Source organism: Zingiber officinale, chromosome 8B (assembly GCF_018446385.1).
Source record: "Zingiber officinale cultivar Zhangliang chromosome 8B, Zo_v1.1, whole genome shotgun sequence".
NCBI classification, from domain to species: Eukaryota; Viridiplantae; Streptophyta; class Magnoliopsida; order Zingiberales; family Zingiberaceae; genus Zingiber; species Zingiber officinale.
The window spans coordinates 20181357-20253445 of NC_056001.1; the positions used below are offsets into that span (position 1 = coordinate 20181357).

The 72089-nt window shown below is 39.8% G+C and overlaps 1 protein-coding gene across 1 annotated transcript; it reads right to left on the reverse strand.

The window, feature by feature from the left end:
* Positions 1–19517: 19517 nt before the first annotated feature.
* LOC122014769 (zinc finger CCCH domain-containing protein 19-like) lies at positions 19518–42712 on the reverse strand. Its single transcript, XM_042571188.1, has 10 exons — positions 42067–42712; positions 41887–41966; positions 40732–40919; positions 31387–32296; positions 31186–31313; positions 26852–26911; positions 26713–26763; positions 26546–26616; positions 22833–22978; positions 19518–22727 (listed from the first exon to the last, which is right to left on the reverse strand). The coding sequence occupies exons 1-10, from the start codon at positions 42570–42572 to the stop codon at positions 19771–19773; spliced, it is 5097 nt and encodes a 1698-aa protein (XP_042427122.1). The 5' UTR covers positions 42573–42712; the 3' UTR covers positions 19518–19770.
* Positions 42713–72089: the final 29377 nt, after the last annotated feature.

Sequence of the window (72089 nt, forward strand, 5' to 3'; positions counted from 1 at the left end):
CCTCGGAATAGCATAGGATAGATTTCTCTAGGTTTACCTTTGAGTCAATTAAACCTAGATATATTGGTCGAGAATTTTTGTCCCAATACTGTCAACCCACTATCGAGATGATAAACCACTATCATCTAGATAAACTGGTTGACTGTACCACTACAGTCAACCAAGATCTGTGTGCCCAGTTCTATCACAACCTTGAAAAGGTTGATGATAGAACCTATTCCACCAGAGTTTGTGGTACTGATCTTCAGCTTACACCCTCCCTACTTCGCACCAGCTTAGAGCTTAGGGAGTCCGAGTGTACATTCTTATGTTACCCGAGTAGGACCCTACCCTTTGGTGATCCCTATTCACACATTACATTAGATGTAACGCCCGAAAATTCTCAAAACTATTTTAGAAATATTGTATGATTTTTCTGGAATTTTTAGATATTTTTCCAGAATTTTCTGAGTAGCGGAAGTAGCAAAAATAATTAGAAGAATAAAAAGGCTTAAGCGGGAATCGAACCCGGGACCTCTCGGGTCCGCTAAACATTTAGTTAGCCTTAGTAACCGATGAACCCAGCAGGGCCGTGCTGAGAAAAAGGAGAATCAAATATATTTATAATTGAGTTGGGCCAAAATACCCACTTAATATAAATTAAAAACTTAAGTTGGTTTGGGTTATTTTTAAGTTGGTTCGAAAACCTCTTCCCCTCCAAACCCTCACGCCGAACACCTCTCCCTCTCCTTCCTTCTCTCGGCGCCAACACCCAAGCAAGCCTAGGGTTTCATCCCTAGGGCCAAAGGAGTGCCTTCCGGTGACATCTCGGACACAAGGACGTTCCCCTCCGCGAGTAGAGCACGTGGACGTGAGCGAATCGTCGAGAAGTCGTCTCCACCGGAATTTCTAGCGATTAGATTTGTAATAAATCTAGCACACAAGGTAAGAAACCCCTCACCTGCAGTATAAGTAGCTCCGTTTGGTTTTATACGCACTAGTTTAGCTATATGCAGTTTTTATCGACGCATATGGTGAATTTGACCCTCCTCGCAGATTTAGGGATTTAGTGAGTACTTCTAGATGGGCCGGACACGTATTCCCTCTTCAGTGGGGGGGTTCCTAGACGTTGTCGGGTGCCTAGAAGTGGTCTCCCTAATAGAGGGGAGAGTTGGGGCACACTAGGTGTTCGATAAAATAGCTAGTTAAGTTAAAATACAAATTAGGTATTTTAATAGCTCAGTTAAATGTATTAGAAGCATTTAAATCAGTAAATCAGTTTATTTTAGCTTATATGGGACTACGGTCCGATGGGTGGGCTCCCACAGTCGCCTCTAGGTTCAGACAACCTAGCTCTAGGTTCAGATAACCTAGAAACAGCAAGTTAAACCAGTTAGCGATATTCAGTATTTTATTTTCAGTGACACTGTACTGGATCAGATATCCATTGGGTTGGACTCCCACAGTCGTCCCTAGGTTTAGATAACCTAGTTAACCCTACTAAATTCGGGACTTGCAAACCCGGGTCTAGTTAGGGATGCGCGCACAGCAAGTACAGTTGCCGGGCCCAAACAACATGATTATGTATTTTCACTTATTATGAATTAGTTTTCAAAGCTCAAATTAGTTATGTTAGTTGAGTTGGAATTCAGTATCAGTTTAGCTACAGTTTAGCTTATTATATGTTCAGTTCAGTTATCTTTATTGATTCATATGATTAGTTGTCATGCCATGATTGCATGCTTATATGCCATGTCATGTTTAGTTTATTCAGTATACTTAGCATATCTTTTCAAACAGCATGATTTAAAATCATAATTACATCGTGTGCATGTTTTAGTGAGGTAGATGGTTTCTTACTAAGCTTTTTAGCTTACAGATACTATTTTCCTTATATTGCAGATACAGGTAAAAGGAAAATGGACTAGCAGTGGAGGCTGGAGGTCAATGCAGATCGAGATGGTGTGTGTGGCAGGAACATGGAATAAAAGATCCTTAGGGGATCTAGCAAGCTTAAACAATTGAACTTTTAGTATTTCTATTTTCACGCACTTTTAATTGTTAAATGCTACGAACTAGTAAACCATGCTTTATATCCAGTTTAGAATGCTAGCTTTATGTCATTAGAATATATTCTATGGATTGTATAAGTGAAATGTGAGATTTTGGTACGAACAAGTGCTGAAATCAGAGCTTAACTGCAAAATCAGAAACCCCAATCGATCGGTGGATCGATTGGGGGTCCCAATCGATCAGCTGATCGATCGGGCAAATTGCTCCGCGAACAGTAGGTTTCTGGATCGTTCAGCCGATCGATCCAGCAACTTCTGTCGCGAACAGAAGGTTCGGGGATCGATCACTGGATCGATTGGTCAGTCTGGGTCGATCAGCCGATCGATCCAGAATATCGTCCCGAGCATAGTAGCGTGCTGGATCGATCACTGGATCGATCCAACCTATGTCCCGCGTACAGTAGCCGGCTGAATCGATCCCTGGATCGATCCGACGTTCCAATCGATCAATGGATCGATTGGGAGGTCTGATAACAGCTGGAAAACATTTATTTCAGTTCCTTGACCATAGGGGATGTAGTATATGCTAGGTATACTTTAGATTACACCCTTTAGCATGTATAGAATCAAGAAGTGTTAGCAGCTTAGAAAATTTTCAAATTAGTACAGCTTCCGCATCTAGATTTTATGATGGTCTGGAGTAGTTAGCACAGCTTAATGTGATGATCGGCCTTACAGCCTAGTTAGTAGAAGGCGGGTCGTTACATTAGACGACATCTACATGCATTTCTTTGGGGAGGAGAGACCCTTGGGCCTGACCGAGTTCAGATCCACTCTTCTTCGAGTTCAGGATTATGCTATATACAGAGTCCTAACAGCTTGTATACTACCCTTATCATCTCGAGACGTCTCGAAGATGCGACTGTCCCACTCGTTCTTTTTGTACGCCCTCACCTAGCGCCTTGACATAGACATAGCCCTCCATATGTTTCATAACATTATCCTTGCATCTAGCACAGTTACATCTGGAGTGGTTCATATGTCTTATTGTCATATACTGACCCAGATATTCTCCAGCTCTAGGATAGACATCACTAGAGGGGTACTCATCCCGCTTACCATTTATAATGAGGTCGGTCAGCGTAGCCTTAGATTAGCAGGGGCAGAGGTCACTGCCGAGGGGATTCTGGCCTGGAAGGGCCGACCACCACCAGTTGCTGCCCCTGGTGCTCCAGAGGCCGAGGACACACCAGATGCAGATGAGGAGTGGCCCGATTTCCTGGCAGAGGACTTTTTCACAGATCCTTCCACCTCTGCCGGACCCTCCACTTCAGCCGGGTCTTCATCTTCAGCATCACTCTCTGTCGAGGATAGACTCACTCGCCTCGAGGTCCAGACCACTCAGACGCGACGGGCTGTGCTAGATAGCCATCGCTTTCTTCGATCTATGCGATCCGAGATGGTTGCTGGTTTCGCATCTCTCCGAGGCGAGCTTCGGCGTCAGGGACAGCCTCAACCACCACCCGAGCAGCCTCCAGCCAATCCTCCAGCTGATAATCCACCGGCTTGATTCTGTTTCTTAGATATTCGGGCTATGTCATTCACTTCTTGGATCTGCCTATCTTACTCATCTTTTTGACTTGTATCCTAGATCTTTTTAGACTGTTTGGACATGTTATTGAGTACTTATGTGTTTTATTTGAGGGTAGGTGTCTTATCTTGTTTTTATTATTGTCTTTCAAATTCTAGGAAAAACAGTTTTCAAAATTCTAATTTTTTTTAGATTGTTCAAAAAATGGAATTAACCTAGGCTTTCCCCCTAGAAATCATGTTCCCCTAGAATTAAGCCAGAGCATCTCACAAACACCTAGGTATACCTTGATTGTGATTGAAAAACATAGAACGGCGTGAGATGCATAGGGTATAGCCTGGACTCAAGAATACTTATATCTGTGCATCAATATGAGTCTGGGCGTTAAATATGCAATATACATTAATCAAGTCAAGTCTTCCAGCTCTAGTCAAAACTAACTGGACCAAATTGACTTAACTTGACTAACCATGTGAAAGCTATTGCTCTATAAGCAATCAGCAAGTAGCTAGAGATTAGACAGTTGGTAAATGATACTCAATTTTCTAGTTAAGCATGTTTGATCTTTAGGGCGCTGATACCTAGTAAGTTAATCTATTGAACATGACTCATGCTTGAACTTAAGGACCAACTGAATTTGAATGAATAACCTAAACCAAATTTAAATATTGTTCAAACTTAAGTTTACTGTTAACCTAAGTTTTCAAATTCAATACTTATAAAGAGCTAAGCTAAGTTCCAATCTTAATTTTCAAAACCTGTTGAACTTAGCTAACTTTGAACTTTGTAAATTCCTGTAAATAATTTTTCTCCTAAGTAAGAATGATATTATTACTAACTTTTAAAAAAAACTATCAAGATACACTTCCTAACAATGTTATAATGTTAACTAAGTTTCTAAAGAGCTAACATCATCATTTCAATTAGCTAAAAATAAGAAATGACTGATAAGTGGTCTCAAAATTTAGTTATCCAAATGCCTATTGTTGCTTATTTTTTGATATATGGCAAAGGGGGAGAGTATAAAATTCAAATTTAAATTAATATAAAAGGGGGAGCATCAGTTAAGGGGGAGCAACAGTTAAGGGGGAGGATATAGTTTACTTTAGTAAATTTGCTTTGGTAAATGTGTTGATCTATTCTTAGCAAATTTGCCTGTGTTAAAAATGTTTATCTATTCGTCTGTTTACTTAACTTTGAATTTGAGTTGCCATAATAAAAAAGGGGGAGATTGTTGGTGCGGGAAGTATCCGATGATCGAACTCGTGTTTTGATAATGACAAAGGATTCAAAGTTAAGGTGTTTTGTATTCTAACAAGTCTACTTGAGGATTTCAGGAAAGTCCTAGCTGCGGTTAGGCAAAGAGAAAAACCCTAGGGGGTGGTAACCCTAGGTCATAGGGGGTGGTAACCCTATGCGGAAAGTCTTGGCAGGTCGATGACTTCAGGCAAAAGTCCTAGGGGGTGGTAACCCTAGGTGGAAAGTCCTGGTGTCGCGAACCAGGTGAAAGACTGGACTAGCCGGGAAGCGGATGGCCAGCAGAAAGTCCGGAAGCGTCGAGTGCTGAGCAAAAGTTCAGTCGATCTGGAGGATCGACTGGCAACAGGTAAATCTCCTGAGTGGAGTAGGTGAGGACACGTTCCCCGTAGAGGGAACAGTAGGCGTCGGGTCGACCTAGGGTTTCCGGTTGGAAATCCGAAGTCAGACCCGGACAGTCTGGAGACTGTCATAAACATTCTTTATTATTCATACTGTTATTTTGTGCTAACTTTGTGTTGCAGGATGGTGTTTGGGACTAACATGTCTTACAGGTACAAAATAACGAAGATTTGTCTCGGATGAACAGTATCCGAGGCGCCTCCATGGAGCTTGGAGGCGCCTCGGGTGCAAAAGCTGACCTGACTGCGAAGCTTCAATGGAGGCGCCTTGGTGAGGGTATAAGGCGCCTTGGAAGGCGCCTTGAGCAGGGCATAAGGCGCCTTAAAGGGATGAAGTTCGACCAGATCAGATTTGATCCACGCGGAAGACTCGGCAGCATGGAGGCACCTTGGACAGCCTTTAAGGCGCCTTGAACACCCTTTATAAAGGGGTTTCGACCAGCACTTCAACACATCAAGTTCTAGGCTTTCCTTCTTCAACGTGCTGCTAACAAAGTCATTCCAAAGTGCTGCTGCGACATTCTGACGACCTGGAGCTCCAATCTTCTTCTTTCTTAAGTTGTTGGTACAAAGTTATTTCAATACTTTCATTGTAATTTGTAATTTCTATTGAGTTTATAGTTGTTGCCCACCGGAAGCGATCAAGGATCGCGGGTCTTTGAGTAGGAGTCGCCTAAGGCTCCGAACGAAGTAAATTCTCTGTGTCCTTCTGTTTGTGTTTCTTTGTTTTAATTCCGCTGCTTTAACTCCGATAGTTTCACGATTCCGATAAACGTACAAAATAGCCATGAGCGCTATTCACCCCCTCCCCCTCTAGCGCGGTCTCGATCCAACAGAACCCCCCAACAAAACGGTCTAGTGGAACGTAAAAATAGAACCCTACAAGAAGCCGCTAGAACCATGCTAAATGAATATAACTTAAGTCATCAATTTTGGGCCGAAGCCATAAATACAGCAAATTATATTCAAAACAGAATTCTAATTAACAAATATCACAATAAAACCCCTTATGAAATGTATTATAATAAAATTCCCAACCTAAACTACCTAAAAGTTTTTGGATGTAAAGTTCATGTTTTAAATACTAAAGATTACTTAGGAAAATTTACACCCAAATCAAACCAAGGAATCTGCGTTCCTAAATGGGTTCATTAAAGAAGAAGTCTATGTAAACCAATCCCCAGGATTTGAAGACTTAGACTACCCTAATCATATATTTAAATTGAAAAAGACCTTATATGGACTTAAACAAGCTCCTAGAGCATGGTATGAATGGTTATCCAATTACTTAACATCCAAAGGTTTTAATCAAGGTCACATAGATCCGACCCTATTTGTAAAAACTATAGAAAAAGACATCTTCATAGCCCAAATCTATGTTGATGATATAATTTGCGGCTCAACTAACTCTAAATTTCTAAAAGAATTCGTTAAATTAATGGAAAATGAGTTTGAAATGAGTATGGTTGGAGAACTAAATTTCTTCTTAGGTTTACCAATTAAACAAACAAAAGATGGAATCTACATTTACCAAACTAAATATGCTAAAGAACTAATTAATAAATTTGGCATGGAACATTCTAAAATCATAAATACCCCAATGGCCACTAACATCAACATTGACTCGGACCCAGAAGGAAAATCAGTAGACCCAAAGTACTATAGAAGTATAATAGGAAGCCTACTCTACCTAACTGTAAGTCGACCAGATATAATATTTGTAGTTGGTATGTGCGCAAGATACCAATCTTGTGCAAAAGAATCACATTTAACATATGTTAAAAGAATACTTAGATATATAAAAGGCACCCTCAATATAGGACTTTGGTACCCTAGAACTAGCACATTTGACCTATTTGGCTATTCTGACTCAGACAATGCCGGGTGCAAATTAGACAGAAAAAGTACAAGTGGTAGCTGTCAAATCCTAGGTCAGTGCCTAGTAAGTTGGCCAAGCAGAAAGCAACATTGTGTTGCTCTATCCACCACTGAAGCTAAATACATAGCCCTAGGAGAGTGTGCCTCTCAACTTTTGTGGTTGATACATACCTTAAAAGACTATCAATTAGAATACAAAAATATTAATTGATAATATAAGCTCAATTAATCTAACAAAAAATCCAATTCACCACTCTAGGACTAAACACATAGAGTTAAAGCACCACTTTGTAAGGGATCACGTAGCTAAAGGTGATATTGTACTCAACTATGTTGAGTCAAGATCAAACTTAGCTGACATCTTCACAAAACCTTTACCTGAACTTGAGTTCAGCTCACTTAGAAGACAAATAGGAATGTGTTGGGTAGAGTAGGTATTGAGTTTCAAATCAATTTCCTACCTTCATGCTTTACTTGTTTTCAAAATAAAGTTTAAAATTCTAGGAAAATATTGGTTTTAAAATTCCAATTTTACTAGAGTTTCAAAAGTTGGACTTAGTTTAGGCTCTACCCTAGAAATCTTGTTCCCCTAGATTTAAGCCAGAGCATCTCACAAACACCTAGGTATACCTTGCTTGTGTTTGAAAAACATAGAATGACGTGAGATGCATAGGGTACAGCCTGGACTCAAGTATGCTTATATCTGTGCATCAATATGAGTCTGAGCGTTAAATACTTTATTAACAGTAATCAAGTCAAGTCTTCCAGCACTAGTCAAATCTAACTGGATCTATAGACTTAACTTGACTAACCAAGTGAAAGCTGCTGCCCTCTAGTGAATCAGCAAGTAGCTAAAGGTTAGACAGTTGGTGAAGGAAAATGGAAATATTAAGATTAAGTATGCTAGTACTGCGGGCTCTGATACCTGATCAAAACAAATTAGATAATTTGAATGTTATTTAAACTTGACTCATGCTTGGACTTAAGGACTAACTGAATAAAATTAAATTTTTAGCTACTCCCTCTACATCCTAACAAGTTCTTACTTCTACTTTTTCAATAAGTATTGTCTTATTCAAAATTAAGCTAAGTACCTTTTTAACTTAAGCTATATTTTCAAAATTCACTGTTTGCAAAAGGTTTAGCTAAGTGATTCATATAGCAACTTTCAAACTTTTCAAACTTAGCCAACCGTGAATAAATTCTTGCTAAAATATTTTCCTAAGTTACCTTTCAGATTCATTCAAACTTAGCTAAAAGTGTTAAAAATCATAGTTTTGCAAAGTTTAAACTCATAGCTTTCAAAATATTTCTGCTAAGTAAAAAGAGACTTCGAATTTTTCAAAAATTATTTGGCTCCAAATATTCTTTAAAATCTAGCTAAATTTCTTTAACAGATTTTCAAAATTTAGCTAAGTATTTTTCAAAAAGCAACTAAGTTTCAAAAGTGGCTAAAGTCATTCTTCTTCAAAGTCAACCATATATTAGCCTTAGGTGAAAGTTCCTTTTTATCCTTCTAAGTCAACTTGGATTTTTTTTTCCCTTATTTTCAAAGGCTAATCTGTTAAAAATTGTTTAAAACTAGCTTATTTTTTATAAATGGCAAAGGGGGAGAGTAACGAAAATTCAAAAAGTAAAAAAAAAAGTAAATCTGATTAAAAAAAAAAACCCTGATTAAGGGGGAGCTTCACAAAGTTTAAGTGTTAGCTTAAGTTTTGCTGTGTTTGAATTTATATACTTAAGGTTGCTCACTTAAATTTTTTTTATGCATTTGTTTTACTTAACTTTGAATTTGGGTTGCCATAATCAAAAAGGGGGAGATTGTTGATGCGGGAAGCATCCGACGATCGAACCTGAGTTTTGATAATGGAAAAGGATTCAAAGTTAAGGTGTGAGGTGATCTAACAGTCTGAATGAGATTGCAGGAAAGTCCTAAGTGTACTTAGGCAAAAGCCCTAATTGTGGTTAGGCAAGGTAAAAACCCTAGGGGTGGAAATCCTAGGTCATAGGGGGTGGTAACCCTATGCGGAAAGTCTTGGTGGGTCGAGTGCTTCAGGCAAAAGTCCTAGGGGGGTAACCCTAGGTGGAAAGTCTTGGTGTCGCGAACCAGGTGAAAGACTGGATCAACCGGGAAGCAGATGTCCAGTAGAAAGTCTGGAAGCATCGAGCACCGAGCAAAAGTCCAGTCGATCTGGAGGATCACACTGGCAACAGGCAAATCTCCTGAGTGGAGTAGGTGAGGACGCGTTCCCCGTAGAGGGAACAGTAGACGTCGGGTCGACCTAGGGTTTCCGGTGGGAAATCCGAAGTCAAATCCGGACAGTCGGGAGACTGTCAAATTCATGTATATATATATACTATCTTTTATGTTCCAACTCTGTTTTGCAGGAAACTAATATTTTTGTGCAGGGTTAGAACTGACCGGGATCGGTCGACCGAACCTTGGGATTGGTCAACCGAACCCCCAAGCTGGCAAATCAGGTTTCCAGGAGTTAGACCGGGCTCGACCAGGGATCGGTCGACCGAACCTGGGATAAGTGTCGACCAGATCAGGCCGAGGTGAGAGGGACAGAGGAGACTGATCGGTCGACCGAAACTTGGGATCGGTCGACTGAAGCCGGGGATAGAGCTTGACCAGATCGAAGCGGAGCGACAGATCAGATGCGGTGGAGATCATCTGATCGGTCGACCAAACATGAGGATCGGTCGACCGATCCGCTTCGGGTCAAAGCTAATCCCGAGACTTGGGGATTTGGATCAGACTTGCAGAGGCTATAAAAGGAGGCTTAGGATGCAGCTTCGAAGAACAACTCTCAGAAAGAAGAACCTGTGCTCTTGTGTGCTACTCCGTACGCTCCAACAAGGTCCTGCTTCTCCAACGACTTAAAGCTCCGAAGTTCCTTATTTACTGTTAGTTGGTATAATTTTTCTTACTGCACTTAACTGTAATTAATCTTGTAATCATCGATTCTATAGTTGTTGCCCACCGAAAGCGGTCAACGACCGCGGGCTTTCGAGTAGGAGTCGAGCTAGGCTCCGAACGAAGTAATTCGACTGTGTCTTCTGTGTGTGTTTTCATTTACTTTCCGCTGCGTTTAGTTACTCGAACGATTTTTGAAAAAACGTGAAAGAGCCGCGAGCGCTATTCCCCCCCCCCCCCCCTCTAGCGCTTTCGATCCAACACAGTCCATATGCCTTTTGGCAACCTCATTACAGACTGATTAGTCCATGCACATTGATGTATCCCGAGGGAAGCTAGAGCATATGACCATCGCGTATTCCTGAATCTCTGCACGGTCCTTCACTAAGACTGGTATTGAGGTTGGGTTGGATGGCGTACAATGGATTGACCGACGTGCCCTTGGTGAGGGCTTAAGGGATCGACCTCGGAGGGTAGGACTGGCGCCATCTCCAGGGGCAACTGATCCTGAGGTGGATGTTGTGGCACCTGCTTCTCCTGGTCTTGTTGTAGCTGCTCAGCTGCAGACACTTGAGGAGACTATGGACACTCGCCTTAAGAAGTTGTCCATGGCTATTGCTGAGGTGTGCACCGAGGTTGCCACTTTGCGGATGAGTCTTGATTCTATGGTGGATTTAGTGCGCTCTTGGATGACGGGTCACTGGTCTCAGTCTCTCCCTCCTGCGAGTCCAGTCTCGCCGGATGTGGATGCCTCTGGGGCTACTGTTGCTCTGGCTGTGACTCTTGCTCCTGATCCTGTTGTTGCTTCCGACCCTGTTTCCACTCCTCCTGGAGATGACTCATTTGACTTCTTTGTACCTTTATGATGCAGTGCTCTTGCACTTTATGTATTTGTTTGTCGTGAAGTCTATAGTGTGAACTTCAGACTTTCCTTTTGGTGTGTGATATATATATCTCTTTCTATAATATGCCCCTTTTCTGAACTCCTGTTTGTCATATTATGTTGGTCTCTGTGTGCATGATACATGGGGGGAATACCCTATTATCTTTTGGTTTAGGGGGAGTACCGCTCGAGTTTATTGTGTTTGCTTAATGCACCCATTGAGGGGGAGTGTTTCTAGTTTCTTTTTGATATTTGGTAAAGGGGGAAATATAAGTTGAAGTTTATGCTTAATTAAGATGAAATTTACGCTTAGTTATATATGTGTTGTTATTACTGTTTATGCTTAATTAAGATAAAATTCACGCTTAGTTATATATGTGTTATTATTACTGCTTATGCTTAATTAAGATGAATTTCATGCGTAGTTCATGATAGTATGTGGTTTGCCATAACTATTTACCATTTCATTATTATTATGGTGTGTTGAAAATTAGCATAAACTTAAATAGATTGTCAAACATCAAAAAGGGAGAGATTGTTGGTGCAATCATGCCTTGGAAGTTTCAATGTGTTGACAATTATTTAAGTTTAGGTTAATACGTTTGGATCTAACATGTATTATAGGTTTGCAGAAAAAGTCCTTGTAGGTCAGAAGACAGAATACAAGGAAAGAGAAGTCCAAGGAGGTCGAGGATCAAATTCTTGGCAAAAGAAGTCCTTGCAGGTTAGAAGATCGGATGTAAGGCAAGAGAAGTCCAAGAAAGTCAAGGACCGGATTCTTGGCAAGAAAAGTCCTTGCAGGTCAGAAGGCCGAATGCAAGGCAAGAAAGTCCAGGGAACAAGAGTTCATCTGACATGAGGTTTTATTAAAAGAAATATGTATTAATTCACTTGCTATTAATCGGGAAACCAACAATCAATTGAGATGCACGACTATGAAACAGAGCATTCCTGGATCAATCAGCAGATCAATTGGATGAAACCAATCGATCAGTCGATCAATTGGATGAAACCAATCGATCGGACGATCGATTGACCAAGCTTCTGGGCGAAACACAGAGCGCTCTTGGATCGATCAGCCGATCGATTGAGTAAACCAATCGATTGGTCGATCGATTGATGAAGCTTATGCATGAAGCACATAGTGCTCCTAGATCAATCAGCCGATCGATTGGAGGAAACCAATCGATTGGTCGATCAATTGACGAAGTTTCTGCCCGAGAGCTCTCGTCTGAATCGATCCAGTGATCGATTGATGAATTTAATCAATTGAGAATACTAGCCCAATAGATTGAGGTTCGAACCAAATGATCTACACCGTTGATCTTGACGTGATGGCGCTCAACGGATACTTTTGAATCAATTGTAGATGTACCCAATCAATTCATGTCGACGATCATGTGAGAACCGGCTATATTTGAAGATATTTAAAAAGCTCAAAAAGATGCAATGAAAGCTCTCTAAAAAAATATACTGTTCTATTGCTCTCTAGTGCTCAAGATCTCTCAAGTGCTCAAGAACAAGTTCAAGCTCTCCTTCTTGCCATATTTTCAAGTTGTACTCTACAAAGAAGAAGTTATTCCAAGTTTGTAATCATCCTCTTCTTCTTCCTTATAATAGTTGTGAGCTTTTTCCTTTAGAGAGAGAGAGAGAGCTATAAATCTTGTAAGGTTTCTCCACCTTCGATTGGTGTAATTCCGAGAAGGAGAAGTTCTATAGTGGAAGAGTGACAGTGGTGTGGATCCTTGGATCAGTCACCTCCTTGAGGAGGTGGATACCAAGTAAATACAAGAGTTAGCATTGCCTTCAAGTTTCCGTCGCGCAAAATCAAGTCAAGGAAGAAATTGAAGTGAGTCATTCACCCCTCCCCCCTCTCTAGCTCAACTGGTCCTAACATTTGCCTATTGCCAGAGTATGATAATATTTTGGCAATTTGTCATCTAGCACCCCATGAGAGAAAAGTGTGCTAATCTGCTCAGGAGAGCTGCAAATTACTAGGGCTTTTTCTTTGCACTCCTCTCAGATAGGTGCTTCCCCAGAAGATTCTTGAGGTGATCTTTCTTGTCCTAGATATTCGAGCGGCGTGTGTAAGGGCGCCCAATGGCACACAATCGGTGGGTGAGGCGCAGGAGGCAAATAAGCTGGCGAAACATAAGGAGGGTCCAACCCAGCCACCAGAGGAATGGGCTGACGTTTCACCAGACCTCCCTCCCAAGCTCCTCTTTCTCTCTGATGTGCTATTGCCGACGTGATGGGATTGGGTGGCAAAGTACCACCAGTAGCTGCTTGTTGTTACTGTTGTACTAGTTTTTGTGCCCGAGCATTGATCAACATCTCCAGCTTCTCCGGAGTCAATGTGATGATGGTGAGTCGTCCAGCTTCTTCCATCTCTGAGGTTCAAATTCAGGCGAAGTTTCCTATAGACGACGCTAAATATGATCTTGTCTGAAAGCTTGAGGTGGAACGCTTGGTAGGTGTCTGCTACATTGACTGGGCGAAGACCTCGAGGTTGATTTGAAGACTCTTGGCTGATACGCTTGGATCCCTACACACAACTAAACGAGCCAATAATATGTCAGTGTCCAAAAACCATGGAAGGGGTCCCTGACGAAGGTCCTTCGACGCTCAAGTCAGTATCTCACCCGAGCGGGAAGTAGAACGGTAGAATGAATAATAGGATGCACGTAGCACAATATATCTAGTGTACGTACCTCACTATCGGAGAGGACCCTCTGTTTATATATCACCTCTATAACCTCCATAATCATGAGATGACAGAGAATGTTGAGTGTCAGAAGTTGTTGAACAACGGAGTATATGCATTCTAGAAGGCGTATAGCTAATTCGAGGAATCTTCTGCTACCCATGTGCATCTTTTTATATCTGACGCCATTAAGGAGGTGGTTGAAGGAATATGCTGTTATACTATGTCGGTTGAGGGGAAGCGTAATCGCCCTCGAGGAAGGTTCCCGGGACATGTCTCATCTTAGAAGAATATTCTTTGACAGATGGTTGCTATTATCTGACAAGTTATTTGGATTCTCTGACAATGTTATTTTTGAGTATATCTCAGCCATGCGCTGACCTACCCGGGCGAATAATAAATGGAACCTTGAGTTTTATAAGGCTGACTTGCACTCTGCACTGCTATGATATACATGTGTGGTACTGTCGGAAATCTGAGTGGAATACCATTCGATTCTTAGAGCCACTCAAATATATGTTGGGAGTCTGAAAGTCTGAGTGAAATATCGCCCGGTTCTTAGAGTTGCCCGAATATATGCTGAGAGTCTGGAAGTCTGAGTGAATATCTATTGGATTGAAAGAGCTAGAGGGGGTGAATAGCGCTCGTGGCTTTCACTTTTCATTTCGAAAAACTTAACGAGTAAACGCAGTGGAAATCATAACAAACAACGCAAACACCAAGATTTACTTGGTTCGAAGCCTTGGGTGACTCCTACTCCAAGGTCTACGCTCGTTGAGCATTTACTTTGGGCAATCACTATAATCTCGCAAAGTATTACAAAGAATGTACACTAATTCAAGTGCAGTAAGAAAATATACCAGCAACTTTAAGAACAGTAAATTCGAAGCTTCAGGTCGTCGGTGTCTTGCTACAGCTTTATCGGATGGTCTTTTGAGCAGTGCACGAAAGATGGATCACATTTTCATTGTTGTTCCTTGCTGCTGCTCGAGACTGCCTTATATAGCCTGTGAAGGGCGCCTCCAACACCATGGAGGCCACCCTCAACCCCGCCAAAAACGTAGCGTCGATAAGTCTTGACTTCTTCATGTCTTATCCTCCTAAGGGCGCCTCCAATTGCATGGAGGGCACCCTCCACCTGCGTCCAGGGCGCCCTCTGCCCTACTGCGCGGAGGTCTTCAACCAGTGACCTGAGACGCCTCCAAGCTCATCCGAGGCTTTTGCTTCTTTTTCACCCCCTGCAAGATGGGTTAGTCCAAAACACAAAACACAAAACACATCCTGCAAGACAGAGTTTAACACAATAAAATAAGTTAAATATAATATTTTGAAAGTCACCGGACTGTCCGGTTCTGACTTCGGATTTTCGACCAAAAATCCTAGGTCGAGCCGATGCCTACTGTTCCCTCACCGGGGAACGCGTCCTCACCTACTCCACTCAGGAGAGTTTACCTGTTGCCAGTTGATCCTCTAGGTCAACTGGACTTTTACTCAGTGCCCGAGGCTCCAGGACTTTCCACTGGACGTCCGCTCCACGATCTGCCCAGTCTTTCATCTGGTTCACGACACCAGGACTTTCCACCTAGAGTCCTCGACTCTAGGATTTTTGCTTGAAGCTCTCGACCCGTCAAGACTTCCCGCCTAGGGTTACTACTCCCTAGGACCTAGGGTTACCGCCCCCTAAGATTTTCCCTTTGCCTAACCGCAGCTAGGACTTTTCCTCACCTAGAGTTACCTCCCCCTGGGATTTTTCACCTGCTTAACCGCAGCTAGGACTTTTGCCTAAGTACACTTAGGACTTTCCTGCAATCTCATTTAACTTGTTAGATAACAAAACAACTTAACTTTGGACCCTTTGACATAATCAAAACATAGGTTCGACTGTCGGATGCTTCCCGCGCCAACAATATCATTTGGTTCTTAGAGTCGCCCGAATATATGCTGGGAGTCTGGAAGTCTGAGTGAAATATCGTGTGGTTCTTAGAATCGCTCGAATATATGCTAAGAGTCTGGAAGTCTGAGTGAAATCACAAAAAGCAGGGCCCTTGAGCTCGGTCGACTTTATGGTCGTCGTCCTACTGTATATAGGACTACTCGTCTTCTAGAGAATGGAGAATTAAGCCCCCAAGGACTAAACCAATCCTTCGATTGGGTGCCCCCATCATTAGGGACCAGTCCTTGATCACTAAAGCAATATCCCGAGTCATGCAAGTCCAGTCGTGTGATTGACTATACCTAGGACTGAGATGCTCGTTCCTTAGGCAAGACCAGCCGTCCTTGAATTAGGGGCCTTAGTATTAACCACCACCTTTCCTTGACTTGGACCTCCTCCTCATCTCGACTTCGACTTCCATCTCACCTTAACTTCACCCTCCACGTCAATCTGAGGTTCCCATTTAACACTCTATATTACCAGTAATGTATGGCGATGAGACTATATACTATAGTAAAAATATACCAATTTGACATATCCATATATTGATATGAAATTTAATTAATACGGAGATTACCCTACAAGTATAGATACATCTTTCACTTCATACATATTTTATATTCTTCTACGGTCCATCTTTTACATTTCCTCTACTTCACTAACTTAAACGTCAGAATAAGTCGGCATACTGTGCCTGAAACCGTTGACCAACTTATTGACAATCTCTCTTCCTCCTCACCTTATGACCTTACAAGTGATTTCCTTTTAAGATTCTTCTCCTTCGAAGTCCTCTTCTGATCAACTTAACGTTATCTCATTAGTGGTCCAACTTATCGATTGTATATACATATATACCATCACAATATTTAAGGTGGCCTAAACCCTGACCTATCAGTCAAGTCACACTGTCCAATTCATTGACTATAACCAGTCCTTATGTCAACGTTCAGATGGACTCCATGAAGAACGCCAACAAAGCAGACAGGCAATTACGTTGAATTAATTCACTGCAAACCCAGACAAAATTCTAGAACTGTATACAGTAATTTTATTTATTTATTTATTTTAAAAATATTTTTTTATAATCTAGATATTCCGTTTTTATTATCCGACTAATTTTTAAGATGAACAATTTAGTTCTATAAAAATTTATCATTAATTATTAGGTAAATTAGTAAGTACATATGAATTCTAACGACTAATCAAGTTTCATAATATTTTCACCCTCCAAGTGGAATGTGTGTCCTGGGCCCAATTAATTTTGTAAATGACCTTCAACTCTATGGAAGTTTGTAGTACCGAATACCAGATAATTGGGAAACACAGATGAATTATAGCATTCGGTCCAACATCATAAGTACTTTAAACTCTCAAAATATAATATATCTGGAATGAGATTTAAACCCTCGCTGTCCAGAGATTCCATCCCATCTATCAGCACTCTAGCTCGAGCAAAAAAAAACAAAAATCTAAAATTGTACAAGAGTGGTTGTGTTTTGCCGTGCAATAAATTATGAGCTAAAGCGCCATCAATCCGAGTCAAATTGTCATGCTATACAATTTAATTAGTGACAATTTTTTTAAAAAAAATAAATTATGTGGATTTTACACAATGACTTGCATGTCGAAGTAGGTGAAGGTATTTATATGAACTTGTATGAATGGCTTTCGTGCACGCAATAATTAATGATGCAGTTGCGAGCTTCTTCAAGTTTGGAATTACGGCGATAAATTTTTACAAATAGTCCAATATGTAGAGTGTGTTGTGGCGATCCAGTGCTATTATATGTTTGGTGTTGATGGGCGATAAATTATCGATATATAAGATATGCTATTTATGCTAGAAACGTTGAAATTCGCATTGAGTATTTATATGATACAATTTTCATCCATAATATCACTCATGAGAAAGATCAAACTAATTGATTGAGCTAAGCTAATGTCATCAAAAAGGTCAGTTATATATGGCAAAAAGTGATGTGCTTACTCAGATGTCTCTCCATATCCATCCCAAGCTTTTGGGAGGGATGTAAATCATGGTAATTGAGCGATGTCTTTTTATATGGAAGAGATTTTATTCTAAAATTTATTTCTCTGGAGTTCAATCTTTGTTTTCACGTGACAATTTACCATCTGAGTACCGACCACTCGTCGGGATAAAAAAAATGGCAATCATTACGTTTTGATTGGAGTGGGAGAAGATAAGATAGAAAAGGCACAGGAAAACTATTTAATGTAATGTTGCTGCTTGATAAAGTTGACAACTTGATGGAGTGCATTTCATCAATCGTCACCGAGCATGCTGATCCAAACCTGGAGTTCAAGCAAAGTGCCTGGGGAAGTTAATTCTTTATAAGAAGGTCGTTTTCATGTAATTTGTTTTTTTTTAAAAAAAAAACAAAGTGGGGAAAGTTCCTCAGTGATGGAAATTTTCATTTTTAATTATAATTATGTGCTAGGCCAAGGGGTATCTATATAAAAGGTAGACTAAGACCACATGGACCTATGAAGGAAAGATTGGCTAAAAGAAAAGCCTAGCAAATTAGAGTAGAGAGATTGATTTAAGCTTCACACTTAATCATAGCAATGGAATCCAAGGGCACTTGTTTCCTTCTATTATGATGTTCTTCCAACAAATCCCTTTCTTAGTGAAAGGAGAATAAGGGATTATGAAAACCCTTTTTTGGAGGCAAAAGGCAAATATATAATAACTGATGTCTTTCTTAGATGTAAGGATCTACATGGGGAATAATCTTTCCAAACCAATAATACATGAAAGCTTTTTTTAATATTGGAGTACCTATAGGGATGAAATGCACCAATTGAATTCTAACATTCGAATTATGTATATTCAATCAATTGAGAGCTATATTACCTGAATTTTTTTTTAGAACATTCAAAACAAAGGTATATGTTATCTTACAATGTTTTGGGCACTAAGAAATAACAAACTTTTTAAAAATATTGTAGTTGAAGTGTATAATCCACTCAGGCTTGCCCAACCTAATTGTCCTCCCCATTTATCTTACTTTGCTCAACCAAGTTGGTAAGCATAATCAACTAACCTCACTGGTTCCATGTAGCTGCCTTGACCCATTTGTCTCTTTCCATCTGAGTAGTTCCATATGATTTGCCCAATTTCTAACATTCAACCTGTTCAGCCCATTAATGACAATGGATAATTCAACTCGTCTAATCTATCTACTTTGCATAATCTACCTTAGCTTGTTTGAACCATCTAACTCGCCTATGTTTTGACTCACTAGACCTAATCGATCAGCCTATTCCACTCAATTAGTGTATTTTGCTTCAGCTCACCCAATTTGCTCAATTCATCAATCTCTTCAAATAAACCCAATTTGCTCAATTCATCAATCTCTTCAAATAAACCTAGCCTACTTACCCGCTTGCACAATATGTTCAACTCCTTACCTCACTCAAACAGTCTAGTCCATTTAATTCACTTGACTTAATCAACTTACCTAAAATGTAAATTCTGTGGAGGATAAAGTATAATAGAAATATATAATCCTTGATACACTCAATTCACCTGACTCATTCTTTGGAGGATAAAGTATCATAGAAATATGTAATCCTTCATACACTCAATTCAGCTGGCTCATTCTTTAGAATAGTGGCAAAAGGCGAAACCCTCGCCCTCAGGGCCCCCGCCGCACCCTGCCCAGGGTCATCACGAGGGAGGTAAATCACGGTAGCTCGGTGGCAAGTACGCAGTGGGCCGAGACTTTTTTGCACAGGGATAGGGAATAAATCCCCGTTGCCCTGCGGACTCGAACCCATGTTCTCAGTGGCAAACTTCCACGCCTTTACCAGCCGAGATAACCCCGTGGGGCCTCATTCTCATTCTTTAGAATAGTGCAGCAACTAATGTGTTGTTGAAACCTAGGATGACTAGTTGTGGACACAACCCAGACAATTAAAACCTGCAAGTCATCCTGTTGGTTGGTGGTCATAACAAGTTAAAATTATACTGACCGTCTACAACATAAACAGAACATGGCTAGCTCATCCTAATCATGTGCCTAGCCAACTATATTACAAAGATCCAGTACTCATATTGAACGGCTGCTGCTTCAAGAACTATTCTGGAAATTGAACTTAATACAAGCAAGACTTTTGATGGTATACATCAGCACAGCGCCATTAGTTTAACTGTACAAAAACTGGAATGACAAGGTGGGAAGCAAAATTTTACTCTCCTGGATGCAGGTAATTGCACAATGCACCCTTCTTGCAATGCCCACTCTCATAGAACTTGCACACCCCTCTCTGCCCTTGTCCTCTCAGAGGTCGTGCAGGCCCTCCAGCTCCACCAAAATAATTCCGGGTTTGTGAATTACATCTGCCACTATAACCTGAATCACTGCCTTCATGGTATCTATCCCCACCATGTCTTTTCTGAAGGTCCACATTCTCATGGTATATGTTTGCTGAACTCCAGCTAGCACTCTTGCTTCCGTGAAATGTTCCCCCACTAGAGTTGGCATTTTCATTCTGATGTATATATCCTGGGAGTACCCAGCCAGATTCTGCACCAGAGCTTATCTTCATTCTTGGTTCCCACCCAGGATTGGTTTTTTGAGGTGCTCCCCAGCCAGTATTGATGTTTAGGTTGCCTTGAGTATTCAAGGCTTCTCTTGAGTCCCTCACTGCCATTTTTGCCCAACATGTGCTTGTATCAGCAGCATTTTTCATTGTGGGCGTAGTCCAACCGGTTTCAGTGGTTGTCTGTTCTGCAGTTCCCCAAGCCACATTGGTTTTCTCTTGAACTATCACTCCACTGACCATACCAGGTCCAGCTCCATGAGCTCCTGCTCCAATTCTTGGGCAATGTGGGGCTATCTCCCAACTGTTGTCAGCAGAATCATCAGCCATCTCACAAGCAGTGTTTCCTGATGACTTAGGTTCAGCAAACATGTCTGTTATAGTTGGAGATAGTGGAGGAAGAAAATCAACCGAAGAAACCAATATGTCACTTTGGTTCTTCCCAGAGGCAGAATCAACAGCAGCATTCCATTCATATGGTCCAGAGGTTGGTGTGGTATAAGGTGATGCCAACTCAATGCCCTTTGTATCAATGTGGGCAAGGCCAGAGAAGTATTCTGGATTTTCAGTTTCCATTTGATCCAATTTATTCCCTGAAAATGCAACATTTGTGCCAAAATAATCAAGATTATCCTGGTCTTTTGTCACTTCAGGTGCTAGTTTGGGATCTGTCAATGCTTCTGATTTCTGAACTGAATCATTGTCTAATGCATCAGGTTTATATGCCGCCCTCCTAATTGGAGTGAGGTTTTGCACCTTGTCATCTGTCTGTTCAAGAGAAGGCTGTTTGTTCTCTGACTCATAAGACAGCGAAGCCAACCTTTCAATCTCAGTAATCTTATTTGTCATTTCAGCCTGGACTTTCATGGAGGCTTGTATGCCATCTATCTCAGCAGAAAGGCAAGGACTAATTCTATTTAATGATCCTGATGCAGGAACAGTAACAACAGGACTCTGTACATCTGCATCTTCTGTGGGTCCATCCCTGTGAGAATCAGAGTCATCTATTGGAAAAGAGGAGCCATGTTCCTCACTACTTGGAGTTGGGCTAGGACATGAACTTTCAAAAAATTGGCTGTGTTTCCTAAATGAAGCACTTGAAGAAATTGGATGAGATAAATGCTTTTTCTGCTGATTGCCCAGTGATGAATTACTCAAATTATCCATTTTGCCAAGATCCAGGTTGGTATCAGCAGCTGATATTGGTGTAGCAGACTCTGAGACCCAGCCTTTTGGCTCTGCATATTGATCAAGGGCATTCAGTGATGACTTTGGACTCCATCCACCAACAGCATCCACTAATGGAACACTAACCTTGGTGTCCATAGTGTTGGTGCCTAATTGATGCAACTGAGCACTTGGTATAGCATTCCAGCTGTTGCGTACTGTATGAATAGAAGTAACAGATGCAGACGGTGGCATAGTATGTGCTTGATGACTTGTCCAGCTACTACTTGGCTGCAGAGTGGGAGTAGGTGGGCTGTATCCATCATTTTCCCAGTGACTTCTAGGATTATTGGGTGATTGAATTTGTTGGTAGAGTTGAGAAACCTGATGGGATTTTTGGCTTAAAGGGGGGCTCTGACTAGGATATTGACCTTCATAACCCTGACCAGTAGGTATTATGGGTCTAGTCCTAATTGAATTCCAGGAACTCCTGTTGTCCTGGTTCCTACTCCATCTTTCAGCATTTTCTACTTGCATTCCTATGCTTTGATAGGCTGGAGAATTGTACGGACTTCTACTTGAGGGAGGAGAAAGACTTGGTTTTGGGTCTGGGATATTATAACTTACATGTTGGTCGAACCAAGTATTTATATCTGCTGAAGATTCCCAGACACATGTAGAGGCTCCAACCCTTCCCTGAGTAATGAGTTCCCTGTTTTGCTCAGTGTAATTAGATACCTGAAGAACCTGTTTATCAACGTTTGTCACATTGATCCCAGCAGCAGATACAGTCACATCATTCTGATTTGCATTCGAATGGTGATCATTTTGCTGGATATCTGCAAGTGGCGGTCTCAAACCCACATCCCAGTTATGTCCACTATTAGCTGCACCTGAAAAACTTGGAGACTGGGTAAGATTAGCAGTTTGAGAATTTTGTTGTGAACAAGTCTGGAATTTCAGCAGTGCATCAGTCAATAACATGGATTCTTGATTTTTGGATGCTAGCCATACCCTAAGATCTGGTGGGAAAAACCCAGTGGAACTCCATTTGCGCAACTGCAAAATTGAAAAGGGTCCCTGGATTTTTCCAGATGGATCTTGATAATGCCACACTTTGTCATGCTCACTGCCATATTGTGACACAGAAACACCTAAAGATCTGATCACAGTTTCAGAAGCAGCATTATAAGAGTTTTCTACTTTAGTTTCAAGTTGGGTACTGTTCCAAACAGTGGCATCGTGTTTCACTGCATGATTATATGCAATCTTATCTGCTGCATCTTCAGGTCTATGATTTTTGTTTGATATCCGATCAGTGCTTAAGGTTCTTGTCGCCTCATTCAATTGGTAACTTGAAATTGATTCTCTACTAGGAGATAATAAATTCCTTCCTCTCTTAAGAGATAAAGGAACACTGGACCTGTTAAATCTATCTGCATAATGGGAGCACATCAACAAATACTGAGGAATGTTATCGACCTAGCAGTTTAATAGGGTAAAAGCTGATAAAAGTTCACCAATAATGCAGGAGAAAATACCTTCTTCCTTATCATATGTTTCTTCAGGAGATTCATAAGTGGGATCCATATGTGGATCAACATGTATTTGTGAAATTTCACCAAGTCGACGCTGGTGTTCCTCAGGTGTGTCCAAAATCTGCAACTTCTCAATGCACTCTCTGAGCGTAGAAATAGTTATGGATATTTCAACAAAATAATGGAAGGTGACTTTAGCAATGTAGTTGATGTGGACAAATATGTCAACAACAATCAGATATATTACAAAGCAGAGGAGGAAATAATGACTAGGTCCACTTCTTCTTTTAAGAAAAACCCCAAAAGCCAAACCAATTGTATATTTGAATTACTGTAATGAGAAAAATATCTTACGTAGCGAAGAGAAACCCTAGCTCCGAGGACGGTAAATGAACCAAATGTTCCTTGCCAAGAACTTGTTTATCTTTGTTCAACATAATATCAATTAAATGAACAAGCTAAAACATTTTACTAAGCAAATGAAGAATCTTGAATATATATATGTTCAACTCATTAATGCTTGTGAGAGGATATTGTGCACTATTTGTGAAATATGTCAACAAACAAAACTTGTGAATCATGTTCATCAACAGAGTTCTTATAAAATAAATATACCTATAAATAAACAAAGAACCTCTCAAAGCTTGTAATATGAAGCTTGCTAACCAACCAAACATGCTTAACAATGAAATAATTCAACCAAACCTAAATTAAGAGCTCGATAACATCTAAATGAATCGATCTTGAACAACTATTTCAACAGCCGGACTAATTTTAGACTTGGTTCGACTCAATTAGCTTACCGAACAATCTTGAGGAACAAACACAAAGCTTGGTTTGGCTTGACTCATTTGCAGCCCTATCTCCAAGAGTCGTAGGCCTTGGGAAGAAATGGAACAAAGTTACTCAACGTCAAACCATAAAAATGTGCCACATGACAAGCAAGGTTCAGAAGTAGTCATATATCCATACCGCCCTCAGTTACAAGTCATGCCAAAGTACCAGATCAACAGACACTACACTGATCCACATAGACATACCACTTAACGTAGCCTCCATCCAACACCACACAACATCAGATGGTAGTCATCAATGGCCTCCCTATCAACAAGTTCAGCACCACCTCATCAAGTTGCAACTAGTGAGATGGGCACTCCACCATAGGACCCTAGGTCAAGACGCAATTTGCATCACTTCTTCGTCCCTTATTGTTAGAACACTTGAAAAAACGGCAAGATGGCTAAACAGTACAAATAATTATCTGAATTCGAGTATCCAAGAAGTCACATGTCAGAGTAGTCTACGTGTCGAACCGAGTAGAGTTGTCCAAGGAGGCATAAAGGGAAGGGGAATTCTCAATGCCTATCGAGTTGTTGGGCATGACACCCAAAGATGGCTAAATCTTGGACAACATCACTCAAAATTCTATACCCATCATTGATTCTTTTCAGAAGCCCAATCACCACCATGAACTCCTCGCTCCTTGCCAAGCCCTACTAGAATTGTCAACCCCTCACCACCGCAAACACCTCGCACTTCCCCAAGCCCTATCATCAACACTGCAAACTGATGTAAACCCCTATAATTTTAGCTTAGTTAAGATGTAGCAACAATAGTTCCCACTTTCAGTCGGTGTCTGTTCACTGAAACGTGTCCCAAGCTTCAGCATGATTCGCCAAGCCTCTAATTCATTGGGTTCAGCATAATTCCTTCATGGATTTGCCACCTTTGGATCTAGTAAATTAATTCTTACCTTTCTAATTGATGATTTCTGATGTTTTGTATTAAAGGTAGGTTGACTATTGATGAAACTTTCTTACTTGACTTTGATTACCCCAAATGAATAGACTTTTGCTTTCATCATAATTTGATTGGATCCTAACCTGGAATTTGATACTCATAACTCATTTTCCTTTTGTTTATATTGATATTGAATTCTTGTGTCTAGAAAATGCAATTTAATGAAAAGTTTTATGAGACCTAAATTTTTGGAAGGGTTCTAATTTCTGAAAGTGAGGTTTGTCCATAAAGTGCAGAGTGGATCCAGCTCATGACATTCATTGATCACCTCCCGTTATCATTTTCATTTAATCTCCATGATTTGTATATTTACAAAAGAAGGGGAGCCATGGCGCAACGGTAAAATTGTTGCTTTGTGACCAAAAGATCATGGGTTTGAATCCTGGAAACAGCCTCTTGCAAAAAGTCGGGTACTGCATAGCGGGAGCTTTGTGCACTGGGCTGCTTTTTTTTATTTGTATATTTACAAAAAGGCCCTTAAATACACAAATTGGTCCCTAACAAACCCTAATTGATTCACGATTTCTAACTATAGAACTTAGTCATCTACTTTGAACATGTTCTTGACATCCCTATCTTTTTTTTCCATTTTATCATCTATTAAAATAGCACTCTTCTCGAATGTCAGCATTTATTATTTTATCCTATATAGGGACTTCACCATCCATCTAAAGCATTTTTATCTATATTACATTAACCTTTTCCAAATGTCACTTCTTAATCGTCCAATACTTGATCCATAAAGTATGGCAAATCATACCAGAGTATAATAAAATTTTCCTTAGCCTAAAAGGACAATGATCAACCAAAACATCAAATGAAAGGTTATATACAAATACAACAAAAACAACAAAAATAGCATACTAAAATTAGTTCAGAAACTAATGAGCTAAAATAAAATTAACCAACAGGGGGAATCAAATCACAAGCTAAACCAAGCAAGCATGTACAAGGTGTTTGTAGCTAGACCATAGAACATAAACAAAAATGATGTTACTGTCTTTATGCACAAATTTATTTTCTTTTTTGGAAGAGACAAGTAGAAAGGCAATGAAAATAGCTTATCATCACTAACAATGAGAATGCTACATCTATCACATGATTCCACAAAGATATTGGTGGTGGAGGCTACACTGCACAATAAATTATAGCTTATAGGGTTATATGTGAACGACCTATGAAAGAGGCTTAAGACACAAGAAGGTAAGAGGGGAGAGAGGGAAGGGTTATAAGAAAACGGGGCTTTTACGTGGTTTTTATTTCAGTGGTCCCCACTCACCAATTAATCTTCCATCGTGAATCACAAATGAATGATCATTGACAATAAAGCACAAACTACTATATACCTCATATTTCACCTGTGAGTCATATTAAAGATAAAATCTCCAAGCAATCAAATTACATATACAAGCAGAACCATTCTCATCATTGATTGGTGAGAAAAAACAATTCATAAATCTTCTGGAATAGAAAATTGGAGTATAAGAGCAAGAACAAGCAAGCAGGTCATCAAAAAGAATTGCTTGCCTAAAAAAAATATTGTTCAAACTGAAATCACCAAAATTCAATATACCTGAAACAAGAAATTCTAACAAATAGTTCAACACAAAAGAATATAAAAAATTGGTAGATTTTAGTTAATCTAGCAAAACCTTATTAGAACAACAACAACCACCACCACCATCAAGTCTAATCCTACTAGATGGGATCGGTTATATGAATCCATCTATATCATTAGACTCTATCCCCTACTATAACATTATCTATATTCAAATAAATTTTATCTTATTTTATTATTGTTAAGTCTTTTTTTATCTTCCTTGTCCTCTATAGATTTGTCATAATTTCACAACGTCTGAAGCAAAACCTTATTAGAAGGGAGTAAAACACCAAAAACATTTGATCTAAAAGGATATTCTTTTCTCCTGCCTAAATCACTTGCTCGATCACGAAGATGACTGAGTCGCATTCTCTCACTTGCTAACCACTGCAGATCAACAATAAGATTCATGAACCATGCAAGTGCTCAGGAATCATCAACAGAAAACTTTCAGTTAATAATATTTTTTGCTGATTTACCCACATCTTTAACTCTCACTTCTTGTATAGCTTTGACTTTTGTTAAAAGATCCCCCTTTAGCATTGAAAATGGAAAACACATTCAGAAATTGAATTAGGAAACCAAATGATCCTGAACTACTAGCCTAAATGACACATCTTACCACAGTCAATCTTCTAATCAAGCCACATTTTATGCTCTGCCTCAAACGTCTGCATTCCTCCTGAAAACATAAGAATACCATGAGTTAGAAGAACAAATATCAAATTATGATCGGTAAATGACAAATGACTTTAGCAAGCTAAATGCATTATTCACTCTGGTTACTCGTTCCTCGATTTACAGAGGGAAAGGGCAGATACGTTTAACATTACAATACGAAATAAAGCATCACCAAAAGAGATTTACGACATTTCATATCACCAGACAGAGATGTAGGGTTGATGAAATTTAGCACAATCCATTTACATGATGGTTCAAAACGCAACCTGTAAGACCATTTAGTCTTTTGCATATCTGCATAATATCTTTATTCATCCGATACATCAATTTTAATATTATTAATTATTTAATTTACCTAAATACCTCTTGATTTCCTCAATCCTCAATTGCTTTGTGAATTAAGTGATAGATATTGCTCACTTGCAGTTTCTTGTCCATTTCAAACTTGAGCAGAACAAAGGACTCTATCACTATAAAAATGATTAAAATGTAAATGTTGCAGATAGAATACATTTTGTGTCTCCCTACCCTCATAGGACTAGAACACCAAGACATTTCCTAGTCCTCAAAAGTAAATAGTTGTTAATTTGACCTTTTTTCAGAAAATAATTTCAACAGGAGTGAGTTGTAAACCTAGTTATTCTTGATTCTAGAATCTCCCAATCAATAAATTTTCTCACTAATCATTGATGGTTACAAATGAATTTTATTAACAATTACGTTTTCTACACCATCTTTTTCACTTTATCAACTTTAGCATTGTCTGTCATAATCAAATCAATATAATGTGTTATACATAGTGACTAGAACATTGTCTGACGTTCCTACACCATCAACTCTCTATCCCTCTTTAACTTGACATTGTTGTCAATATCCACCTGCACTGTCGTCTGCACTTCTCTCAAATTACACCATTTGTTATGTTATATATGTAAGATACATCATAATATTTTGCAATTGCATCAATAGATTATAAAATATTAACCTTCTAAAGGGCAATCCAGTACACGAAATTCTTGACAATGCAGGGTTCAAGGAAGGATCGGACCACATTAGGTCTATTATACACAGTCTTACCTTGCATTTGCAAGAGATTATTTCCGCGACTCGAAACATGGCATTGCAGTATAATAGAAAGTTAATGATCCTTATCCGTGTTGGTCTTGTCAAGTATTGCACATTAGCATAAGCCTTATATGCTCCATTGCTTTTAACATGATAATATTCATGTCTTGATCTCCTCCACTTGTTCATCTAGATCTGGACTAGAAATTTCATACACACTTAGGTGATGGATACCAAACCTAGACTTTAATATTGGGCATCATGCTACAATGGTACATATTATTTGTTCCATTAGATGTAATTCAATTGAACTAGAAAAAAAAAAAAAAGCAGTAATGCCTTGAACAATGTGAATGATGGATTTCTTCTTCTACTTTGTATAAGCCTCATTAATCTTGGTCAGCTTACTAGCTTACTAGTCTAGTCAGAAGGTCATCAAATCAATAATCAATATTGACAATATTCCCATGGCTCCTTCCCATAGAAGGAAAGAAATGACCAATGTCACAATGCCATGCAATGCAAGAACATGAACACTTGCACTCCTCTCCAATATTAATGCAACACCTGAACAAGTTCCATTAACACTCCTTGTGTCATAACTATGCTATATTTGTTACATTGTGTCTAACTCGGAAGGTGCAAAGAGCAACTAGAAATTATGATCATCTATGATCTCATTGTCATATCCTTCAAATTAATAAGCTTGTCCATTAAACTTTTCATCTTGTAATTATTGTTTGCATTTGACATTTTTTTTTTTTGACATTAAATTCCTTCATTGCATGATAGATTTCTTAAAGGAGTTTTGAACACATTGAAGTATCAATGTATCCACTAGTAAAATATTGATTACGGCATGGCTCCACTGTTGCATTCAATCGTGATATAATCATTGCCAGTGGAATTGTTTCTTAAGGTGGTGTGCATGTCTCCAAGTCAGATAATAAGATTGTTGTGTTAATTATCTATCCACACATCATTTATGAAACCAAATAATTAAGAAAAATAAATAAAGCTTCATTGTTTAATATAACCTATAATACCAATAGTAAAAAGTAAACACACTAACAATTCTATTAGTTTAGAGGATAAACTGCAGCAAGATGAGTGACTTTCTTGCAGTGAACAATGTTGATTATAATTTAAATGTGGGGAAAATTCCGTTTAAACAAAGTCAGAGCAAATTTTGCAGAGTGAAGCACCAGAAAGCTGATTAGTAGGCAGAACAGATTCTGATCTGATTTGTCTTCTGTCTCAAGGATGATTCTGCAGAAAACAGATTCTGCAGAAAACAGACTTCTCTAAGCAAGTCAGAAAAAACTGATTCTGTTTTCAAAGAGAAACACAGAAGATTTCTGTACAGAGCTTCTGGATCAGTTCTGAACACATTAAATAGAAAAGGAAACAGAAATACATTCTGCGTATTTCTGGGAAACACAGCAGGTATTGGAAGTAAATGTGAGAGCAGATTTGAGAATCTAGGAAAGATCTAGAACAAAACTGAATCTGGAGATGCTTGAAATCTGGAAAACTTTTAATGGAAAACAGCTGGATTCTGTGGGGAAAGGATGAAATCCAGAAGAAAAGCTGCAGGAGATCAGCAGGTTGGGGATTTGTTCAGTGGCCGCAACCGAGAACAAGGGCACAAGAAATCTGGAGAGAAGGAACAGGCAATCGCACTCGGATACCATTTTAAACGGGGAAACTTGTCAGGATTCTTTGCCTAAAAAGATGCTACCCCTCAGTAGATAGATTTATAATTAATCCTATTCTATTTGAAATTTGTTTTGCAACAAATTGAATGCGTTTAAACCTTGCCAAAATTGAACCAGAAAAACTTTTGAGTCATTGGCTCACTAGTTGAGCCAGTGGACTAATTGATCAAACTGCATGTTGAACCAGGAATAGACCCAGGCAAGCTAACTGGTCAAACTACCCCTGATTAACTGGTCCAATTGCATAATTTATTACAATAAACCCTAAATTTTAATAAAGGAAATCATGTCTAACACAGTGATCAATATAAATAATTAATTTATTAGGACCTAAGAACAAGTATTGATTAAAAAAAACTAGAATAACCAATTACAACAAAGGTTGCCAGAGATGGAGACATCTAACCATTGAGGACTCAGGGTCGGGAGCGGACAGAAGACTTACAACTGTAAAAACTAGGGATTTTTTTTTTTTACTGATGTTGTGTCAGTGTTAGATTAAAATTGTAAAGTGAACTCTGCCTATCTAATATTATAACAGATAAATGGATATTTGACGAATTCTAAGGGCAATGAAAAAAAAAATCATTCCAGTTCTCTCAGATTAGTGAAACTTGGCTGGTTGCCTAGTTTAACGGGTTTTTACTCAGGTCAATACTAAATCCAATCTAATTGCATACGGACCTCTGGTCCAATTTTTTCTGATTTGGCAGACCTGATCTGGTTTTTATAATTGTGCTGCATCAAAGAGACAAACACCTTATCCATGTGGTCAATATTTACATCAAGTACCAGGAAAACTCCCATGCCAAGAAAATGTATTTTTATATATTCAAGTATAGGCCCAAATGATGCTGTAGTTTAGTTCTATTAACTTAAACAATCAGGTACGTCACTGTCCATACATTGAATTTAAATCAATACTATAAGGAACCAATTCACAGATGCACATATCATAAACCTAATAACAAGCCTTATTTCTTATAGCCGAGTAAATAACAACATTTTAAAACTTTTATCTTTGATCCCTTTTGTAGCAATCCCAAACTCAAAAATTAAATCAAAACTTTAGACCATAGCACAGGTCCTCTAGTGAAGTCCTCCTTTAAGAAATGGTATTTGTTGATGACAAATTTGCAATTTGTACAAACAACAAAAAATAAAAAAGTAAGGGGGTGTTTGGTTTGTATTTTTCATGTTATTTTCTATTTTCATTTTCTGAGAAAATGGAAAACGCGTTTGGTTTGCATTTTCCATGTTCATTTAAAAAAAAAAGAGAGAATTTTCTAAGAAAACGAAAAACGCAGAAAAATCATTTTCTGAAAAATGAGAAAATGCGATTTTCTGGAAAATGAAATGAAAATGCAAATAAACCAAACGCACCCTAAGTTTTTATGATTTCTTGTATGATGTATATAGCATAAAAAGGCACCTTCAAAATGCATATTTAGGCAAGCATAAAAAAGAAAATCAACTTTTTTAAACTTCCAACCTCTGTAAAATCCTGGTTTGAGATGGCATCAATGGATGAAGACTCCATCTTGTTTAAATTTAAAATATCCAATGCAATGTCTGTTGATTTCTTGCCCACTTTGTATTTTTCAGAAACTAAATGTGTGCCTGTATATAGAAAACATGATTCTAAGGATAGAAGACTTTGAACTGACTGGAAGCTTTGATCAATAAACCTTACCAATAACTTGAACAAGCCTATACATCTCTTGCTTTTGACCTGCAGCTGGAATCCTTATTCTAACAAAAGAGCCAACAACCTTCTCAGTGAATTTGGCATCATCAATTAAATCCTCCATCAAATTTCGACGTAGATAAACAAGATTGATGTTATGGACATCTATTGCTGCATAATCATCAAGATTGGACTGAAGTTCTCTCTCTCCAAATCTTCTACGATTTTTCTGTCGTTTATCAGAACCAATATTTGTGAGATTACTGTATTCTTCATCATCCATTTGACCACAATCAGAATCCATAGCTCCTTGGTTGTCATCAGTACCAATCTGGTGAGCCTCTTTAATTAAAAAGTGAGACTCCAAGAGCTTTAACATCTCAAAGTGTCCAACACGTTCTTTACCAAACAAATTTTTTAGTCTTTCATCACAAACAATTTGACTTTTTTTTCGAGGATCGCGAAGGTTATTTTGCTTTATGTATTTCAATAAAAGGGCTTGAACATCAAATTGAGAAAGAACAGAATTGTCACCATCCTTCATGTGTGCTACAAATTCTAAGAGTGCTGGCGAAGCCCATCTATTGTCTTCAGAAAAAAATTCCTTCTCCCTCTCAATGCCTTTGGCAGGATGTTCTTTATCAACCGACCTTTTAGAACCCCTCCCAACTCTTTTCCTTAGAGAAATGTTTTGGCAATGTTTGGAAGAGTCATCAGAGCAGGCTTCTTGGTCACCATTAGCATCATATAATTTGTCAAATGTTTCATCTTTACACAAACAAGTACCAGATCCTTTCCATGAACTTCTAGCATTACTAAGCTCTTCGATTGTGAGTGATACTTTTCCTTTGAGAGTTAACCAATACACTTTGAACAAATATTCCCAGCTACTCTTGTCATCAAAGTCTACTCTGATCTGCCACAAAATAAAGAAAATACTTTAAACAAAATACTGGAGTAAAGAGATGATGTTTTCCACTCAAGTGCTCTAAATCATCACTTTAACTGGCTGTAAAAATCAGTGCACATATTTCATAACATCATGTCATTGGCACAAGTTTTGTTGAGGATAAGAATTTAAATGAAATGAGCATTAACATTAGAATCTAAATGCAAATGATCCTAATTGTCTATATTGGAACCATTTTTGATATATAAGGTGAGCTGCAGATTTGTTTTCATCTATCAAATATCCCTAAAAGAGTGATCTTCACATGGGATCATAGCTATGCATCCAACCTATGATCCATAGCGCAGCTTTAATCTGAGGTCGTCCACACGGACAGGGCCTCAATCATTAGCCTGATCATCCAGATACACATCCTTGTAGTCCAAATAATGAATATCCTAAGTTTCTCCGACCTAAGATCCTGACAACAAAAGGCCAATAGCACTCACCTCCCATTTTTTTTCCTCCCCATCTCGTCCATCATAAGCTTCCAATTGCCCAGGAAAATTTACTGGCTACACCTGCTAATGAAAATTGGCCCCATTATATCACTCGGACACAACTTTGATTTAATCATCCTTGCTCAACCATAGCACACCCAATCTGGCTCTCTGCATGGCCAAGCCAATGCACATTTCCTTGTCTCCACTTGCTTATTCCCAGAACTTCAAACCACCCCTGAAAAACATGGACTTAGACCTGACACAATGTGAAATGGAATTTGAATATCCTAGGAGAGTTGAAATTCCAACCCAGTGGAAAAATGGTGTACTATGGGACTGTGACACCATATTTTAGTCCCACTGGAACTCTTACTAATTCGAGCTTATGCATTTTGGACCAGTTGTAAAGCCTAACAAAGTTAATGGGTTAATTCTCTCAATTAGGCGGGTTGTTGAAATTTATTTTAATAAGGCCTAATATCCAAGGCAGGCGCAATGTTTAAAAAATATTGCCAATGTGACAATGAAACAATTACATACTACTGATTTTCACATCTTGCTGATTAGTGATGATTGAGGGTTGTTAGTTGGATTTGAAAATTGACAAATGTAAAGCCTTAACAAGGGGAAGATTCTAAGATCTTCAGTAGGAGAAATTGTGGCACCCTAGCTTAAATTCACACAAAGAATTGTGGGGTAATAAAAGCACTTTATAAGCTTAGATGAGTTATTAACAACTATTGATTTAATTTAAGCTAAATAATGCTCCTAAGATGTCTAGTATTGGAACTAATTTATCCACATGTTCATAAATATACTTTGGTCAATCAATGAGAGTTAGACTTGAATTGAAATAACTGAAACAAACTCAATATAAGTACACCATAGTATAGGATATGGATACATTTTGATATAAGTATCCTTTGGTCAATCATTGAGAATCAGACTTGAATTGAAACAAACTCAAAATACTTACAAGATAGTATTAAATATGGGTACATTTGATTTTTTTTTTTTTTTTTTTTTAATTTTGATATAGAGTTGGCAATATCATACATAATCCAATAAGATGATATGGCCAGAATTAACCCAAAATACAAAGAAAAAACCTAAAAGGGGAAGTGACACGACATAAATATATAAATTAATGACACAAATTGACCTTTTATAACTTAAGCTATTTTTAAAAAATCCTCATTAAAAGTTTAATCAATCGTAGACTATAAAATTGATTTAAAAACATAAACTATAAAATGAATTTAAAAAGAATATGTAATTAGTTTTATGTTTCCTTTTATATTTTTATATTGACACAAGTGGCACGACCTATTTACCACACAAACTGTCACCCTTACTTTGGCGTCATGTTACCCTTACTTTGGAGTCAGACCTCTTTGTTGTTAAGTAGTACTTTAGTTGTTATTTCTTCTCTTTTTCTTACTAGTCTTTTTATAGTATGTTATCTGCTACCCTAAACAGTAGACAAAAATTAAGGATGATATATGGAGAAAATTTTCTCATCTCGACTAGTCATGGATGGAACCATCCAAGATGGGCTATGTACTGGTTAATACCATCAAAAATGTGACAGCAATGCTAATTGCAACAGCAAGGTGGATTGCCGTAAAGTTCATTGGGCTGTGTTAATTAAGATAAAAAGAATTCACCCGTTTATCAAAAAGTAAGACAGCTTTATATATAAAAAGGGATCTATTTTAAGGAAATTATAATTAGGTTAATTGACAAATTAACCTAATTAACATATATCTATTAACTAATATGTACCAATAATACAGTAACTAATATATATAAATATGGTAACTTGTGAAGATGTCCCCAAGTTGTTCTCCAGTCTTCACATCTGGTAAAAATCAAATTTTATTAAATTTTCTCACGAACAAAATGACAATGAATTTCATTGAGCTTAGTTCGCTCATAACACACAGGATTCGATGCAATATGAAGAGCAGCTTAGTTATCACACCATAGTTTAGCTAGCACTGAAATTTTAAGTTCTACTTCAGTCAGAAGTTGATATATCCATATTATCTCGCACATGGGGTTGTGTCATGGTCCTATATTCTGACTCTATACTAGATCATACGTTTTACTTTTTTCTCTTCCATGAGACTAAATTTCCTCCAACAAAGATACAATAACTGAAATAAATCTTTTATCAATTTTAGAACATACTCAATCTGCATATGAAAAATATTCAATATGAGTGCACCCATGATTTTTATATACGATACCCCATCCGGGTGCTCCCTTCAAAATTTACTCTAATACTGCCCAATGATGAACGGTTGGAGATGACATAAACTAACTAACAACACTAACTAAATATGCAATATTTGGACGAGTCACGGTAAGGTAATTCAACTTCCCAGCCAACCTTAGATATCTCTCAGGATGCTCAAATAGTTTTCCATCTCCTGTGAGACATATGTTCTGAGTCATTGAAGTACTACAAAGCTTTGCTCCCAATTTTCCTGTTTCAATTAATAAGTCGAGAACATATTTTCTCTGAGATAAAAATATACCTTTTTTACTCCTCATAACTTCAACATCCAAAAAAAAACTTTAGTACCTCAAGTCTTTCGTATAAAGCTGAATATGAATGAAAGATTTAAGAAATAAGATTACCATAGTATCATTTCTAGTGATAACAATATCATCCACATAAATAACTAATAGAATGATACCAGCTTCTGACTATTTGTAGAGCACAGAATGATTAGACTTGTTTTTCGTCATATCAAATTTTTCAATAATTTGAATAAACTTTCCAAACCAAGGACTCTGTTTCAAACCATACAAAGATTTTCAACGACGACAAACTTACCCTGACTCCCCCTAAGCAACAAAACCAGGAGGTTGCTCCATATACACCTCCTCCTGAAGAACACCGTGAAGAAAAGTGATTTTCTTGATATCAAGTTGATGAAAAGGCCAATGATGGATAGCGACCATTGAAATAAATAATCAAACAGATATCAACTTTGCAACAAGAGAAAAAGCGTCAGAATAATTCACCCCATAAATCTGAGCATATCCTTTAACGACAAGACATGCTTTTAATGTGGCAATTGATCCATTCGGATTAACTTTAACTGTGAATACTCATTTGCATCCAATAGTCCGGTTCCTTGAAGGTAGATCAACCAAGTCCCAAATATCATCATCTAAAGCATTCATTTCTTCTATCATTGCTTCTCTCCAACCAGGATCAGATATTGCCTCACGCACATTCTTAGGAATAGAGACAGAATCAAGTGAAGCAATAAAAGAACAAGAGGAAGATGACAAGCCGTTATAAGAAACAAAAGAAGGAGGATAAGTACAATGTCGTTTACCTTTGCGTAATGCAATAGGAAAATCATCACTCGGGACCGATCTGATGACATAGTAGGTGCAAGACATGAATCTCGAAGGTGACATCTGGAGCAGACTTGAATAATAGGAGGTTTGAGAGGAGACAATTCCGGGACAAGTGCAGAGGGTATGATAGGATATACCAACAAATCATCATCCTCCCTTTGATGAGTCAGAATCGGTGAGGATAGAAAATAAGGTATGTCTTCCCTGAAGGTAAATTGAGATAAGATATTTGTTAAAACTAGGACAATAACACCTATAACCTTCATGAAGATGAGAATAACCAAGGAAGATACACTTCAAAGACTTAAGATCTAATTTAGTGGTATCGGTGCAAAATTAGGGTTTGCGTCGCTGCTTTGTTCTGTCCGTGTCAAAAGCCGCCTCCCACCGGTTCTTTTCCATCTCTCGACGACCACCGACTCTCTTCCTTCTCTTAACGGCGCCGTCTGAGCTCTCTTCCTTCTCTCGACGGCACCGCCTCCCACCTCTTTGCTGCACCACTTTGATCCTTTCTAGCAGTTTGCAATTTCGTTTTAGTGTTGCGTTCGACGTTATCCTCTGGACCCGTAGATTTGTTTGCGTTCAACAAAGTCAGCCACCGCCGCCCCTTCTTCCCTTGTTCATTCGCCTCATACACCTGCGCATCAACCCGTCTTCTGGGCGCGCCAAGCTGCTTCACTTTCTCCTGCTACCTCGATGTCTGCACTAACTTCCTAGTCAACCACTTTGTTATCTTCGTGTGCTTCATCGAGCTATCGCACAAGCTGTCTATCAACGTCTTCCACCTCATTGGGCATCCCTTCGAAAAGAAGTTCTTTGGCGCGCACAACCTCTTTGACCAAAAGCACAAGTGCTCTCCACCTATGTCAACATCCAACAAAGCTTGATCGCCGCCCACATCTCCAGGTGGCTTTAGAGATACCACGCCTAAAGCTCCAGTGAGCAGCAGCAGTCGATGTTCTCATCATCGAGCAGCTGCTATCACTGCCCTCCCTGGATGTAGTTTCTTTGGTCACCGACGCCGTGCGCAGCCAGAAAAGCTAACAAAACAGAGAAGTTTCACTGCTCTCCTCTTCTAGCAGCCATAGCAGCGCCTTGGACTTTCTTTGGCAGAAATCAGAGAAGTCTTCCTTCCTCTTTTATTTGACTTCTTTTGGGATAAAATTTTATGGCTGAAAATAAGCCTTCTTTTGTGACGGATATGGTACCAGTGATGTCTAAAATCACGGACTATAAGCTAAATAGTTTGAACTATTCGGATTGGAGTAAGACGGTTCATCTTTATTTACGAAGTATTGATAAAAATAGTCATTTGACTAATGACCCTCCTCAAGATGATTCAAAGCAAACATGGCTTAGAGAAGATGCTCACTTGTTCCTTCACTTGTTCCTTCAGATTCGGAATTGTATTGATAATGAGGTAATAGGTTTGATCAATCATTGTGAATTTGTTAAAGAACTAATAGATTACTTGAAATTTCTATATTCTGAGAAAGGAAATCTCTCTCGCATGTATGAGATTTGTAAAGCAATTTATCGTGTAGAAAAATAAGATAAACCTCTCATCAATTATTTTATGACATTCAAGAAAACATATGAGGAGCTTAATATTTTTTTTCCCTTTAGCCCTGATGGTTCAACAATGCCAACGAGAGCATATGACTATTATGAGCTCTCTTGCTGGTTATCTCCTAACTTCGAATCTACCAAGTCACAAGTTCTCTTTGGTTCTGAGGTCTCATCTTATAAGATGTATTTCGTTATGTTCTTCGTACAGAAAATACTACACTCATTTCGCTGAGTGGTGCTTTGGTGAGTCGCAATACTAAACATATGCCTGGAAGACCAATTAGTCACAGTGGAAACAGAGGTGGCTCACGTGACTTTGAAACTTGAACACCAAATTCAGGTAGTATTATATGCAACTAGTGTCGTAAATCAGGTCATACAAAGTTTGTGTGTAGAAAGCTATAAAAATCAGTAGAAGCACTTAGCCCATATTGCATCCACTAATGATGCCTCTGATAAATCGGTCTTTATTTCTCAGATGAATTTATCAAATTCTCAAAATATCAAGAATCACTCAAGTTTTCATCTTCCTCTGTCAATGTTATTGTTGATTCAAGTAAAGAAAATGCATGTCTTTTTTCCTCCTCTTCCAAATGGATCATTGATTCTAGTGTCATAGATCATATGACAAGTAATTCTAGTCTATTTTCCACTTTTCAGTCCAAAGTTAACACTCCTACTGTTACTTTAACTGATGGGTCTCTATCTTGTGTCCGTGAGTTTGGCACTATCAATCATACTTCTTTGCTTTCTCTATCTTGTGTCTTACATTTACCTAATTTATCCTTTAATTTGCTCTCTGTCAATCAACCAACTCGTAATCTTAACTGTTGCATCTCATTTCTTCCTAATCATTATTTATTTCAGAATCTTTTGACAAAGAAGATCATTGGTAAAAGACATAAGTCTGGAGGCCTCTACAGTCTTGACTCACCGCTCTCATTCTTTTGTTGGCTCAAGTATCACTTCTCCGTTCGAGGCCCATTGAAGGTTGGGACATCTATCTCTACGTTTGCTCAAAAAACTTTGTTCATAGTATGGTAAGGTGTCTTCATTAGATTGTGAGTCATGTTAGTTTGCAAAGCATCACTGTCTTAGTTCAAGTCCTAAAGTAAATAAACGTGCTACTATTCCTTTTGAATTAGTTCATTCCGATATTTGGAGTCTTTGTCATGTTCTATCTAAATTTGGTTTTAGGTATTTTGTTACTTTTGTCGATGATTACTCTCGTGTAACCTGGCTCTGATACCATGTTAATTAAGATAAAAAGAATTCACCCCTTTATTGAAAAGTAAGACACTTTTATATACAAATAAGGGATCTATTTCAAGGAAACTATAATTTGGCTAATTGACAAATTAGCCTAATTAACATATATCTATTAACTAATTTATACCAATAATATGGTAACTAATATATATATATATATATATAGGCTGCAACAAATTAAACTAAGATTAGGGACCTACTTTACACTTCTTCTCATGTGACTCAGATTATATCTAAATTAGTGATTAGCCCACTTGTCTTTGTTGGAACATACAATTAACCTACATGAGATGGGGAAAATTCTTGATAATTTTTTTTTTTTGAAAGAAAACAGATTAAGTAAAAACAAATCCAATTTAGACTAAGCTACCAATAGAATATTGGCCTTTAAATGTGATTTTGTTTGTCACTAAGAAAAGAAAACATAATTATATAAAGCATTCCATGCAAGCAAAGCCAAACTATTCTAAAAAATCCAAAAACAAATTAAATTGATTTATATAAGTTAGATTTTTTTTTGTTTAGACACCAATATTTGTAGAACAACCACATGAGTTTGTTGTTCAAAAGAAATAATATGATGTGAAGATTAGAAAATAATTTATAATGATTAGAGACTCCTGTTAGGCATAGCTTGGTAGATTTAGAAAGCCACTCCATAGGGCCAGAGTGGCACAAATCACTTCTTTGGCCATCGACTTTCTAACTTTCTAGATCAGATTGAATTGTTTAATGGTGAAGAAGTTAGATGATATTTCTCTAATTGACCGTGACACGAATGTGGATAGCATTATGCAATTAAACCACAAATGCATGGTCATTACAAATCTGGACTTTGCACGACCAAGCATGACACTCTCGCCATGAATTGGGTCAATCAAACACCACACTTCTATAACAAGTTTCGTATTGATTATCTCATGCAACGACAAGAGCATGATACATCGTGCAAAAAGTAATGTGCATAATAGCTTAGGAAGATGGTTGGCCCATCCATGAGCTTCAGCATTATTAGATTTGTGAATATAGATGCCATCTATATGTCTATTGTTAACTTGTACCGGCGGAAGACCACTTTTGTGTTGTCTTAAACACTTCTTGTATGGACTGGTAATGTTGTAATCTTCATTGTATGTATCTAGTACAAAATAGTTTTTTTTCCTGACTCAACGCCTTTTCATAGCACAAACACCAAATACTCAAGAAATAAAGGGTAGTTTTTAGATTCAAAAGGAACTTGGAACACATAATGCTTTTAGTAAAATAGATTAAGTCCGCACATACAGTCATCAACTGTATTGCTGAACAAACAAGACAAATCTAGCCATCATTTGTGCGCATGATATTGGTGCTGCACTAACAGCACATGGTGAGATTCCTGTGCGTTGAGGAACCAAGTAAAAGTTTCCTCCTTTAAGGACCATATAATTTTTTTTTCTTCGTGATCTAGTTTTCTGTATCCTTTCATACTAAAAACAAGATATTGCTCCAACATCAATATTCAACTGAAATCATCACTTTGTACAATCTTTAGCAAACTAACAATACAAACCACTATCATATACAACCTAAAGCCCAAAAAACATTTGACATAATTGAAGATAAGGAGGAACAATGATGTTCCATAAACATCAGCCTGAGCCCTGATGATTGCATCTAATTTGACTTAAAAACCGTAATAGGTTCACAAGTTCAAACTCCAAAAAGAAAAGAATGTGTGAGTGACTAAAGAAGGCAAACCTTTTCCTCATTAGCTTCTTCATTTGATTCTATTAACATTATAGTCTTGTAGCAGGTCTCACAGAATCCCTTTTGGCCCCGAACACTGAAAAAATTAGCTCGACTAATGCAAGCTTTGCATACAGAATATGTACAGGTATAGCACATGTAAGTGACAGCCTTTTGACAGATGCTGCATATATGCCACCCTACAAACCAAAACAAGATCCAACATGAGGGCAAAACACAATCTTCCAGATACAGGAAATCAAACTTTGGATATGTAAAAAAACCAGCATGGTATGGCATTAGCTTAATGGAATCCGCCATAATCAGAGGTATAAGTTAGCCATAAATAGAGCAATAAGTTGAAAATATGGCATAAATAATGATAGCATAACCAAGGTTAGGTTCAACCTAAACTGATAGCAGAACTTATTCAAGTTTTGATTGTATTGCCAAAACTAAGGTGCGGTTCAACCTAAATTGATAGCAGAACTTATGTAGCCTCAAATCAAATCTAAACATTAGTGATAAATTAAAGATTGCCTATGTTCACTCACACCTTTGGTATAGTATTTATGAAGTCATATTTAAGTCCAACCTAAAATGTATATCAAACGAAACCAGTCAAAAGTAACCCAATGTGTCATGGGTTCAACACTATCACAGAATAATGATCTTGAACACTGCCAAAAAACTTCACAAAAGCTGTGAGCACAATTCCTATCTCAAATTGCCACATTCATGTTGGCATCCCGCTTGGTGATAGAGTTGATTTACCTTGTTTTAGCATAAAGTTCATTAGAAACAATAAACTCATAAGAAAGTGGTATCAGAACTAGTGCCTATAGGCACAAATAGCAGATCAACTTGGCACAATGGCTTGTCAATGTTTGGGTGGTATATCGTTGATGGTGCATTGATCTGTGTCATTCAAGCATATAGCTGCTACTGAAAAATTCAGTAGAGGTGGAAAAAACTTCAAATACAAAAAACAATGAGTTGAAGGTGAAGAAATAAAGAACAAGAAACTGAATTGATGATATAAAGGGATTAAAGGGTGCTTGTCTAGTGAAACCACAATGGAGTGAATCTTTCTAACAAGAAACACTTAGGAACTGAAAAGGAATATTCCACATCCTGCATAGCTTAACAGCACGAATGTAAACATACCACAATTCCAACGACTCCGTGGACGAAAGAAGGATTCATCCCGGTGGATGCAGGCGGGGTGATATACTTTAGGACAGCCCCTAGTATAAAGAGAGTAATTCCGATCAACTAACAATAACAAAAAATAACTTGAAGAATTTAGATAAAACACCAAGAGAGAGGAGAACCAGATAAACCCACCTACGATCACAAACCACGAGGTTACCACCATCAAAGCATATAAAACACACTTCCTCCTCGTCCTTCTTCTTTGGCACCGTAGCCTTCCTCCCGCCGCCGAGAACCTTCGGTGGACGCCCGCGCTTCCGCTTCACGGGAGCCGGAGCGGCGGACGCCTCGACTCCCAAACCCACTGTGTCCTGATGGATCGGCTCAACCGAATCCACCGGCTCAAAAGCATAAGCTTGCTCGACTGCAGAGCCATCGAGGTCAGCGGCCGTCTCTGCGCTTGTCGGCAGGGCATCTTCCCCATCGAAGGCGTCACAGCTCAGCTCAGTCGGCTCGAAAGCGGGCGTAAGGTTGAAGAGAGAGCCCAATAGGTGGGATTCGACCGTCTCGTAGGCGTCGGAAGGCACCACATCGCCACAGTCATCGCCCGGCACCAGTAGTGGGCGGCGCGGTGACAGTTCGTTGTGCTCGGGATCGAGGACTTCGGAGGCTGGGGCATCGCCGACCCCTGGCTCCATGGATGGAGACCGAGAGTTCGAGCGAGCCCTAACTGAGATTGCCTCGGTTGCTATGTCCGAGGGGGGAAGGGAGGACAAGTAGTTCGGGTCTTTGGGCGGCCCGAGACCGGAGAGGAACCGAGCGGTGAATGTGGCGAGGCGAGGAGATCACGTAAATAGTTTGTTTTTTTATTATTATTTGTTAGTTTCGTCTAAGAAATGAACCCAGTGCGTACAAACCAACACCACACGAGGCCCAGTTGTAGCCCATTTACCTGAAATATCTATATTATAGTTCATCTTTGCAAAAGAAAATTAAAAAAAATAAATAATAACGGTTCGACCTATTAGTTGTATCATGTGTGAATGTTGGTCAGCGAGATTGATTTTTTTTAATTAAGTCAATTTATTTTATAATTTTAAAATAATTTAATTTGGGACAATAAATTATTTTATTCGGTATTTTAATCTACCTTAATAACAATATGTCTAAAACATTTTTTTAGATATAACTATAAGCTAATTATTTTAAGCTTTATATCAATTACTTTTTCACATGCATTTTTTATCAAATTGCTGAGTTTGTTTAATTAAATTAATTTTTCTATTATAATGCTCTATGTCAAATCCATTTTAAAAACCCATTTTCACTTCAATTTTTATGACTATGACTAGAATAATAGAGAATGACAAGATTTCTCACTTTGAAGAAATTTTTATCCTTATTAACAAAAACTTTTGATGTTTAAATAATGCTAATGATATTTTTTATCTTTCTTCATATTTACGTTAGCCTTATAAAATATAAGGATCGCATGGCTTATTAGAAACTGCAAAATAATTGACCATCAAATAAAAATATTTATTCTTACTAATATAATACACACACAGAATATTTGCAGTGAAAAAAATACAAATAAAATTATTTCTATTATATGCTTAAGATTTATTAATGAATCACTTCTCTAAGTTCACTAATTTTCTTTTTCTTTTTTACATTTTAAAAATTAAAAAAAAAACATCTTACAATAAATATCTATCTTTTATCTTATATAACTTAATATTTTAAATTTTTTATTTAATTATATACAATTATTTTAAATAACTTCATACATTGTTTAGCCGATTAAAATTTTTTATCTCTAAAAATTGGAGATAGAAATTTAATTTTACCTCTAAAATTTGAGATTAAATTTCAATTCCGTCACTAATTTTAAATTAGGTCAAAATTTACTAAAACAATCCTAAAAATATTAAAATCTTAGATTACATCACATAATTTAATTTAAAAATAGTAGACAACACAACATTCAAAATTCAACTTACATTCATGCTTCAATCAACACTAATAAAAAATATTATTAAAAGCATTCAAATATATACAATTACAATAACAATACTAATCAAAATTTAATTTACTAACAATATCCAAGTATACACATATTGATCAAAATGTCATTGGAAGTATTATACATTAAAGTTTAATGACATTAATCAAAATCTTCTTTGTTGTCCAATTTAATTTGTTGTCAAATCTTCAAATTTCTAACAACTTTTTACAAATTTTCTAAATTTGCAATTGCACATCAGTAAATTCCCTTATCGTTTCCTCTTTATGTTTCCAAGCCATACACAACACATGATCAATCTTGTGATATTGATAATATGAAAAATATTATGTGTTCTGTGATTCATTACAAAAATACATAAATTGTAAAAATAAGAAGAAATAACTTTACTAATAGAACATTATTTTACTAATAGCTTTACTAATACAATACAACATGACAGAAACATCTTATAAAAATTTACTTACACCATAGTGTTGTTTATCTACTCAAGCTGCAATACTTTTGCAAATTTGATAATTCTTTAGTATTAATATTTGCTAATTAAGTAACTAAGTTTTCATCCAAAATACTAATGTACTATTTGATAAAATTTGCTTGTCAAATAACCAATAAGCAAGTGATATACAAGTCAAACAACATATTATGCATGTAAAGACGAGCATAAGAAGGTTACTTTGGTTTTTTGATCACTCATATCCAATTATAATATGTCTAATTATAACTCTATTTGTCATCTTTAAATCCATTTCGTCCAAACAAAAATAGTCCGGATCAGTTTTAGTATATCTTAGTTCTAAAATTGTACAAAAATATTTTGGACTTTCTAGAATGAACAGATTATAATGAAAGGACTAGAAATGTAGAAGAAGATGGTGTGAAACTTCATATTCATCAGTGGAGCAGGATGAATTTCATATAACTATAACTATAAGATGATAATCAAGGTCATCATGCTTATGAACAACCTCTGGAAAATTAAAGACTACTTCTACCAAGTAAACCTATCATTAAGCTAAAATCAAACCGTCTAAAAGTTGAAAAAAAAAGTCTTTTTCACCCCCATTGATTAGACAACTTGCTAAAAAGAAATTATACGAACATTGTTTTCTTCCGTCAATATCTCCTTAGCCTTTTCACAAAGCACTCTAACCCTAAAATTACGAATTCAAAGAAACAAAAAGGGAATTTTGTCTTAATACATTTAAATAGTTTTGATATGATAAATCAAGTTAAGTTAGGTCATGCATATATTTGATATCTTATGTCTAAGTGCATAAGAATTTAGGAGCACAGAAGTCGAGCGAAAGACACAACTAGTGAGAAGGACGACACGCGATAGAGTCAATGAGCTTGGTGCATCTGAGCGACGAGGTGTTGTGGAAGAATACGCTAGCAGACGAGAAGGAAGCACGCGGCGTTTCTGAGGGACGAGCAGTTGGAGCTAAAGCTTGCTTGAGGAGAATGTCGGAAGATAGGTCTAGGGAAGCTCAATTCCGGATGGACAAAATCACTTAGGCGATCGAAGTACCGAAAAAGCAAACGAAGTGTTGTGGAGCTATTGGAGGCGCCCTCAACAGCATTGAAGGCGCCCTCGCGCCTTTTTTGGTGGAAGACGCCTTCAATCCCTTGAAAGCACCTTCGCGCCTTTATGGAAGGCGTCTTCAACTGGGTAAACAGTAACTGCTAACGAAGATAGAATTTATCTTCTCACGGATAAAACTTGTCACACTGGAGACGCCTTCAAGCCTATTGAAGGCGCCTTCCAGCTGGGATAGAATTTTTCAGGGGTTATAAAAAGACCTCTGGAGCTAGAAAATATTCAACAACTCAAGTATTCATTTCCTAGTAACATTCTGAGTATTCAATGAGTGTAAGAGACTTCTCCGCCTCACCGAAGGAGATCTGTAGTGCTTTCTTTTGTTTTGGATTAACAATCACCTAGGTTGTAACTAAGTAACTTTCTCTGCTTCTTATTTTATTAGTTATTAAATTACTTTAAGTTAATTGTGCTACTAATTTTGTTTGAAAGATCGAAAAAGGTCCGTTTTTAATTTACAAATAATTCACCCCTCTTACCGACCGCACGGGTCCTAACAAGTGGTATCAGAGCCAGGTTCACTTCGGAAGAACTAACTGTCATCCAAAGCAAAAGAAATGGTTTGATCTAGCATTTTCTCGCCGAAATTTGAGGGAGACTTTGCAACGTGGAAGAAGCACATATAGGTATTCTTCAAAACCGGCTTCAAAATTCTATTAATTATAAAATACGATTTTGTAGCACCTACGGATTAACACAGAGCTGATAAAGAAGACTACGCATAGATAAAGAAGGAGCAAGTTAACTTCGTAGCTAATGAAAAAGTAGAGTTCCATCTACTTAGTATTCTTCCACCCTAGGAGGTTAGTCGGATCGGAATCTATGACTCCGCCAAAGATATCTAGGAAAAAATCCTGGAGCTTCACAAAGGTACTTCAAAAGCCAAACTAGCAAGCAGGACATCCTCCAAAGCCAGCTGACGAACCTCCGGATCCACAAGGGAAAGAAGATAGTCTAACTCCATACAAGGATCAAAGACTTGATCACACAGCTCAACAACCTCGGAGAAAAGGTAATAAATCGTGACTCCTAAACTACACACTTAATGTCTTTCCAAGAACTCAAGAATGGTCAGTCTTAGTAGATGCTTGCTACATCTCTAAGGACCTAGAGGTATGTACTTTTGAAAGTTTATTTTCAACTCTTGAACTTCACGAGACTCGTTATGTAAATTCTCAAAAATTAGAAAGATCTAACAACATTGCTCTAATAGCCAAGAAGGACGAATCAGACACCGACACCTCCTTGGACGATGATGAAATAGCTTATATTGTAAGAAAATTTAAGAAATTTTTTTAAACTAATAAGTTCAATCAAGTGCAGGCAAAGAAAAGAAAAATAAGAAAAATAAGATGCTATAACTACAATGAAGAGGGGCATATCAAGGACAAAACAATTAATAATAGACTATATTATCTAAAGTTTTAATCATACACACTATATTTTTGAACTTTGATACCAAAATAAAACAAAAACCATTTACTTTTATTACTTGTTAACGATACACTAATTATTATTTTTTGGTAACAATACACTAATTGCATATGAGGAACTTGCATAATATTTCAATTATTTCCATACATGTTCAGAAAAAAAAGTATCAACAATAGATTAGAGAAATGTTCTGCTATCACAACATAATGTTGTCTATGACACATCCCCTGCATCGGAATTATAAAGTTATATGAGGGATGAACGCATTAATCACATGAATTATTATTACTTTTCATTGTGAAGTTGTTGTTGTTACAACAATAGACTTCAAGGAGTGTCTTCAATACCAAAATCGATGGTATCGCAGGCCATTACACCAGAATGAGAAACAACCACATCAGCGGTTACATAAACCAAATCCAATTCATGCAAGAACCTTTATAGATTATGACTACGCGATATTAGCCATGCAATCTGAACTTTCTAAAATTAATGTTACAAATTGTATATGCTAAAATATCAACCAAGTAGAAGATCAAATATGCTCTTTCTGAACTAAGTGATGCGGCGATGGAGGGAGGTCTACTTGGCACGAGGTCAATTATTAGGTGGAGGTCAAAGTCAAGATAATCAACGCTCGGGTGCCAAAGGGTCGAACGGAGAACAATGACAATAGCCGGTCGGGCAGTCAGGCCTCAATCGGCGAGAGACAGGTCCGAGCAGACCTCCAGTCTAGCTCGGGATGATGCGTAAAACAATCGACTCTTGATATGGGGTAGTAGGACGTCGAGAGAGATCGGATAGCTTGTCCAAACGGGGGAAGGCATATGCTGCACAACCATCGCACTAAATAGCGACTGAGGTCGACAGAGCGGAGGGCTCCCGACCGAGCAACTATCCCGCTCGGCCAAGCAGCGGGACCTGGCTGCGAATGAAGCGAAGTCCCGAACGAGAGGCTATCCTGCTCAGCCCAGCAGCAGGACCACTGTAGTATCTCTCGACATCCGTTTGGAAGGTAGTGTCGCTGACACGAGGTATGGTCAACAGGCGAATTGTACGACGAAAACTTCTACTGTCTTGTCAGGGATATGCATACCCTATTAAAGTATGGTGTTAGAGCTACTTTCTTGACAGGCCCTTTTGTGGGACACGTTGGAGTGTACCTATGGCTCGAGAAGCGCGCACGTTGTCCGCCAAGGCTCTATATAAAGGGGGTCCATCACTGGCGGAGATATGCATAATCTACTATTTGCGCATTATTCTACAGTTGCTCCACTTTTCACCACATTCCGATAACTGACTTGAGCGTTAGAGAGCCAACGTTGGGGATCTCTTCCCTAGCCCGACACTGACGTTACTTGTTTTGTAGAGTGGAATAAGGTCTTCTACAGGTTAGCGAAGCTGCCACATCTCCATCTTTAATTTATAGCTTCACGCTTTCAGACAGGATCATTTTGGCATCGTCTGTGGGAAGATAATCTGCATCCGAACGAGAAGATGGAAGACGCTAGACGATTCACAACGGTGACGTTGACACAAGAGGAGCTCGACATACTGGTACAAGCCCGAGCAGCCAAGATAGTAGAGCAACAACAACAACAAGGCAAAACGTCAAGCGTAGGAGCCTACAACATCAACCGCTGGCCGACTAGCCGAACACAGTGACCGAGCGGACCGAGTATCCGCTCGGGGTAATAGCAAGAGGTTGGCTGGTACATATAGGGAAGCGCCCAATGCGCCTATCCCCTTCCACTGAGCGCTGTTCAGGACCCTATCGGAGGAACGAAGTCGAGCGGATAAGAACCGGGGGGTCTTCCTCAGACGATGCGCCCGTTTGGGACACAAGGAAAGGGAAGGCACCCAGGGAGGATGATTCACCCAAGCGGATCAATCAGTAATTTTCGGAGGAGATTCTAAATGACCCTTTGCCAAAGCACTACACTCCACTGGCGATCGGAGAGTACAACGGAACCATCGACCCAGATGACCACTTGACCAAATTTGACAATGCAACAACACTTCATCAGTACACCGACGGAGTTAAATGTCAAGTCTTCCTCACCATTCTCTCCGGATCGACACAACGCTAGTTCAAGAGATTGTCAAACAGATCAATTCGCAACTTCAAGGACTTCCGGGCGACATTCATTCACCACTTCGTCAGAAGCTGCAACCACCAGAAGATAAGCGTGAATTTGTTCTCGCTAAAATAAAGGCTTAAAGAAGCATTGAGGGCCTACATCCAACGCTTCAATCAGGTGGTCATGGATATCCCAATGGTCTCCTCGGACGTATTGGTGAACACCTTCACCCAAGGGCTCACCGAGGGGGAGTTCTTCTGATCGCTCATCTAGAAGTCGCCAAGGGACTTTGGCCACCTGCAAAAGAAGGTCACCAAATACATCAACGTGGAAGAAGCTCAGGCGACAAGGAGGAGAGGGACGCTCGCCGAGCCTACAAGAGCGTTTGAACGGCGGTAGCAGAGCAGCCATTAGCCCCCTAAGGGGCCTTGGTCAAGAGGAGCCCAGCCACACCATGAGCCCAGGACGCATGTCATGCAGCATGTGGTAGTCGATCGCTCAAAGGCCACAAAGGACAAAATATGGGCACCGATGTTTTGTTCCTTCCATCAGTCAGTGACACACAATACCCGAGACTACTATGACCTAACACTGATAGACAGCAGGCCGACCCCAAGGGGGTATCACCATCGGTCACCATCTCCTGATTGGCGACACAGCCGCCGATCAACCGGTCGAAGGGAAGAAGAAAGGACAATGGTCGAGCCACGTCAACATCAACCCTAGAGAGGAAATAATCCAAGTCCTACCCGAGCACCTACCGAATGGAGCATGCCTTCATCTCGAGAGGAGGAAAATAGGAGCAACGCCGCTCGAGGTGAAATAGAAATGATTGTCGAAGGGCCAACCGGTGGTGATTCCAACCGAGCAAGGAAGTCGCACGCTCGGCGACTCAAGATTCATGTTGTGGGTTGCAGCAAAGAGAGAGCCGAAGGACCTAAGATCAGCTTCGACCCGAGAGACTTAGAATGAGTGGAGATCCCTCATGACGATGCGTTGATTATCCGAACGGTAATCGCAATTACACTATTCACCAAACCTTTGTTTGATAGGTTGGCCATCTCGCCCGGGGAGGAACCATTGAAGAGAACAAGAACGACAAACTTCATTGTGGTAGAGCACCGTCGGCCTACAACATCATATTGGGTCGACTGGCCCTCAACGAATTTCGAGCGGTGGTGTCCACCTACTGCCAGAAGATTAAGTTCCGGGTGGACGACAAGGTGGGCGAAGTTAAAGGCGGCCAATTGACCACTCGACAATGCTACGTCGAGATGGTCAAATCCGAAGCGAGAGCTGCTCGGAAGAACCCGCGCTTGGAGGTGAACGCTATTACAGAGAAACCTCCCACGTTGGACTATGATGAAAAGGAGGGGGTACAAATTCACCCAAGTTGGTTAGAGACGACTACCTTCGTTGCCTCCGACTTGGAATGCGAGAAGAAGGCAGAGTTGGTCGCTTGCCTTAGATAAAACTATGATGTGTTCGCCTGGTCGACACACAAGCTTCCCGGTATCTCGCCGAGCGTGGCTCAGCACGAGCTTCACGTCTGACAGGACGCTCGGCCAATAAAGCAAAAGAAAAGGGATTTCAACGCGGAGCAAAACCTGATCATCTGGGTAGAGATAGAGAAATTGCTGGAGGTCGACCATATACGGGAGGTCCAGTTCCCGAGCTGGCTCGCTAATGTTATGCTAGTCTCTAAGCCAGACAACAAATGGAAGGTCTGCATCGACTTCCACAACTTGAACAAGGCGTGCCCGAAGGACTTCTACCCGCTGTCAAAGATCGATCAGATAGTGGACTATATGGCAGGCTGCGAGATGATCTGCATACTCGACGCGTACCAAGGGTACCATCAGGTGCCGCTTGCCCGGGAGGATCAGGAGAAGGTCAGCTTTATCGTGGCCAATGGAACATATTACGACAACGTGATGCCGTTCGGATTGAAGAATGTCGGTGCCACCTACCAGAGGTAGATGAATAAAGTGTTCCGTTGGTAGATCAACTGTAACATGGAGGTATATGTCGATGACATATTAATAAAATCCCTTCGAGCTGTTGATCTTTGTGCAAATATTGAAGAAACATGCCGAACCTTAAGGGCATACGGGATAAAACTAAACCCGAGGAAATGTCTGTTCGACGTGAAGAGTGGCCACTTCCTGGGATATATTATCACCGAATGGGGCATCGAGGCGAATTTGAGCAAGGTGAAGGTGCTACAAGACATGCCTACGCCTCGCAGCTTGAAGGAGCCTCAACCGGTAACTGGACGGATCACCGTACTTTCAAGGTTCATCTCCAAGTCATCCGACTGGAGTCATCCATTCTTCAATGTGCTGTGTTGAGTGACGAAGTTCCAATGGGATGCGGAGTGCGATAAGGCACTGGAAGAGCTCAAGGAGTACCTTAACTCCTTGCCTATGTTAGCTAAGTCGAGCGTTGCTGAGCCACTCTGGATCTACCTGTCGTCCACCAAGTATGTAGTTGGCTCGACTTTAGTTAGGCAGAATGGTCATAAACAATAGCCCATGTATTTTTTGAGCTATATATTGAAAGATTCAGAATCCCGCTACACCTGTCTTGAAAAGTTAGCTTATGTGTTGGTGCTAGCCGCTTGGATACTCCGCCTGTACTTCCTGACGTATCTAATCATCGTAATGACCAATAGCGCCCTGGAGAGAGTCCTCCTCAACCCAGAGGCGTCGGACCGACTGATCAAGTGGACAACCAAGCTAAGTGAATTCGACATGCAATATTAGCCCCGAACGGTGATCAAAGCTCAGGCCTTGGCTAATTTTGTCACAGAGGTCCAGAACGCCGAGCCGGAAGCAACTTGGAGAATATATGTTGATGATTCTTCCACCCAGCAAAGCAATGGGATTGGCATACTACTGATTTCACCGCGGGAGGATCGAATGTAACTTTCTATTCAGCTAGATTATCGGGCCATCAATAATGAAACTGAATATGACGCATTAATGAAAAAGAGGGCCATATGATTCACCTTAGTCGAGGATCAGCTGTACAAGAGAGCCTTCTCCCGGCCCCTGCTCAAATGCGTTGGACCAGAGGATGTAAAGTACATCCTTCAGGAAGTGCACCAAGACTCCTGTGGAAGCTATTCGAGCAGTCGTTCGTTGGCTCGAAAGATTCTTCTGGCCGGATATTTTTGGCCACTCTCCAAGAGGATGTGGATCAGATAGTAACCACATACCTATTCTACCAGAAGTATCACAATATCTCATACCGACCCACCGAAGAGATGAAGGCATCCACGGTGTTTTATCCGTTTGACCAATGGGATATGGACATTGTGGGACCATTTCCAATAGTGACCGATCAGCGGAGATTCCTACTCGTCGCGGTGGATTACTTCTCAAAGTGGGTGGAGGTTGAGCCACTAGCTAAAATAAGTGAACAGATGGTTATCAAATTCATTTGGCAGAACATCTTGTGTCGGTTCAGCATTCCCTGCTAGCTCATTTCGAATAAGGGGAGGCAGTTCGCTGGTCAGAGGCTCAGGGAGTTGTGCGAAAGTTATGACATCCAGCAGCCCTTCACCTCAATGGCCTATCCCGAAAGCAATGGTCAGGCGGAAGTCACCAACCGGGAGATTCTCAAACACCTACAAGCTTGTCTCGACCACACAGGGGGCAACTGGGTTGATGAATTCCATAGTGTCCTATGGGCTCTTCACACGATACCAAAAGAGGCGACTGATGTCACACCATTCCAGCTGGTGTACGGCGGTGAAGCATTGGTCTTGGTGGAAGTCAGAGTAGAGACCGATCGGGTGCAACTTTATGACGAGGAGAATGCCGAGTGGAGGCTAATGGAGCTCGACTTGGTAGATGAAGCGCAGGATAAACCTGTCGTTCGACTAATGGTGTAGCGGCAGCGGATAAATCATAACTACAATCGAAGGGTGATCCTGATGTCTTTTCAGGTCGACGATATGGTGTGGAAGAGGATAAAGTCAGTCGACGGCGTTACTAAGCTCAAGGCACCATGGGTGGAACCTTACAAGATCGTACAAAAACTCCGTTCGGGAGCCTATTATTAGAATTGAGGGATGTCCTAAGGCAATCGTCTTACGACTTTTTTTCTATTTATTTGATAAGTATAGATTCACTATTTGAGTGCATATTATATATTTGATTGTCTTAAACTCATTTACTAAATGTCCGTAATATAATTCATAGCATGATAGAATTTGTGATTGGATCGCAACTAGTGATTATCTCTACATGTGCAATTATGAATATATTGAAATTTTCCTAGTCGTCAAATTGATGCATTGGCATTAGCCTTTTTCGCATGTCACTAGGAGCTCCAAATTAATTAAAATTGAAACTCATTAAAATTAAAACAAGCGTTGTAGTAACGAGTCCCAAGTCATGTTTTTCCAAGGATAGCTAACTAGTGTGTGCGAATTCTAGAATTGATTCAAATGGAATTCTTACATCATCAAGGTCTATTCGGCATTTCTTTTCCATTCACATTGCAAATTGAATCCTTCTACAATCAAAAGTAATGAAGAACAATTCAATTCAGATTCTAATGTATCATTAATTCAAATGAGCCACCAAGTCTTCAATTCTAAATTATGATCAACAAAATTAGACAAAAGAAAACAATAAAATTCATAGGTTACCAAATTAGCATTCAACTCACTATCATAGTCGAATTCAACAATTAATCTCAAAAGCTCAAGTCAAATATTCATCATTCGAGCACATTCACAGACATAAGAGTAATGGTATAGAGCAAAAACTTTCTAACTAATTAACCTAAAGTGACAAGTTAGTAACAAACTGAACTACAAAGTCTAAACTGGACACGGATTGCAAATTAAGTATGTAGCTTAAACACGATTTGAATTGCAAAAATTCAACAAGATCAGGGGTTTCAAGTAAGAAAATCAGAACTGAATTACATAAGTAAACTCAATAAAAAATTGAAGTAGGTAATGCAAAACAAGGAATTAAGTGTGATCTATCTATCAGATCTTTAGATATGAGCAAAGGTATAAGGAATCAAAAGTAAAACAAATGAAAGAACATTCCACAATCCAAATCCCGGATCCAAACTTCTTCTCTCTGTCGTGAAGCAAAGATGCATCTGGGAACACCCATCAAGCACTCAACGGAGAAATTCTGAACACCCAGTTCATTCAGGTGATGTTCATAGCCTTCAGGGAACACCCATCTAGCTCGTAACAACCTAAGTTTACCAACAATCGAAGAACAGAGGAGATTTTTCAAATTCGTCTGATTTCGAAAACGCAAAGGTGAAATCGATGATGGAATGGAATCAGAAGTGCTGGGGAACACCCTCTGACACCTCCGTTGGATGATGGCAGCACCAGATCGGGGAACTCCCTCAAATCTTGGCCCAGATAGCATCGTTGGAATCAAGACCACGAATGGGGAACACCCTCAATTCGTGCCTTATTCTTTGATTGCTGGTCGTCGGATCGTTGAGAGTTCGCCGGAGATAAAAAAAGGTAAGGTTCTTAGATCTGGAAGAGGAATGGGAGGCTTCGGCGTCGCTGAAGAAGAAGAGTATACAGTGGATGTGTCGCGAGAAACGTCGAGCTCTGGGAACACTGTAGCTTCTCATGCGATTTAAATCAGCCTCACATCTGATCGGACGGTCTAGATCACTCCGAGTCTTGATCAACGGTGAGAGCTTCTCAGATCTGGATCAAAAGCTTCTAGGTCTTCATCAATGGTTGTGATGTATTTTCTCTTGGCTTGGATGGACCAGATCCTTGACGGATGACTCAGATCTCTCCGATCTTCAATGGACGGTCCAAATCGCTCCAAGGCTTGATCGTCTTGATTAGCCCTAGATTTGAGCTCAAATGTGGTATGATCTGATCGGGTCCATGACCCTTTTAATGCATACAAAGAAAATATCAAAATATTAGCATCAAATACCATGAAAATAAACTAATTTACAATTAAGTCCAAGATAAATGCAATGCATGAATTATGATGTCAATATAAGTTTCATCCATGAACAAGATCATTGAAAACATATATTATGAATCAAAATAATGTAGCAAAACCATGGTTATCATGTATTAGAACATCATCAATTCTGTAAGACTAGTAAGAGTTATACTCCTTGGTTCGGTCAAGCAACTATTTTCTCACTGGTTGGAGACATTGGGATGTCGAAAGTTAAACGTGGATCTTGGTTATGGCAACTAGTTCATTGGAGTGACTCGCTGTAAGACTTCATATGGTTCTCTACATATATATAGATATGTCTATAAAGTTCTTACTGTAGTACGAGTGCAAATTTCCTTCAACTTGAGGTATACAAGTCATTTTGGTCATGGAGACTTATACTTTGACATCTTAAGCAAGCATCTCATTGAGGCGTGGACCCGGGATGATTGGGTATAAGTTGAAGTGCCTAAAGGTGTTTGGATAGCCCACAGAGAATTCACCGCTTCTTGCGAGGAGACATATACCCTATGATCACTTTTTAGGATTATTACTCAAAGTATTTGGTCAAAGAATCACATGTTAAAAGTGTGAGACTCTTGTACACATGTATGAGTAATTTGAATTCACAGGACGAGGAAGTATTACTTAGGTTAGGTGTGACGTAGTCAGCCTAATAGGGACAAGACATATAGACCATGTCCTGAACCAAGTGGAAATAAGACGAGTGAAAGGAATGAGGCACGACTCACTATAGCTGCTGAAGGATTTAGAATTAATTCTAAGATCAATTATGATTTTCCGACTAATTCGGGATCATAATGTACTACTAGGTGTCACTCATGATCGTTCTATAATTAAGTAGTTAATTATGGACTACCAAGATAAATTAGGAACCTATTATTAGGACCCTTGGTGGTCGGCTAGAGGGGGGGTGAATAGCCCCTGCATAAATTAAGCAAACGAACCTTTCTTGACTTATAACTTAATTAAAATAACACTTGCATAAGAATAATAAAAGAGACTAAAAGGAAAGAGGTACAGCAGGTTTATTTGATTACAACTAGGGAGGTTGTTAATCCAAGGCAGATGAAATCACACTAATTTCTCCTTCAGGTGGAGAAGCCTCTTTATAGCAATGAACGCACAAAAATAGAAGCTAAACAAAAAACTGAACGAGTACAAGTGTTGTTTCTCTTTTTCTTGTTCTTAGCTTCTGGGAGCCAGGTTGCTTATATAGCCCTACTCGGGACACCTGGAAGGGTTCCAGGCTCCTGGAATGGGATAGAATTCTATCCCCGATGTAACATTTAAATGCCACATCAAAATGGCTAAGAATCAAGTTCCGGGCGCCCCGGGCCCAAAAATCAGCTTTTGCTATTTTTTGGTCCCGGTCTCCTGCACTGGTTCTGCTCACATCGGTCCGGGTCTTTCGCTCCGACTCTGCTCGCTTGAGTGATTTCGGCCATCCGGAATAGGGCTCACCCGAACCTAACTTTCGACTTTCTTCTCGAGCAAGCTTCCGCTCCGGCTTCTCGTCCCTCAAAATCGTCGCGTGCTTCCTTCTCGTCCACCAGCGTAATCTTTCACAGCTTTTTGTCCCTCGGACAGTTGCATCTTTTGCTCCTCGAGCAATCTTCTGCTTGGAAACACCGTATGCTCCCTTCTCATCCGCCGGTGTACTCTTCCGCAACACCTCGTCCCGCAGATGCACCGAGCCTGTCGGCTCTCTTCCGTGACATCCTTCTCGCTAGCTGTGTCTTTTGCTCGACGTCTTGTGCTCCTAAGTTCCTGCACAATTAGACACATGGTTAAACACAACAGGATCTAACTTAACTTGTTTGATCACATCAAAACTACCTTGGGGTACGAACAATCTCTCCCTTTTTAATGTGAGCAACCCAAGTTAAGTTAGGATAAACCAACATAAAGTAAAAGAAATAAATTTTATAATAAAGTGCAAAAAGCGAAAAAAAATTAAGTTACCTCCCCCTAGACTTAATCTTCCCTTCTTCCCCTTTAATCACATAAAAAATGGGGTACTAAAAAAATCTAAGGGTAACTTGTCAAGAATTTTAAATCGTTTAACAAACAAAATTCTGAATAAGGTTAAATTGACTTTAAAAAAATTGGTCAATCTTAAACACAAGTCTAAGAGAGAATAAATCAAAATTGAAAGCCTTTAAAATAATTTTTGAAATTTTGAAATATTTTCTTAAAAAAATGTATAGAGCATGCATTTTGACAAAAGAAAAATACATTTTCAAGATTTATAAAAAAAATTATATTTTTTAAAAAACTTTCAGAAAAGTTTTCTTCATTAGCAGGGATAAATCTTGCAAAATAATTAAATATTTAAAGAAATCATATGATACGAAAAAATTGAGATTTTTTCTTAAGATGAATATTGAATTCTTCTTTCTAAAAAAATGGGATCCAATTTATTTTGAACACAAGTTAAAACTCAAGAGGATTTTTGTATAAAAAAAATCAATTGAAAAAAAATAATTCAAGTGTGATCTTAGAATCCAAAATAGATTCCTTTCTATCGGATTAACAAGAAATTTTTTAGCTTTTCGTCAATTTTCTAATTTGCCCATTATAATATTTAAATTTCTATTTTAGTCTATAATAATTTTTAAAATTCGAAGCGGAGAATTTTGAACAAGCAAAATTTTTTAGAGTTTGTATATGTTCCTTTAACATTACATTCTCTATTTTTAGTTTGTCGGAATCATCTAATCGACAAGCTGTTGCTAGAGTTCTTTTTAACTCATTATTCTCTATTAATAATTTTCTATTTTCTATTATTGATTTACAAGAATCTTTCGATAATATTTTTATCAAATTAAATAATTGGTCAGGAGGTAGAGACCGTACATGACTTACCTTGTCGACTTCTAATACTCCCCTGTAGAGCTGCTTTCCTCCGATATTGCTCCCCCTTCATTGATGCTCTCAATACTCATTTCTGAAGAACTTTCTTTATCTTCATGTAGGTACTCAGCTATGAGAGTCATTTCAGCAATTTCCTCATTTTCTACTTCTAATAACAACTCAGAGTTCATCAAGGAGTTGGATTCGAATACTGTTGGTTCTTCATAGAGCTTTAAGAACTTTTCCCAAAGTTCTTTTGCATTCTCATAATTGCCGATTTTGTCGACATCCTGGGCAGGCAGAATGCTTAGCAGGTGAAACTTAGCCTTACTGTTAGCCATGAAGTCGTTGCGTTGCTTTTCAGTTCATCGATGCTTCTCAATTTCTTTCCCTTCTTTGCTTTTGGGCATATCAAACCATACTTAATTGTTAGAGACATATTAAAATTAATTTTGAAATATACTTCCATCCGACGTTTCCAAAAAGCAAACTCCCCCGTAAATACTAGTGGGTAGATGCGGTGGTTAGTCCTCCTGAAGCGTCCTGGATCTGATACCACTTGTTACGACTCTTGGCAGTCGGCTAGAGGGGGGGAGGGGTAAATAGCCCCTATACAAATTAAGCAAATGAACCTTTTTCAACTTATAACTTAATTAAAATAACACTTGCATAAGAATAATAAAAAAGACTAAAAGGAAAGAGGCACAACAAGTTTACTTTGTTACAAGCAGGGAAGTTGTTAATCCAAGGCAGATGAAGTCGTACTAATTTCTCCTTCAGACAGAGAAGCCTCTTTACAGCAATGAACGCACAGAAATAGAAGGTAAACAAAAAATTGAACGAGTATAAGTGTTGTTTCTCTTTTTCTTGTTCTTAGCTTCTGGGAGTCGGGCTGCTTATATAACCCTGCTCAGAGCGCCTGGAAGGGTTCCAGGCGCCTGAAAGGGTTCCAGACACCTGGAATGGGATAGAATTATATCCCCGACGTAATGTTCAAATGTCACATTGAAAGAGCTAAGAATCGGGCTCCGGGAGCTCGGAAGGGTTCTGAACGCCCAGAGTTCGAGCGCCCCAATCCGAGCACCCTGGGCCAAAAATTAGCTTTTGCTGATTTTTAGTTCCGGTCTCCTGCACTGGTTCCGCTCATATCAGTCTGGGCCTTCCGCTCCGACTCTGTTTGCTTGGGTGATTTTGTTGGTGCAATCGACCTCCAAGGTTTTAATGTCAGACAAATATGTTTAAGTATGCTTAAGTATGGAACTTGATCAAGGGAAGTCCTAGTTGTAGGCTAGACAAGGGGAAAAATCTTGGTATATCGTGGAAGTCAGGTGGATAGGTCTGGAGGACTTGATCCTTGGGTAGCCGAATATTGAGTCCTGGTGAGTGAAGCCAGGTTGAGAAAACCCTAGGGGGTGGTAACCTTAGGTCCTGGTGAGTGAAGCCAGGTTGAGAAAATCCTAGGGGATGGTAACCTTAGGTCCTGGTGAGTGAAGCCAGGTTGAGAAAACTCTAGGGGGTGGTAGCCTTAGGTAACGAGAAGTTTTGGCGGAGTGAACTCCAAGCAAGGTTATTCAGATGGTTTCCGGTCGACCGCGCGCGGTCGACCGGACTAGCGGATCTCGGTAAATCTAGGTTTAGGTTTACCATTGTATTCTATATTACTATTATTGTTGTTGACTAATGTAGTATTGCAGGAAAAGTCTTAGTGGATCGGGCGATCAGACACTAAGCAAGAAAAGTCCAAACATGTTTGGAGGACCATGTTTGGCAGGTAAGTTGAGGTAAACAACTGGAGGAGCGATAGTGAGGTCGGGTTCCTGAAAGGAACAACCCAAGGTCGCTGATCCAACTGAAGAAACTGGGAAGGTTTCCAAGTTGAGATCAAGACAGTTCTACTATCTTTTATACTACTCATGCATTATAATATTACTGTGCTAATATCTGTTTTGCAGGATTATTATCTAACACTAGGGCTGGAATTTTTTATAAAATTCCTGACCCTTCCCGACTCCCAACCCGTTCCCGTCCCGAATTTTTCCCGACCCGAATCTTTCCCGACCCGTATGGTCGGGATTTTTCCCGACCCGACCAAAATCGGGAAAAGGATCGGGTACACAAGTTCTACCCGACGGGCTTCCCGACCCGACCCGAATATATTAATAATAATTTTTAATTCGAGTTTTTTTAAAAAAATAATATAGAAAATTAGGTTTAAAAATTAAAAAATCTAAAAACTGATTCAACTGAAGTATAATTTTTAAAAACACAAAAAGGAAAATAGAAAAATAAGTAAACAGTAAACTAGGGTTGTTACTTGTTACACATCTCAAAATCTCTCGTTCACTTCACGCCATGCCATTCACGCCCTTCACCGTTCGGTGTTCGCCTTTCGCCGTTCAACCTCGCCCTCGCGGTTTCGCGGTTCGCCCTCCCCCTCGAGGTCTCGCCCTTCACCCTTCACCCTTCACCCTTCGTCGTTCGCCGATTTATTCCACTAGAACCCTAGCCCACACCCACACCGCCACTGGAACCCTAGCCCACGCTGCTTTGTCGTTCGTCGACTTATTCTTGGTAACCTTTCTTCCTTTAAAATGAATCCAAGATATAGTGAATAGGGAAGTAATTTCTAGTTGTTCATTGTGCTTATAGTTATCAGATTGCCTGTGGCTGTGGATTTTGGTCCTAGATCATGTTGAATTTTGTATGGTTATCAGGTTATGGTAGTTTATAGAAATATCCAGGTCAATTTTTTTTTTATTGTATGACTAGTGTTCAAGTTACTAGCATGAGTATTACTGTAATAACTTATGTTTGATGTTGTAATCTCTATTTTTCTTAACTGTGCAGCTAGGTGACCATACATTCTCTTTTTACTTTTTTAGTAATATACTGTAATCTCTATTTTTCTTAAATCTTGCTCACCTAGCATTCTCTTTTTAGTAATATTTGAATGTTTCTAACTGTGCAGCTATCTGATTCTGAACGATATTCATATTATTGTAGTCATTCATAAATTCATTCATGGATGCATCTAGCGGAAGTGGTAGCTCTCCAGCCTCTCCTTCCATCACTCAACCTCACACAGTATCTCCATCCAAAACATCAATCATTCATGAGGAAATAGTAGATATTGGAGGCAAAAGGAAAAAAGTAGCGGATGTATGAGCACACGCCAAGAAAATTATAAGGAGAAATGACAAAAATGAGGTCACTGCTGTTGTTGCTATTTGCAATTATTGCAAAACTAAAGTTCCTGCCCATAGCAAAACACATGGGAATAATGGCATTGACGGGCATGTGAAGAAATGCAAAAAGAATCATCATAATGCGGTGAAGTCTTCTCAACCAATCTTAACACAGTCATCCATGAATAATGCTTTGATACCCCACATCTTTTGCCAAAAAAAGCTTGAAGATAAAGTTGTTGCATTTGTTGTTAAAGATGAGATGCCATTTAGGGTAGTGAAAGGGGCAGGGTTTGTAGATATGATGAAAGAAGATCAACCTCGATTCAAGATTCCCAACAAAAAGAAAATTGCATCTCTTGTATGAGATTTATATGCACTGGAGATGGCTAAGATAAAGAGTGTCATTGGTGATCAAAGGGTAAGTATCACGACCGATACTTGGACCTCAATTCAGAATATCAATTACATGGTAATCACAGCTCATTTCTTGGACAATGATTGGAAGTTGCATAAGCGAATAATAAATTTCACCAAGATTACCTCTCACAAAGGGGATGACATTGGCAAAGTTTTAGAAACATGCTTGAGCGATTAGGGGATAGATAAAGTTTTCACTATCACAGTTGATAATGCTAGCACGAATGATAAAGCGGTGGAGTACATGGGAAAGAGGCTAAAGGAAATGGGCACTCTATTATTTGATGGTAAATACTTGCATTTGAGATGTTGTTGCCATATTATAAATTTAATTGTCAAGAGTGGGTTGAAGTTTCTTAATGAGTCAGTTGAGTCCATTAGAAACTGTGTGAAATATATTCACTCTTCTGGGGCACGGTTGGACCAATTTAGCGAGTGTGCTATCCTATTGAAGATGGATAAAATGTCAACCGTTCCAATGGATGTGCCTACGAGATGGAAGTCCACCTATACAATGCTTTTTGTTGCATACAAGTTTAAAAAAGTGTTTGGTAGGATGGCAGAGAATGTTCAATTTGTTGAATACTTTGAAGAGGTAGATGGTCCAGAGAAGAAAAAGAGAGTAGGGCCTCCTATGGAAAAAGATTGGGAGAAGGCATAAGTCTTTGTGAATTTTCTCAAGAGGTTTCATGATACTACATTACAACTTAGTGCTACCAAGAAAACTACATCACCCTTGATTTGGGAGGAAATAGTTGCAATGAGGATGATCATTGATGAGACAATACTTGACACTACTGATCCTTCATTACAAGAAGTTGCTAAGAGAATGGAGAGTAAGTTCAATAAGTATTGGGGTAATCTTGAGAAGGTGAACAAGCTTGTTTTCCTAGGTCACATTCTAGATCCTCGTTATAAACTTCAGATGATTGGGATCTACTTGGGAGATATGAAATTGGATGCTAGTAAAATACAATCCTTTGTTGACGGTTTAAAGAATTGTCTAATGGAGTTGTATCATGCATATAAAGGGAATTCACCTTTGGATCATATTAATGGGATTGATGATGGCGATGTAGATAAAGATTTGATGGAAATGTATAAGAATGATCCCATTAAACTAAACTATCATCTGAAAATGGCTCAACTAAGAAAAGCTCAAAAGCAAGAAGAAATAACCAATGAGGTGGACAAGTACTTCTCGGATCCTTTTGTGAAATGGAGCTCAAGCTTCGATATTTTGGAATGGTGGAAAGGAAATACAACGACATTTCCAGTCTTGTCTAAGATTGCCAAGGATATTTTTTCAATCCCTTCATCTACTGTTGCTAGTGAGAATGCTTTTAGCCTTGGGAGGAGGGTTGTAGATCCATTTAGGGCATCATTGCATCCCAAAATGGTGGAGGCACTAGTGTGCACTAGTGACTGACTTAGAGGTGAAGAAATTAACTTATACAAGGAGCCGACAAAAGATGAATTCAACTTTTATAAGGATTGTGAAGAAGTGATCACAAGTAAGTCAATATTTAACTTGTTTATCTTGGTATAGACTATAGAATATAGATTATGCTTATATGATATTTGTTGTTTGTAGGTACCGTCAATGCTTAATTGTGGATGCTCCTGCTTACTAGACATCTACTTAGTTATCCGTTGATATTTTCATAATCAAGTTACTAGTCATTTATGAACATTTGTATCTTTTTATTTCTGACTGTTGCAGTGTTGTTATAAAACTTATGTTGTTTGCTTGTAGTTATTTTGGAGGTTTATCTATTTGTTATAACTCTTTTCTCTCCTCAAATGAGTGATGCCCGCATATCCTGGGCTAAAAACAGTCTACTCACAACTGTGGTTGATGACTTCTTCGACATTGGAGGATCTAGAGAGGAGCTTCACGATCTTATTTTGTTGGTTGAGAAGTTTGTCTGTTTGTGCCATTTTCTGTTATTTGATCTTGTATTATATTGTTCTCTAAATGGTTCACAAGATAAATTTCCTTTTGCTATTGATTATAATTAATAGGTCTGTGGGATGCAAATTGGGAAAAGGAGACACATTCTGAACAAGTTAAGATCATTTTTTCTGCTTTGTTCAATGCTATCAATGAACTTGGGACCAAGGCATCAGCATTGGTAGATAAGTCCATTCAACTTGTAGATAAGTCTTCATCCTGTGTTGGACAAGACTACATATCACCTTATAAACAAAGAGACGCTGGCCATCATGAAAAAGGTGAACCTTGTGCTATATTTTCTATAAATAGAGAGCCAAGAAGAATGTCATATAATTGTTGGCCTCCTACAGGAAGTAGTACTGGTGAATGCAAGCCGAGGACCAGTTATTGACGAAGCTGCTTTGGTTGAACATCTGAAGGCAAATCCTATGTTCCGTGTCGGTCTCAATATTTTTGAGGTAATTATGTGAGGATCAGTTCAGCACTTATGATTGGCGACATTGTCGAGTAAATTGAAAATATGTTTTGCTCTTCTATACAGGATGAGCCAAAGATGAAACCTAGTCTTGCTGAACAGAAAAATGTAGTTGTTGTGCCACATATTGCCTCTGCATCCAAGGTGACAAACAACACACAGATTGAAGCTTAATTCGGCCAACTTTGAGTAACTTATTTTGTTTCCTTAAAATTCTTGGTATAGTCAATAGTGGACGTGTGAAGGAATGACCACTCTTGCTGCATTGAATGTTCTTGTAAGTTCACTATGTCACTTGGTTGTTTATTTATGACAAGGAAATTAGAAATTATAAGGAAAATTCTCCTTGATCCTGCTATATTATATTTATTGCATGCAGGGAAGGATTAAAGGGTATCCAGTTTAGGGGGATCCAAATCGTGTTGATAAATTCTTGGATGAGAAATCTCCAGTTCCTGTAGCATGTCCAAGCATTGTTAATGCCAAAACAACTTGGTATTATTCTGACTTTTATCTTAATTAATTTATTTTCTACTCTCTTCTTGTGGAACACTTTTATTAATTTGGCAATTAATTTGTTTTGCAGGCTAGTTTCAAAACTGTGATGCGATACAAGATAAACACCGCAGATGAAAGACTTTTTTTATTATTTAGACACAAATGGATAAATATCTAGGCACGATGTATATGAATATGATTGCCACACAGTTCTTATTATTTCCTGCAGAGAGAAGGTAAAAAAGGGAAGTTGAATGGTGTATCGCTACGCATTCTCCACAGTCACTGTTCGATATGTGAAGATGTTTATTTCTGGTAGATTTATAGTATTTCTAGTAGTTTGATAATATCTCAGTATTAATATAGACTCAAAATGCTGCTGTATAATGAAAATATTTAAATATTCGGGATATCATCTCCCTACCCGACGGGATCCCGAACATTCGTGATCCTGAACATTCGGGTCCCGACACTTGTCGGGTACGGGATCGAGAGAAAAATTGATTCCCAATTTTTTATCGGGACGGGATTTGGGTAAGATGATTACGGGACGGGTCCCTACCCGATTCCACCCCTATCTAACACTGTTTTGTAGGTTTAACCCAATCGGTCAACCGAACCAGATCAACTTAAAGCAGGTATCAGTTCAGACCAAAACATAGTACAGTCTGGTCAAAACTTGATCGGTCGACCGAACCAGAGGATCGGTCGACCGATCCATGGTGACTCAGCACTGGCCAGCTCAGTAGCACCGATCAGCAGAAAAAGGAAAAAGGCTGATCGGTCGATCAAACCGGAGGATCGGTCGACCGATCCAATCAGCATTAACACCATATTAAATGAAGATCTCGGCTGATTTAGACGAATAGGGAAATAGTCTGTTCGATTGACCGAACCATTCATAAGCATTTACTGCAAAAGATCGAGCCAGCTTCAGATTCCAGCCAGGAAGGAAGGGAGCGGGTTTGGTCGACGGAATAGAGGGATCGGTCGACCGAACCTCCAGTACACCTATAAAAAGTGCTCAAAGTCAGAAGCTTAATAGAACAATTTTGATCATCAAAAAGGTTCTTTTCTGCCTACTGCTCGTGTTCCAAGCCTTCATCAATCTAAGCAAGCTACTTTGTTCAAAAGCACCGACTGCGCCTCAACCTTTTTTATTACTATTGGTACATTTCTTATTGCACGTAATTTCATATAAGATAGTAGGGTTGTTACTATCTTATATTCTTGTAACTGTACGATCTGCTTCTTTCCGAAGGATTTCGGAAAGAAGAGTTATAGTGATTTGCCCATCGGTGCAGTCAAGGACCGCGGGCCTTCGAGTAGGAGTCGAGCTAGGCTCCGAACGAAGTAAACAGACTTATCTATTTTTTTCCGCTGTGCACGACTTTGTTTTTAAAAGATAAAGAAAATTTTTAAAGCGCGATCTTCACCCCCCCCCTTTATCGCACGTTTTCGATCTATAAGATTTAGGCCATCCGGAATAAGGCTCACTCGAATTCGACTTCCGGTCTTCTTCTCGAGTAAGCTTGCGCTCTGGCTTCTCGTCCCTCATAATCGTCGTGTGCTTCCTTCTCGTCCGCTAACGCACTCTTCCACAGCGTTTTGTCCCTCGGACAACTACGTCTTTTGCTCCTCGAGCAATCTTCTGCTCCAGCTTCTCGTCCCTCGGAAATATCGTACGCTTTCTTCTCATCCATCGATGTACTCAGACGCATCGAGCCCGTCGATTCTCTCCCGTGCCGTCCTTCTCGCTAACTGCATCTTTTGCTCGACGTCCTGTGCGTCTAAGTTCCTGTATACTTAGACACAGGATTAAACACAACAGGACCTAACTTAACTTGTTTGATCATATCAAAACTACCTTAGGGTACCAACACCTATTGCTCACATGCACTAATGAGTCGCTAAAAGATGTAAACTAAGTTAAACAATAGGATTCTTATATTAAGAGATAAATATTTGGTTGGACCATACATAAGATAAATATGGAAATATTTGTCGCAATGGAAGTGCGGATAAACCACATCTCTTATGGAAGAGTTGGATCATATTTGGTTAATCATGAATTAGTCATGTACCAACTTAGTTTAGTTGTGAACCGATCCAAGGGGTTAATGAGCTAATTTTTTATTAAGGGATAATGAGTTGGATTTAGGTTTTCTAATCCAACTCATTAATAAGGATTATATATAGATGTAATTGGGAGAGAATTAGACACAATTTTTCATTAGTTGGCTTGATAGGGTTTTGGAAACCTTAACCCAACTTTTCTTTCCTCTCTCTTCTCTCTTCCAGTTGCCAACAACAAGAGGAAACCCCTCTTGTTGCTGTGACTACCACAAGGAAGAAATCTCTTCCTTGTGTGCTTCTCTTCCTCTTCTTCTTGATCCCTCTTTTTCGCTTGTGACTAGTAACTTCCGAAAAAGAGGCTTGTACTCAAGGAGTTATCTAGAGGAGCTCGGCGTGGATATGAATAGAGGCGAGGTTCGACAACGTCGCTACGGTTGATGCCCTTCTCATTACAGGTTGTTGTATCCTTGTATGTGTGTGGTGCGCGTAATGTAATAATTTAGAAATTATTATTATTTTATTTTCCACTGCGCATGTTTACGAAATGTGTTTTAGCACACACCGCATCAGGTATATCCCAACACCTACTACCTGGAGGACGAAAACGGAAGGCGGCTCAAGTGGCCATGGAGTGCGAATCATCTCCAACCCTACAGGGTCGAGTGAGAGGTGCATGAGTAAATATAGATATACCTGTATAAGTGTATGTATGCTTTCTAGATGCAGGACAAACATGAATAAAAACACAAACTTTTCTAGACTCTTGAGCCGATCGTCTAGGTTAAAAGTCGAGCGGCGACTATAAACCCTTGTCTACTCATTACAACCATCGAGCGGCGATGTTAAACCGTAGCCTTCATCGACCGTCGAGCGGCAATGTTAAACCCTAGTCTTCACTAACCGTCGAGCGGCGACGTTAAATCCTTATCTACGTCAACGGTCGAGCGGCGACCTTAAACCCTTGTCTTCACCAACGGTTGAGCGACGACCTTAAACCCTCGTCGTCATCAACGGTTGAGCAGCAACCTTAAACCCTTGTCTAGATCAGTAGTCGACCGGCGACCTTAAACCCCTGTCTACATCAACCATCGAGTGGCAACATTAAACCCTGGTCTTCATCAATCATTTAGCGACGACGTTAAACTCTGGTCTTTGTCAACGGTCGAGTATGTTGGCGCGGGAAGCATTCGACGATCGAACCCGAGTTTTGATAATGGCAAAGGGATTCAAAGTTAAGATTACTTGTTTTCTAACATGCTTGAATGAGGTTTCAGGAAAGTCCTAACTGCGGTCAGGCAGGTGGAAAATCCTAAGAGGTGGTAACCTTAGGTCCTAAGGGCGGCAACCCTAGGTGGAGGAAAATCCTAAGGGGAGGTAACCTTAGGTCCTAGGGGGTGGTAACCCTAGGTGGAGGAAAAACCCTAAGGGGCGGCAATCTTAGGTCATAGGGGGTGGTAACTCTAGGTGGAGGAAAATTCTAAGGGGGGTAACCTTAGGTCCTAGGAGTGGTAACCCTAGGTGGAGAAAAACCCTAGGGGGCGGTAACCTTAGGTCTTAGGGGGTGGTAACCCTAAGCAGAAAGTCCAGTCGATCTGGTGGACCGGACTGGCATCAGGTAATTCTCCTGAGTGGAGTAGGTGAGGACGTGCTCTCCGTAGAGGGAACAGTATGCGTCGGGTCGACCTAAGGTTTTCGGTTGGAAATCCGAAGTCAGACCCGGACAGTCCGATGACCGTCGACTATCATTTGTTATATCATTTTTGTGCTAACTTTATTTTGTAAGGTTTGTGTTTGGGACTAACACATTTTGCAGGAACAAAAAAGCACATTTGACCTCGGATGAACAGTATCCGAGGCGCCTCCATGGGGCTTGCAGGCTCCTCGGGTGCGAGCCAGAAAAATCCAGCGCAGCAGAGCTGAGGCGCCTCGGACCAGGGTGAAGGCGCCTTGGACCAGGCGTTGGAGGCGCCTTGGACCGCCTTGAAGGCGCCTTCAATGGGATAAGGCACGACCAGATCAAAGCTGATCCACGCGTGCGACTCAGCGGCCTGGAGGCGCCTCAGACAGGCTTAGAGGCGCCTCCAGCGCAGTATAAAAGTGGGTTTCGAGCTGCAGCTTAATCATCATTGGAAAAAGCGATCTTCCTGCGACAAGCTACCAACAACACGATCCCGAAGTGCTGCGACGACCTACCGACAACCCGGAGCTTCGATTTCAACATCTTTGTTGTCGGTATAGCATTTTCGTTATAATCTTGTAATACATACTTGTACATTTGCGCTCTTATAGTGAATTTCCCAAAGTAATCGCTCAACGAGCGAGGGCATTGGAGTAAGAGTCACCCAAGGCTCCGAACCAAGTAAAAACACTTGGGTCTTTTCTGTGTTCGATTTTTCCTTTATTTCTGCTGTATTACTCTCGAACGATTTCCGAATACAAAACGAACGAAATAGTCACGAGCGCTATTCACCCCCCCTCTAGCGCTTTCGATCCAACAGAGTGGTGACCTTAAATCCTCATCTACGCATGTCAATGGTCGAGCAACAACCTTAAATCCAAATCTGCGTCTTCAATAGTCGAGTGGCAGCTATAAACTTGAGACCAATGAAAAATGACTTATCAAAGTGAGTAGTACGACGTCGACCGGTGGGCCACGGAACCACACTTGGAAGTTTTTCGCAAAATGGTAAGCGGTTCATAGTCCTACTCAATCCTGAGCGACAATGCAGGGACAAATAATTTCAAAAATAAAACATGGAAGTGTCGAACGACACAACACGAAGGAGTGACATTATATAAAACGTGCGCCGAACGGGCGACCATTCATTAACACTTGTAGTTTTTACAAGGACAGAAGGGGCAGTACAAAAAGAAGACAAGATACGTAGGAGTAGGCTCACTTGAGGTAGTCGAGTATGTCATCGGGCAGCGACTCAGTCATCTTGTCTCGGCTGATAACCTTGCTCGCCAGGCTGGTTGGGATATAGCTGCCACCCTTCAGTTGGTTGAGCGTCCCGTTGATGGCAAGGTTGAAAAGACGGAGTGCCCGATCGATGACCTGGTCATTAGATGCGTCCAAGTGGAGGTAAGCCTTTTTCTACACCTCGAACTAGCTGGACTTCGCACTTTGGTAAACTTCCAGTGCCGACCGAGACACATCTAAATCCACCTTCAAAGTGGCCAGCTCCGCATCTTTGACGTCGAGCTGGGCCTTTGTTGCAGACGGCTCAGCCGACTGAGCCTCCCACTCGGCATTCAAGGAGGCCTCCACTTCCTTCAGGTTCTGAACCAACACCCAAAACTCTTTGTTCTTGATTTCCAGATCTTCAATAGCTCAGAGCTTTCTGTTGTTGGCCGAGTGGATCTTCGCTTCGAAGGAGGTGGCCTGCTTGTTGACCCGTGCTAGCTGCGTTGCCTACTCGGCACTTTTTCTCCTCTCCGCCTCTAGCAGCTCATAACTCTTATTCAGATTGGCCTTTAATTGGGTCATCTCAGCGTTCATTTTCTCCACGCATGCCTGAGAGGCAGTTGATTGGCTGCCCGGAGCACGCAGCTACTCAGAGCACGCAGCTGCTGGACTTCGTGCTCCAAATAGGCAAGCTTGTGGCACATGGTTAGACTCTCTACCCAGAATTGCGACAATAGGAAAATGGTAAGTGTTGAACGGATGAAAATTAATTACAAAAGCAACGCACTTACCCCAATGGACATCTGGGTATGACTATTAGCGAGCTCCCCCAGAGAGATGACCATTGCACGCGCCCGAGCATCATCCCATATCTATACGAGTGACCCTTGAATCCTTATATGGTTCTCGGGGGTGAGGGACGCTGGGTCGTCTGCACTGCGGTACTCGTTTATCGATAAATTGATTATTACTATTATTTGCCTCTGGCTGCTCGGAGGAGGGTCGGGAGTCACCCTGCCCGAAGACCGAGACGCTAGAACTGGTCGGATGTGGGACACTTGGGCCGCTGACAAAGGTGATGGCATGAAGGCGACTGGCGACGCGCAAATCGTCCCCTGAGGAAGTGCGGATAGCGAAGGTGTCCGGTCGGATGATATGGAGGTAGGGAGTTCTGCGACTCCATACTCGAGAGGATGAATGGAGGTCTCAGCCCACTCGGAGGAGGTTCAAGAGACGACCGGTGTTGGGGTCTGTAGGGAAGAAGTCGCAGATCAGGAGGAACCTTCCGCTCAGCATCTCTTGTGTTGTCACAGGGGTTCACCGGAGGTAGCTGATTCTGAGACGACCACGATAGGAACCATCGACGACCATTCTAGCAGAAGGTCAGTAGTAGCTACCGCTCCACTAGATATCGTCTGGCTGGCTCCACCTATGCTCCCCATCACTTGTGTTCCCTCCTCGTCGCTAAGTGGATTCTCGTGGGAGCCGACCGACTGCAGGCCGCGACTCTCTAGCTCGGCCACGACCGCAACATTGATCTGTACTTCCGCAAGCTTGCACTTGTCGGCCAGACATGCTCGCAACATTATTTGAGTTGCACAAAAGGTGGAAAAATCAATTAGATTCAAAGGTTGGGAGAAGAAAGAGCATACCTAGGCTGGACGGAAACTTCGTGCGGATCAAACTCAAGCTGAACACGTAGAGGATGCCCTCCAACAGTAACTTGTGGATATGGTACTTCTGACCGGCCAAGCTTGAAGCTGCATGGAGGTAGTCCGATCGGCTTTTATACTTCCTGATCTCCGAAGGGTTCGACATCTCTAGCTGCCAACTGGTCAGAAAATTTGGTTGCTCGGGAAAATAAATGAAGAAATAGTAGTCTCTCTAATGCTTGTTGGAGGACGACATTCTACCAAAAAAGACTAAGCCCATTAGGGCTTGGAAGAGAAAAGTCCCTGGCTTGGATAATTTTGGATGATAGAAATAATGAAAGAGCCGAGGAGTCAAAGGAATGTCGTGCAGGTAAAACAAGACTACTACTCCGAACAGTAGTTGAAAGGAGTTTGACACTAATTGATTGAGGGAAATTTAGAAATATTTACAAACTGTGGAAATAAAAGGATGGACCGAGAATCACATACCGGTGGTGAACTAGTCCAAAAGAAACATAAAAAATCCGGCGGTGGTTCATGGGCCGGTCAAAAGTAGAAGGAAGAGTAATTTAGTAGCCAAGGGGAAACTCATAAACGAATTTCAGACTCTTAGTGTCACCCTTGTCGAACCTGGACTCGGTGGAAGTATACCAGAGTCCAGGGACAAGAGTGGGGGGCTGCGAGGAACCGGCCATCGAAGACAGACTTGAGGAAGGACAACAAACATATTGGAATAAGAAAAAAAAGGGGAGCTTACAGGGAAGTTCGCCGGAGAAGAAGAGAAAATGAATCGTCGTGAAGGAGCTCGAAGACGAAGGCACGTGAAATGAAGGTGACGGCGACTCACGCGAGGTTTATAAAGCCTTGCGACAGATCATCCTGGATTGCCCGATTCGGGGTTGCGAAAAACTAAGTGGAGATCCGACCATTGAATTCAAAAAGGTGTTTGTCAAGTCGCTAGTGGATATCCGCCTGTCACGTCAAACGTGCGGTGGTAGAAAGAAAGACACATGACGCTCAATCACCGGATGACATTAATGAGGCTTAATTAAAAGGTATGTCT

Coding starts and splice junctions, on each gene's coding strand:
- LOC122014769 (XM_042571188.1), bottom strand. CDS start 42,572: ATGGAGCCAGGGGTCGGCGATGCCCCAGCCTCCGAAGTCCTCGATCCC. Junction 41,967..42,066: donor CTCGTGGTTTGTGATCGTAG/GTGGGTTTATCT, acceptor TCTTTATACTAG/GGGCTGTCCTAAAGTATATC. Junction 26,617..26,712: donor AAGAAGTGAGAGTTAAAGAT/GTGGGTAAATCA, acceptor GTTGATCTGCAG/TGGTTAGCAAGTGAGAGAAT.